We start from the raw sequence: 72089 nt of genomic DNA on the forward strand, positions 1-72089 counted from the left end.
ACACACCGAAAAACTCAAGGTATGACATGTCAAATTAAGAAATGTTTAGGATTATGCCCAATTCTAGGCCAGCAATCATATTTAAGAAAATCTGTGAGACTGACCAACTTATCTGTATCCCATTAATTTGAAGCCTGCATTCAGAGAACAACCAGGTGTGTTTGATGTGTTCATTAGAGGCTCATTCAAGTAACCCAACTCTCAGCCAGTGTTCTCTTGTTATAATTATTGCTGTGCCTCAAGTTTCCAACATATTGTTTGCTAAGTACAGTAGCAGTGTGATAGGCAAATATGGCATCAGAACTAAGTGAAAATGTCAGAAGTCAAATTGTTATTCTAAACAAACAGGGGCTTTCTCTGCGTCAAATAACTGCTAGACTAAAGGTTTCTAAGGGGGCAGTGTTTGGAACTCTAGTTTGCAGAAACTAGATCAGTAGCACGATCAGACGGACAAAAAGTGCCCACACTATCAGAAGATCAATACATCAAGCCTAGTACATCAAGCAACTTCATCACAGATACAAAATTTGCTAAATCATACCACAAGACTCCAGTCAGCAAAAGTACTGTCAGAAGAAGGTTGTTTTGTAGTGGTCTCAGAGGATGGGTAGTCGTTTCTAAACTACTTCTAAGAAGGGGAAGCCAAATGCTTGGGGTGGGCTAAGAAATACCAGCATTTTACAATGGATGACTGGAAAAAGTCCTATTTACTGATGAATCCAGATTACAAATCAAATTAAGAATGATGGCAGTAACAGAAGACAAACAGGAAGGAAAATGGTACCGCAGTGTTTCAAACCAACAGCGATGGTGGTGGGAACTTTTAGATCTGGGGGTGTTTGCCTATTTTAGTGTTGGACACCAGTACTGAATAGTAAGATTGTAGTTAACCAAAGCGAAATGGGCCTTTGGTGCCTGTCACCATGTCCCCTTGTTGGAGATCAGAGAGAAGAAGTGGATCCAGGCACAACATATACTGACAGAACCTATTCTTGATGAATGCTGAATAAAGACCATCAACAAGTATCTGCATTCAGGGTATATCAACATATGTTCAACTTGCTGTTTTCCCCTGTGCAAATATTTCACTTTTCCAGAATTGGTGCTGCCATGCCAGAACATAAAGCAACTGTATATTGTTTCCACCGTGTGCTCTCAGGTCAACTCTACAGCTACATCACAAACCTCCAGAGTGCTATCCTGTGGCAAAGGTTGTATGCAACTGAACAGATGCCACGTATCAGAACCAAGAGGCCTGACAATCCCCATAAACCACCCGGGATCTTTAGTAAATGCAAGTCAGCAGAGGGCTAGGTGAGCTGGTTTACGATATCACAGCTTGAACATGAAGTAGTAACAGACTTGAAAATACATATGCCTCTGTAAGTAATTCCAGTGTAGAGTGTTGACATCTATGCCTGGTTCCACATACCATCTTCAGGTCTGTTTTTACCAATTGTGAACCTCATTACTACTTAGCATGATCTACAATAGTTATCTAAACAAAGTAATGGCAAAACCATATGAAACATGTGGCTTTCTTGCCAAACAAAGGCACATTTGATATAACAGAGGCGTATGCCTAATTCTAGCAAATCTAAAATGTGGCCAAATAATACTTGGCTCCCTCAATAGGTTGAAAACTGTTATGAATTTTTTTCACTACATGAAATATTCCCATTTACATGCAGAGGGTTTTCAGGGCTTCCCGCTGCTAGAGGGGGAACAGGAATCACAAGATCTCCACAGGCAGTGAAGTAAACCAGTGAGCTGCTGCCTGATATTTATAAGTGATATTGATAGGACTGATATAAATGTATAGTTGCAGACACATCCAGTAACTAGATTGTCCCATGATGTTTACAACACTGTTGTGTGTTTTTGGTGCATCACACCAAGTCATCAAAATCAGTCTATCGCTGCATGTCAAGATAATAACCAATTGCCTCCTTGCCTGTCATGGAGAACTCTGTTTTTCCAGCCCACCCTGCACATCTCTCTCCTCTCATTCCTCTCCTGTCTGCCTTCCTGTACCAGCATATATTATTTTGCCTGTTCAGGGTGCGTTACACAACAATGCACAGAGCTGACCATTAACAAGCAACTGGCTATGTGTCACAAACTGTGGCAAAAGATGTATATCCAGAATGCACTGTATACATATATCAAGAACGTTCATATATCTGAATAATATCGGCACATCCCCTGTCTTAATCAGTGCTACCATCAGAATGAGGCCTAGTGTGGAATATCGTCATAGTCACCCCTGGACCCCTGAACTGACCTCTTTGCCGAGTGGGAATCTGACATGACACTGACGAAATGAAACACTGTGACAAAACGGAGATTGAACAGGCCTCCTGAGAGACCATAAATGACCTTTTGGGACCTTTGAATCAGGAGAAACGATCCATAGCAACACACATGGACACAAAACTCCCCTCTTTTTAGGTTCTGTGGTAAAAATGTTATTTTTTTAGACATTACCAATGTAGTATTTATCAAGTTATATAATCATCCACTATGGAAATGAACCAGTCATTTCATATTATTTATAAAATCATCCACTATTATTCTAGTGGACAAACAGTCAAGGTTGAGCCTTCCTTTTTTGTAACTTTAAATATGCTTTAGAATACAATGATGTGTGAAACTAAGTGATACAGACTCTTGATGTCCATTCCAATGATGATAACTGAGGAATGCAAAACATTATTAGTTTGATGGCGAATGTCAGCTTGATGAAAGGTATCAAAAACACGAGTTAAGGGGAATATGAAAATAACCCAATTATTCAGAATGACTAAGCAGGAATGGTTATATGTGACAGAACCCTCAGATTTGGTTTGAGTTTCAGTGTGTTCCTTTTGATTTGGAAGTAACATTTTGTGGAGAGCATGAAGAACTCACTGGTCCAGCTTAAGGTTTTTTCTACAATGCTTTCTTACCCACACAGACATCATCATATCTTAACTCACATTCCTGAAGGAAATTCATTGTACCTCAGGGCAAATCTCAGCCAAAGCTGAATATGGCAGGAAGGTCTAATCATTATGTAAAGTTGTCTTCTAACTTATCATGGCGGTATTGATTTTTAATTAGATTTGCGTCAAATTACTGATTTCTGATTGACTGATGTTAGTGATCAATAATGAGACCTATTTAAAAGTTTGAATGTGAAATATCTAACTGGTGCATTTGTTTAACATTCATAAATCTAATTCATATTCTCATAGCTTTTTTGTGTTTTGCTCCCCGGGAAACCAACGGTAATGATATTCCAAATGTCCAGTAAAACTAATGGTTTCTTTGGCATTCACAGAATAATAATCTACATTAATATTAAGGAAAGACAATTAGCCTCCATTTTAAATGAGCAATAAGGGACCTGGTCCAAAAAACCACTGCACTAGTAGAAATACTTAATAGTGGAAATGGGTAGGGTTGTTTTGTGGAAGCATGTTTTGTTTGATAGTAATAGCAATTTGTGGCAATTTGTGTTTGATTGACAGCTGAGTAATTCAAAAAACACTAAAATCACTTGCTCCAAGCCCCAAACAAAAATACACATTAGCAAACATCCCAACTCTCACGCATAGTGATAGCGGCTCCCTGACGCCCGCAAATGAGATCCAATCTCACGGAATCTGGAGTGAGCGAGCAAGAGCGCACACTAGAGAGTGACTGCACACATGTGTGACTATAAATGTAGCGCGTGTGAGAGCAAAGCGTCCTTATAGCTCTGTGTTGCCGCTTATTAGACGAATCACACCCGCGAACTGGAACAATACAAACTCGAGCGTCACATCATTCCCAGCTCCAAATTCCGACTTCCCAGATGAATGGAACATAGTATTAGTACCTGAGAGTTTCAACTTTCACCTTCTTTTAAATTGAAGCTCAAAGTAAAGGACATTTGCCATTTAATCAGCATTACTGGATACAAACTTGAATAGTTTGCAACACTAAATGTGTGGCTTCACAGAGTGTAAGTGACACATTTGGTGAATATCACCCTTTATATGTAATTCTTTATCAATGAGCAAATTTAAACCCTTAAAAAAAAGCTTGCATTGACATAATTATTGATCAATTTGAATCTCATTTCATAAATATGTTGGGAAACACTCAAAACACATTCACTCAAACTTTCCACTTCCACATGATTCCGTGTTAAGTTGGACACCATTGTTATTGATGACTATGAAGACACTGAATCTTGTAGGCACATGTAACAATAGGAGGAATGTTGCCATCAACAGTTCATCATTTTATCTTCTACCAAAGAGAACACCAAAGAGAACAGAGAGATACATCAGGAGGACTGGGTAACAGGAAGAGTAATAAGGAAGTGGACGTGTATGGCAAAGATGACCAGGGAGATGGCGAGGTGGAATGAGGAGAGCATCACAGAGATGTTGAGGTGAAAGAAGGAGAACGCCACAGAGATGATGAGGTGATAGAAAGAGAACGCCACAGAGATGATGAGGTGGGAGAGATAGAGAAATCAAGACATGCAGAGCTCAGATAGCCAAAGGGAAATGAGAGCGCCTGAGTTATCACGAGTTATCTCCAGTCCGGATGGTCCAAGTGGTATGAACATTATTACTACATAATATTTTATATCTGAATAAGAAGCACAAATTATACTTAAGAATATTTCCCAAAAGAAGTGCATTTAAGAGACATGGCCTAGCCTCAATCTAATATTATTCAATTGAATAAATATAGTAAATGAGTTACTATACTGTATAATCGAGCTGTATTTCAATGTGATATATGTGATTGTTTTTGATTAAATCAACATATCTACACAGTAAGCCATTCCTTCATGCCACCCTATGAACATTTCTCTAAATCCACTCCCTGGATATTAGATCTGCCTACTGTAGCAAGGTGCAGGTTCCCCTCTTGCAAAATATAGGTTTCCATATATGACAGCATGGAAACAAAAGAGTCAGTAATATCAAAACAAAGTAGCACTTCTTTGCACTTCTGGCAGACACACCATGTGGGTTGACCTATAATGGGGAGGGGGCCCAGTAGAGGAGCATCTGCAGATGTAAGGTGAAGAATATCAAACATTAGGTTTAGGTTATGTGTCAGGTAGAGCTCTAGCACTTGATGTGAATGTTCCAAACTCAGTCTTTGAATTCTAGCCTGTAAACCAATATGTATCAACATGATTAGATAGGTGTACTGAACAAAGATTTATATTCTTCTAAGAGGACTGAGAAGCCACTGACTATCATATCCACAGACCAAGGTAAAGAGTTGTAGTTATTGGTGGTTGATATCATAAAAATATCAAAAATGATGTGTTATGTGTTACTGTAAATACCTGCTCATCTGCAGTCCTTTGAGTTTACAGAGCCTCAATTCAATGTATGCATCTTGTCCAAGAACATCTGCTCCTTGTACTCCGACCTCCCCAACCTCTGCCTCCACTTCCTCAGACCCTGCTCCTCACCCTCCTACTCACACAACCTCTACTCTACACCCTGGACCCTGGGCCTGTACCTCTGGACCTAATGATGTTCTTGACTCTGGAACATGTTCAGAATCAGAGCCAACAATGCTTCATTGTCAAACCTCAAACATGCAAAACACCTTATTCTGTTATGAGTCCAAGTACCTTCATCCATAATGATAGCACATAGTAATAGTTTATTATTATTAATATACAGCACAGCAAACTGCAGTTTATGTACTTTTTTTTAGCAAGTGGTCACATGGTAGGAACAAGTGTTAATAAGTCAATTCAACTAACCAAAATATTTCTGTTGCAGGGACTTTTGTTGCTCAATTGCTTCATTATCACACTATTGCAGCCTACCAGACTGGTGTCTTACATTAGTGGAAAAGGTGTAGGCTCGCAGTGATGGAGTCTGTGTGGGAAAAAACACTGAGGGGTCAGAGGTGTGACTGACATATTATTACTAAATCTACATTTAAAAGAATAAATGTTCAACATCGACAAGACAAATGGGCATAACAAGAGGTGAATCATGATGACTTAAAAGTTTTTTCCAGCCAACATCAGCTGAGTAGTCTAGAGAGTTTGAAAACTAGTGTTTCATAAAACGTATGCATTACAAACTGGGGGTGTTCAGTTTGTAAAAAAACGCGGGCATTTAACCCTTACATAGTGTGCAGGTCAAATTTGACACGTACGTATTAACTTTTTGTTAAATTAATATTTAATAGTTATAATAAGATAGTAGTTATGAGGATGTATTTTTATGATGTAGCAGTGAAGACTGATGGCTCTAATGGTTATACAATAAACCCCACACTTCATTTTACCTTTACATAAAATACATTTCCATCATTATTACTATGTTATATTTTCATGTCTGTAGCTGGTTTTGGTGTAAAAGCTAAAAAATACACTCTCTCTGCTCTCTGAAACATGAATCAAGGTTTAATCACATTTATTGATCAGTCAGATCCACTATTGATGCTTTCTAAACACATCTGTGGTTCAACATTTGGTATAGACACTTTTTATGTGGAGGATTCTCAAAATTGACCCGGAACATATTGCATAGGAACAGTATGTAAGTGTTAACAGGCAAGGAAGGTCTAACAGGAAGATTCTATAGAGTTGCATAAGGGAAAGTGTGATCACTTTGGACTAAACATCAGTATATCTTGTGCTGCTTCAATTATAACCTTTGTCTTTGTTATATTTTCTCTCCCAAGTCCTCCAACTTTATGTAAGTCAAATCCTGAAACACTGAAAGGTTCCTTTATTCACCTCTTTTTATTCAGTATTTAGAACACATATTTTAGACCTCCAATATAAGAAAAGGAAAATAGAAGGATTTCATTGAGGGATTTATATAGCACCTTTACACACGCTCTGTTACCGGCCGTCTCTGATGCAGCATTAAATCTGCTCCTCTGTCGCCCCCTAAACCTGTTTTTTTTATTTTTGTCACAACTGCTAGCCCTACTGCTCTTTGTTTAAACTCATTGCTTTGCATGTGGTTAACTCTGTGACCTTTGTGTCGCGTGCTCAGAATCTAAACTCCAAGAGCAAACAGACTGAGCTGCACACATGCCAACAATCATTTGAAAGAGCAGTAAGTAATCCAGCTCTGTGAATCGAGTTATGCTTTCTCCGATTACAGCCTTAATGCGAGTAAGATAACCAGGTGTTTACAAGAGTTGCAATAATCACAGTATTGCTTTACTATGGTTGTAATCAAATTATTAAAGTGCACACTGTCTGACTCTGTCTGATAAGGTTGGAGCTGCCGGAGGCTGGGGAGTGTAGAGAGCAGGCTTCAGTTAAATTTATGAACAAATCACATTGCATGACATACTGTTATGGTAGCATACTGCTGAGGCTAGCAGTTACACTATTGGAAAAGCGCGCGTGCGCGCACACACACACACACACACACTGGGGAAAGACACACATGCTCACACACTCAGTGAATGGAATACACTAGGATTGGTCAGATACATCAGGCTGATATTGTCCTTTGACAGAAATGCAACCAGGTCAGGTCTGACATAACAAACATGGGTTTGGCTGCTTGCAGTCTGTAATAAGGCCTGAAATTAAAATTGTGGTTTATTACTACTGTTAATATGATTACATTGTGCTCTCCAAGTGAAAACAACCCCCCACAATGGTCAAGTGAGGGTGAACGGTGAAATATCCATCTTGGTTCACAGACTGATTTCTTGGTTTGAATTTGACCTCCTGTACTGTATTTACCATTTATATGTGCACACAGTTTTCTGTGCAGGTAGTTATTATTAGTGACTTTAATATGAGCTCACTCTCTGTTTTACGTTGAACAAAGTGACTTAAATAATCTGTATAAACTATTGGTTTGGTTTCAACCTGTTTGATCATCTGACTGCTTGTTTCTTGACTTATTGCGTTTCTTAATGCATTCCCAGATCTCAGTAATTACTTTACTGAGTACAATGCTATCATAACTGATATGAATAATGGTCAAAGGTATATAAATAAAAAGCCAAGAGCCAAAAAAGAACCAAGTAGTTAAAAAAAAAACTCACTATGGTCCTTTAAAAATGCACTGTATACATACACTATGAGCCATGCCAACACATTACACACTTTCATAAATCTTTAATGTTTCAATTATAACTACCTCAAGTATTATAAGTCTTGAAACTAAGTATTTTACATCTACATGTTGTAAGTAATACACTGATGGCACCGGATCTGACTGCAGCTCCGGTGCCATCAGTGTGTGTGAATGGGTGAATGACAGGCAAAAATTGTAAAGTGCTTTTCCCAGTAAGGTTCAAAGGGCACACTCAATTTCCATTGAGTACAGTGTTATCATAACTGATAAAACCACTGGCCAGACCTATGAAAACAAAACCTCAATTGTAAAACACTATTTTTTTTTCTTTAGTCTGGACGAATCATGCATAATACACGGTCAGGTAACACACTAGGACAGTTCTTCAAAATTCAAAGATATTATACAAAATTAAATATTTGAAATTGTAATTATCTTTCTGAATTCAAAATTCACTATACGGTCAACAAGCTGTGCTATTGTCCTCTTTGTTAAGACAACATGGAGAAGCCATCTGAAGTTAAGTAAATAATACACCCAATCATCTGAGAAGTGGAGGCATTGTAGATTTGACTGCCTTTCAGCAACACCACCACAACAAGAAATCTGAAGTCGACACTGCAAATAAACTGAAAAACATCAACTCTACAATGTAATTCAATAATATGAGTTCATGGGTTGAGTTAGAAATAACTCGAATGATAAACATGATAGTTCTCTCTTCTCTTCTCTTGGTTCATTAAAGAGATTTTCGGCACTGACCTCTTCAAATTGACCATTTTTACAGGGGAAGAAAAACTCAAATGCACAGCCTGTGTTGCCTCAAAGGTTGAAACCCCGAAGTGTCTTGCTTAAGGACACTTATGATGATGCTATTATAATCCTAATTGTCTATTTGAACCCACACTAAAAGCTTCATTAGAACAGACAGATATAGCATGCATTACAAACATCTTTATATCCATCTACATTTCCATTTAATCACAACATCACACCTCTCATGCCTCTAATAAACCAAATCTGTCATGTGTTTCATGTGACTTTTCAACTTGTCACCTCATCGGATGACTGAGCCTCCCACTGGTGTCTCAGCCCGCCTCCTTCCCCACTGGTCTCATAGTGACAGCACATTAACATAATATTACTTAGAAGCAGAAACCGCACACCCCACTCACATCGCAATCCTTCAGCTGATTATTGTCAGACAGCCAATTATCTCCCTCCCTTGTCAGGGTTAAAACTACTGGGTGGTTGGGTGGAGCTGAGATGGGAGAGGTTGTATTAGGGGGGATTATATACCACATACGGTCTGACGGGGCACCATCTTATCACAAGTCATTGAACAGATGATGAGATGCCTCGTCGAGATTTGCTGGGTGTTTAAGGTATTGTTAAAATGTGTAAAAAATATAAAAATATAAAATATATCTTAATACATTCATGCACTCACTAACAAAAAAAGTTCAGTGCCTGCTGGCCTAACTGCATTTATCTTCGATGGTAACTTTACCATCTTCAACACAAAATGCAACCTAACTACACCCAACAACACTTTTGGGCCTGTAATTAATTCAGACATCTAACGTAGCAGGCATGTTGAATTTGAGAACTGCATGTGAACTAGTTTTGGCAGAAAAAGTAAAAGATGAGACGAGTGCAAACAAAACATATTGGTATGGGTTTGTGGCAAAGAAGGATGTGTAAGGTAGAAACTGCAAACCTGCAAACTGCAAAGAAAAGCAATCCGAAAGCTTGTGATGACATCTAGTGTCTGACATATGAACTTCACATAATGGAAATGTAGCATGTGGCATAAGTGTTAAATCAGAAGTCAATCAGATATTAAAACATCTACACTTTTACTATAGAACTTTATTTTCTAAATGGTGACATTAGAGATTAGAAATACCACCACAATGCAAAAAGCAAATATTGATCTAAATCAGAAGTGTTTAATGAAACATGTTCCTTCCATTACATGGTTTTAATGGGTTATTATGAATCCAGAGGCAGTAAGAGTGGTTCATATCTGTGTATCTGTGCTGAGGTTGTACACCAATTCAGCTTCAATGTGACTCATCACTCCATTATGGGAAAGGGATGTCTAAGTTAACCAAGTCTAATGGACATCTTTTCACCTTCAATCAGTCACCAGTCAATCAATCAATCAATCAATCAATCAATCTTGATTTGTCACAGTACAAGAATGTGCAAGTGAAATATAGCAGTGTTTAGTTAAGTTTGTTTGCATGTATGTGCAGGTTGGTGTCTGTGTGAAATTCATATGTAACATGTATGTTGCATGTTTTTCTCTTCTGTTTTCTTACTTTTTCCTTGCAAAGATTTAACATTTTGGCTTTGACAAGTGCTTTATAAATAAAATGATATTATAATGAGATATGAAGACATGGATTTAAGACTGAACTGAGATGAACATGAGTAGAAGTAATTATGAACATGAAAGTCCAATAATCCAGTTGTGATATTATGGTTAAGCACACAGTGAAATCTTTAAGTGAGGTCCATGTTAAGGAGTTTGACAACTAGAGGAAAGAAAAACTGTCTGTGAAAACACACAGATGGAATTTTGTATGAAAAAGACTTGGATACCCACATGGTTAACTCAAAGTACTTAAGCCTCATAGCCACCACATACATAAGGCATGAGCTGTAATTTTAAATAAAAAAATCAGAACTAATATTTAACTTTAAATTTATGGTGAAGTCGTACTGTGTTTTGTGAGCTGCTTGCAGGGTGAGGAACAGAGTCGTGGTTATAAAGGAAATTCATCAGTTTTTAACATTTCAGTGACCTCTTGGCAATCTCAGCCAGACAGACAAAAGCCTTTTGGAGAAAACTGTTACAGTGTAAGTTTAAATGGTAAATGGACTACATTTATATAGCACCATTCTAGTCTTCCGGCCATTCAAAGTGCTTTTACCCCACAATGCCGCCACTCACATTTGGAAATGTGAAGTGCACAATGGTCCCCTGCAGCAAAGTCCACTTTTTGCAAGTTAAGATCGAACTGTAAGCTGTTCCAGGGCTAATGGTCTTGAACTGCCTCATAGAACTACCTTAAACATCTGACCAGAAGCTAAGAGGCCAGAGCTCTCCCAAAGTCTGGATACACCAATGGGAAATCTGTGACAGCATGCAGTTCCACAGGATCTGGAAAATAATCAGGATAGGTTTCAGGATATTTCACCTCAGTCCACTCCTGACATGGAACCAGTCATTTAGCTAACATCCTAGGGCTGAAGAAGTATCCAACCAACTATTAACTATTTCCCTTTTGATAAAGATTAGCTATGATTGAAGCCACAAAATTGGCCAGGTGCTGTCCCCATGGCAAAGAAAAACTGTCTGTGAAAACACACAAATGGAATTTTGTATGAAAAAGACTTGGATAAGTGTTTAAGCCTCATATCCATGTCAGGTGAGGATTCTTCTCTTGAGCAACAATAGTAAGCTCACTTGTGTATGGTGCACCAAATGATGCTAATTGTACGAGAGGGGACCCAAAAACTCTTGGAATTGTTTTAATAACTCCAAATAAAATCGTATTAATCTTTTAATAGTACCATTCTGATCCCTTTCAAAGTATTCTCTCGCATTCCTGGGAACATTTCCTGTTTTCGTCTTTCTTCACCTTCTCCAGAGCCTCAATACAATAGGCTCCACACTGCCTAAGGATGTTTACACCAGGCATATCAAAAATAATGCTAGGAGAATCATTAAAGATCCCAAGCACCTGGATAATGGTCTACTCTCCCTGCTGCAGTTGGGAAGAAGGGACCAGGCCAGCGCTGAGATTGAGGATGAGCCTCCTTACCTCATGCCAGTAGGATCCTCAATGGGATCACTGCCAAGACTACTCAGTTATTACTATTCATTACTTATTTAATCTTTTGAAGGAACGGAATTGCATTTCACTGTGATTGTGCCTGGAGGATTGTATGTGACAAATAAACTTTATTGGTTGATTGATTGAATTATTCCATGGCAGTGAATGTTCTCCTTTTCAATCCCAACCTTAGTTTCACCAAACTCTAGGTATCACTACCTAGCGCCAAATTCAATAATTGCGGTAATGCTTCAACAATGACATCACAAACAGTCACATACAGTAAAATAGTGTGTGCCATGTGTCTGGGTGGTGCAGTGAATGACAGCAGTACCACTTCCTGTAGTCAGGGAAATTTATTCCACAGATAGATTAAAAAGCTCCACTAAACTTTGGAGAGTGACATTTCCTCGGTTGTCAGTGACATTTGTGGCGACATTCGATCCGAAGAGGTTGGCTTTTGCTTAAAACTGTCTAATATGCAGGACCTCGGCCGAAACGCCATTTTCGACCTCCGCTATCCAAAGAGTGTCAGTTGAGATGTAGAAGGAGTATAGATGTCTGAAGCTTGCCTCTCACTTCAAACTGTGCTCTTCGTCACCACCAAAAATGTCCGAGGCTTGCTGTTGTATTGTGCGAAAGAACACACCTATGATCATTATGTCTAATATTAACGATTTCCATAGAAAATAAATAATAAAGTTTCAGTCTACCTGTTTCTAATGTTAATCTTATGGAGGGGTGGCACAAATATAAAGGGGTTATTTATTGTTCAGTAAATTTCATAGCAACCCATTAGAACTTGACATAAGGGGAAAGCTTAGAAGGTCTTCAAAGGTTTTCATGTGTGGAAAGCCTGATTCATGCTGGTTTTAAATCAATACTTGTAACGAATGGAAGGTAGGTTTTCTGCATGATATGAAATGAATAGCAATTATAGTTGCATTAGGAATTTATGGTCCTTTTTCTAACCCCAGTGTAATAATCTAGTCTATGTATCATTAATTTATCTTCTTCATCAAAATCAGATCATAGGACCAATGTGTTAGGTGGACAGTATTTCTTTCTTGACAGAGCACATCTTTTTCATCTCTTATCCAGGATCACCAAAGTCCTGTGTTCTTACTAAGGTTGGATCTGACTCCTGCTTGTTTTCCTACTTGGATTGGTTTGGACAGATCTTTATCAATCAATCAATCTTTATTTATATAGCGCCAAATCACAACAAAAGTAATCTCAAGGCACTTTACACATAGAGCAGGTTCTAAACCGTACTCTTCGGGTTTAATTTCAAAGAGACCCATCATTCCCACATGAGCAAGCACTTGGCGACAGTGGCAAGAAAAAAAACTCCCTTTTAACAGGAAGAAACCTCAGGCAGAACCAGACTCAAAGTGGGAGAACATCTGCCTCGACCGGTTGGGGTAGAGAGGAGAGAGAGGAAGGATAGGAGAGAGAAGCACATTGAAAATCAACATTGAAAGAGATGTCGGAGCTTGTCTGAACATACTACATGCTATGAGAATGAGTGAAATCCACAGATGCTAGCAACAAGCCAGAATGAATCAAAGTCCAACTTGGACTAACAAGAAAGTACATTGCCTTCTTGATACCAATTATTTTTGTGTGAAAAATAATCAATCAACCTTTATTTATATAGCAACAAGTCATAACAAAAGACATTTCAAAGCACTTTACATATAGAGCAGGTCTAGATTGTACTTTTTTATTTAATTTAAAGGGACCCAACATTCCCACATGAGCAGCACTTGGTGACAGTGGTAAGGAAAAACTCCTCTTAAAGGGGAAAAAAACCTCAGGCAGAACCAGGCTTTAGGTGTTTATGTTTTCTACTTAAAAAAAAAAAGCTGCACAAATACATGTAGATCAACGTTTGTAGAAACATTGATCTATATCCTAAAGAAGGCTATGCTGAAACATTGACCATTACCTGTTTATCTGTTAAATACATTCATCAGCGTTATGAGTGTTTCAGCTTCTCTGCCTTTTTTTTTTGGTGTATGCCCGCAAGCAAGCCAGCACCACATTAAAGGAGGTGTGCAATTTTCCTAAATTTTTTAACGATTAAATAAAACATTTAAAAAAGGTTATTAAAAGCTTAAAGATCCCCTCCAGACATGTTTGAAGACATAAACACAAACCGGTTTGACTTATAATTTGTGTATTTTTGTTCCACAAAAAAGTGTAATTGCCGCCTTAAAAATCCTTAAAATGACATCTCCTCCCTCTCTCTCATGAAAAAAATCTGACTCTATGAATATGAAGCAGCTTAACTGAAACTATTGGACACCAAATCGATCCTTTCACTCGTATAAGTTGCATACTGGAGCACACTTATCTCCACAATTGTGAATTGTTACAAATAATGCTTGTGGGTACACCTTTTAACTCAGATTTAAGAAGAGCACAGAAAGTTTTCCCCTTCAGCAGATAAATGTGAAAACAAAACAGACTTCAAATGTCAAACTCTGCACATACATTATTCTGCACAGTGAAGCTCAAACATCCAACTGAAACAGACAAAAACAAAAACATTTTGACTGGAGGGGGACTTTAATATTCCAGACTGACCGCCAGTATTTGGGTAAAAAGTCCTTATGACAGGTGACGGTTCCCCTTGTAGACTTCTCATAAGATTCTCTTACGTGTTCCAGGTTTCCATGACTCCCAGTACGATAACACATGGACTATAAGAAAAAAGATGTGCCTTCCTCTAAAGTCAAATGTAGCCACTCAGATGAACATGGTGCTTGGAACAAATCCAGATGTGTGTTACAGAGGACTTTAGTACAAGAACTAGACCAATGCGCCCACTGGGCTTTACTTGCCAAAAGACACACGCTCATAGATAAAAGCAGTGAGAAGAATGTATTTGTATATGAAGGTCACAGTAAGTATGTGCCCCAAAACACACTTGTGCCCTGGCCCTGCCCTGAATAAGATTGTGTATGTAAATGTGTTTTTTATATTTATTTTAATTCATTGTACACTGTGGATTTTTTTTTTCTTGTTGTTTTTTTTTTACCCTTGCTTCTGTAAAGCATCTTTGAGTTTTAAGAAAAGCGCTATACAAAATAAATGTATTATTATTATTATTATTATTCAAATTATCATTGTTAATGTTGTTACTGTGGGATGAATTAGCTGGGGTAATCAGAGAGTATGAGTACCTGTAACCTGAGGTGACTCCAATGTCTTCTTCAGTCTCTTTCGTTGGCGATCGTTCTCATGGCGCTCGGCTGAAAAGTAAATATTTTTAATTTTTAATAAAGTAAATGATAATCCATGAGTGTAGTTGCGTCAGATAGTTGTTTGAAATTAGATCCACATAACCAAGGACATGCTAGGCCACGTGTGAATGAGATGGTGTATGTAAATGAGAATTGTTATTGAGCTGCTGTGGGATGAATTATTTAGATAGGTAGGTATTTTATTAGCATGGTAATGCTAGCAGGTAGGTAAGAAAGTGAGGCAGCAATATGTTTATGTTTATTTTTACATTAATTGAAATATATGCATATATAGGCATGAAAGGGTTAATCAGAAGGTATGAGTACCTGTAGCCTCAGGCGGCTCCGATCACCTCTGCTGTCTCATTCTGTGGCAATTGTCAAAAAAGTCAAGACAGTTTGTTTAAATGAGATAATGCATAATGACACACCACTGGTTAAAAAAGTCAATATGTATTGATAATGGGATTTCTGAAAAATGTTTATATAGGCTATGACACACAGACAAAATTGTAATATAGTGGACAAACTGCATAAAAAGGTTAGGCTTTACATGCATAATCACATTGTGAAGTATGATCTAGTTGTCATATATAAAAAACAAAAATCTAAATCTTGGTAAGGATGGGTAATGATAGAGGGAAATGTGATTACTCATTACCTCAGAAAAATGTAATATTTTATACAAGTATTGTCTGAAAAAATATATTTTCCCTTGTTTTAACCGGTGTTACACCAAAATCTGTGACCGTCAGAAATGGTGACCTGTTGTTGCTGGCTCTCTGCTTTAGAATTTTATAAACCTAAACTTCACCTTAACCTCAGTGGAGACCTCACGTCCCAACCCTGATCTAATAGACAGTTGAAAAGGAAATGTGTTGATTTCCTTTTCAACTATCAAACTATATCTGTAGCATTAGCATTAAAAATCCAAGGTTTATTCATTTTCCATATGATATTATTTTGGTCCTCATTTCAATTATTGGGAAGCTGTCACTCAGGAGATAGAGCAGATTGTCCACAAGTCAGAAGGTCAACAGTTCAGTCCCCGGCTCCTCCAGTCTGCATGTTGAAATGTCCCTAGGCAAGATAGTGAACCCCAAATTGCTGCAGATAGCTGTGCTATCAGTGTGTGAATGGGTGAGAGAGCAATAGAAACATTAAGTGCTATATTGCTTCTTGCGTGGGTGTGAATGGGTGACTGTTGGCATGTGTTTTAAAGGACTTTGAGTGCTTGGTAGACTAGAAAAGTGCAATATAAATGCAGTCTATTTACCATTGTCTGTGGGATTTGGCCTTCAACTCTTACTTGATACGGGCAGAGAACTGCTTGTAAGAAAGAATGATAGATGAAGCTATGAAAGAACAAAGGCCAAAATGCTGGTTTTGATATTGCAATAAAGACTCTTAAAGACTACGGGCTGTTTGTGGGTTTTTCTTTCAGCACAGAAAATTCCAATAACAGGAGCTGACACTGGACTATTCCACATGAACAGACAGACAGCAAGTTTCCACTGACTAAAAGTGTTCTTGCCATTTCTGGAGCCCAGGAAATGATGATGTAACAAAAGAGATGAATGTTATGAATGTGATGGTCGGATTTCCAAATGCAGGATGTTGGAACGAATTTCGGTAGCCAAATATAAATAAAATATTAAAAAGGAATGCTGAAATTACTGTTCAAATGTGTATTTATTTTACCCGAATATGAAAATGAAAAGCTTTTATGAACAAAAAACATTGTCTGAGTCTGACTGGATTACAATCTCACATTCAACATGCTAACATTAACCTCCAGCATTACAAAAAGAAAGTGATGCAACCACAAAGATCACCGCTCCTGCAATTAACAAACAATGTGTGTGGAAGGTGTCGAGCTTACTTATTTTTCTGAATGATTTTTCTTGTTTTTCTGAAAAAATGATTTAGAAACACAGAGCATAGGAAGGTTTTTTGGATTTCCAATACACCAAGCTCCTAATCACACTAACATTTGGGCTTGCAGCATATCCAGACCCAAATAACATGTAACACATTGATATGAACACATCATACTTAATATTTCAGTTTAACTATGATCTAGTTTGATAAAAACTTAATTAATACTTACATTTCAGTTAACATTACTCATTTTGTGCCTAAGCTTACTTAGCAAGAAAGCTATGGTGATGTTGGAATGCCCTCTAATGGAAAGAATATATAACAACCACGTTGATAGTAACATTGGCATTGTATACACCTCTGTATACAGTGTACATATTAATAATAGGCTCAAATCAAAAATCACACATGAGTCTATCATATATGTAATTATAGTGGAAGATTGAGAGCAGAAGTCTGTGCTGTTACAGCATGTCATATTGTATCAATCCCACAGCTTATCTCAACAGGAAGCAATTCTATTCTATTATCCTCACTGGATTCTCTGATAGTGAATGATGCTTCTGTCATGCTACTGCTGGTCACCCTGGTAGCTGGCATGACTCCAGAGTCTTTCACAATACACATGCTGCTGCACAGCTGCTGGAAGAAGATGCCCACATACTGGTCTTTTAGGGAATGCACATCATCTGTGATTCATTCTAGATTCACTCACCCCTCTTTCGAATCTTTGCCATCCTGAATTCTAAGTGCAAGAAGCTCAAGTGTCTGCACATGAAAGACAGAGAATATATCACAGCTCAGGGAGGAGATTAACATGACCTGTAGAATCTATTTCCACATTTATGAAAAATACATCAGGTTGAAATAAACTATAGTTATCCTTTAAGCGTCATGCCAGCTATTGAAAATTGGTGACTAAAAAAGAAAAGTATTATACAATTTATTACCGTTATAAATTTGTACAGCAATTATAGTGGAGCAAATACAGAATCCAAGTATGTAATCTTTTCATTATGCCAAACATCAGTACTGAGATACATTTTTTATTTACTGTTGCTGTCTTGATATCCGCTGTAGTGAATCTGCAAGTAGCAGTGTTGTCACCCTGCCTCCTGTCTCCCCACATCTCAACCTCCAACATCACCCAATGGCCGACTCGTGCTTCCCAGCTTCCAGTATCTATCTATCGCCCCATTCCTGTTCAGACCCAGTCAGTAACCACACTCACCCGGTGCCCCACTCCTGTTAAAAACAAAAGACATCTCAACAGTCATCCTCTTCAGAAGGATTGATTTCTTCTTTTTCATCCCACCAGCCAGAGAATCATGAGACCCAGTCTCAGAGGCACAGAGGCTGTTTTAAAGAGTAAAATAAGACTTCTTTTGTAGTACAGAATCGCTTGCTCACTCAAACACACAAAGATAGCATTGTGAGGTTTTGAAATAATGTAATCAAATAATACAGTCAGAAGTAAACTGCATTATATATCTAAGAAAGAGACAACATATCATCTAGAATGACCTTTTCTTTCTCTGGTGATTTGGCATCCTGTTCTTAACCCTCCTGTTGTCCTTGGGTCAAATTTGACCCATTTCCAAATATTTTTAGTATCAGAAATATGGACATCTTTCGTCTAACTGCCTGAAAATCACATGAATGGTTCCATTCTACATTTTTTGCAAGTAAAATTAATCATCTCTACTTTCACTGAATAATGGATGTTTTATTAAAATGTATAGCATCTGTTGTCAGGACAACACATGTAATCATGTGCTGCCAAAATAGTTTCAAAACAGTTTCCTAACTGAACTTTGACATATCAATCTGTGATAAGGCATTAACATATTTCCCTTTGATCTTACATTTACATAAAATAATCCATAATTTCATGGTTTTGTTTTGGGGGGTTTTAAAAAATGAGGTAAAGTTTAATTTCAAATGAAGCATATTGACCATCATTTCCATGTAAAAGCTGTGGTAATAAGTTCAAATGAAGTTGGTTAAAAAGGTCTAACACAGAATTGGGTGATCATTTATATCCTATGCTTATTAAACCGTCTAACCAGAGCGGGTCAAAAAAGTTACATAGTCGACAGGAAGACAACAAGAGGGAAAGGTACGGACACAAAAACATCCCTCAGAAAGAAGCAAAGATCAAAAGTTCAACTAGTCTAGGATTAAGTTGCTTCCAAACCCTGTATGCAAGAATAACAGCACACAGGTGACATTACTATCACATTAAAATGAAGAACAAACAACACTTTGCTTAAAAAGGATTGTCACATCAATACATGAAAAAACATAGAAATCTACACAACTATAATTTGTCTCCCCACTGACTCAGACAAATGTAACATAAACTGTTTAACAAAGGCTGAATAAATTACATACAGTCAACTGTCTCATTTTACACAAGGAGCTAAGTTTAAAATAGACACAGCATGTTAATGATATAGAGCAGGTGTTGAATGACAAACTTACACTGACCACTTAATTGCGGGATACTGAGTGGGCATGGGTGTAAGTGGGCTAAGTGGGGATGGGCATAAACAGGGCAAATTGTATGGGCCCCATATTGTTTCAGAAACATGGGCCCCACATGTGTAACTCACCCACTTTGGCCCCACCTGAAACCCAGTCACAACCCACATGAAGCCCATATGGGCAAACACAAGTGGGGCCACCATGGAAACTGTGGACAAACTCACATGGGACCCATATTGCAGCCCAAATGTAACCCTTATGGGGCCCACATGGACATGCTGGCTGGGGAAGAGTATCAAAATCTGCCAATGGTTAGAAATCCAGATGTTACTTTCCATTTGCATTGTTGAATATTTTGCCAGTAACAATTCAAATATGAGGCTCACAGTTGAAACACTGGTGAGGTGAAAAAAAACCTCAGTAAATGAAAGTGTAAAATGCCACTGTGTGCCTGTCTGCTTTCCATCCTTTCAACACCACCTACAGTATACTTCAACAATTTATATAACCAAACAGTCTTCACCTATGGAGCAAGCCACTGACATCCCAGATGAGGAGTCTGGTCCCTCCACTGCCACTCACAGCAGATAAGCTTCAGTGACTGGCAGAAAAAAAGATAAAAAAAAGGCCCACAAGACGGCCTTTACTTTTTGACACCTGTGAGGCCCGTGCTGAGCAGAGGACTGCTGCATTGGAAGCACTGCTGAGGCAAGAAACGGTAAAGTGGAGAAGAAGAAAGGTTTAAAAAAAAAAAAAAAAGAAATCATTATGTGCTTGGGTCAGTTTCCCGTGGGGGACGACCGACACTCTGAAATCCCCTGCTGATTTGGCTTTGAGTTCCCAGTGTCCATGACCGGATCACAAGGTCATTAACTTAAAGCTTTAGAGCTTTCTTAGATATCACAAGGGAGTACAATTGGATTTCCATTTCTATTTCATTTCACCTGAAGTTCCTCACATCACCCTGTGGCATACTGCAGATCAGCTCAAAGAGATGTGTGAAGACAAGAAAAGAAAAGGCAGTGCATTAAAAAAAGGAGGTAGGGGTGGAAAAGGTGTACCTTTCCTATCCTTAAATAAATATATAAAAGATTCTGATTTCCAAACTTTTCAATTCCACAGATTTCAGTTTGTGTCTTTGCCTTCCTAACAGAAAAAAAACTAGTTTCCCTTTGTCCCATTTTTGATGAAGAGAGGCAGACTGGCAAATAAATGTCATATCACAGTGGAAATCAACCACCACTACACTACTATTGGCTTCTAGCGTGGATGGTGTCACAGATACAATTGTCACATCCTGCCTGGACATTCTGTTTGTGTTTTAGTTCCTATTTTATTTAGAATTGTTTTTCTCATTTCACCTTTGTCCTGTTTGTATTACCACTTGTGTGTTTAAGTCTTGGTTTTCATGTTCAGTCTCTGTTGGATCCTCTGTTAAGTCTTGTCTAGTTCTCCCCAGTCCCTTTCAGTTTTTTTGCTGCTCAACGCTTTACTCTTTTGGTTTTTGTATGCACATCCAGGAAATGAAACCTTTCTCTGCAGCCCTGCCTTCAGTCTCCTGCATTTGGGTCCATTAGCTCTGCCCTTACATGACAACAATAGTAACTGTCGACATTATCAAATATTACAATACAGCATACATATTACATGAGTGTAACCACAATAACTAATAATCATGATACACACACATGCAAGACTTGATCAATCTGTAAAGGAGAGAAGGAAAACATGTCATGAAAAGACTCACTAAATGTACTAAATATAAAGTTCAGAACACTAAATCATGCTCAGTCTATACAGCTTGTGTTTGCAATTTCTCAGCTGCTGTTTGTATATTCTTTTTTTTTTTTTAAATAAACAGTGGACAATGTTGTTGATGACCTCGATGGATAATGAATCACGTATTTTCATGCTGAGTTATACTAGTGTCCTCTTTGAATATCTGTTTGTGTGTTCATGTTAATATTGTTGTGCTAATACATCTCTAACACGCTGTGCCATCTGTTGTGAGTAGTCGTTTGTATATTTGTCTATCTTTTGTTTGTCACTGTGCATGGGTGACCACACTAATTTCCCGTCTGGGGATTAATAAAAGTATCTATTTAAACTCAGCTGTGCAAATTGAGCCAAAGCGATGATAAAATAAAAAAAGAAAGCAGCACTCCAAAAGCAAGAAAATCAATCTCTGGCCTCAGCTCACTGTTTATATCTTGTGTTAACAGATTTTGGAAGTGAAGCCCTCATTAGAGCGCTGCAGGAGTGGCATCAGCCTCTTTTTACAGTGATTAGGCAATCATCCCCGAGTGTGTAGGGGAGGTACCACCTCCACACCTCCCTCCATGTGCATTTCCATCAAGCACACAGTTTCAAAGCCTTTCTTTTTCTAGGGAAATTCAAACATCAGATTCCCACTAAATTTAATATAATAAATTCATTTAAATGTATGCTGTTTAACCTCTGCTGTGTCAAATCAAACCATATAAATATATAAGGATGAGTCATTGAACCCTTCCACGCATAATGATCACTGCTGCGGACAACTGTTCAAAAGTTGTTTTATATGAATGGGTTTTGATGGCATAGTTGCACTTTAGCCACCAGAGTGGACAATAGTGTGTCATCACCAGACGGGGAGTTCTGGTCCTCTGAAATGATGCCGACGCAGAAGTAACCTAAAACTGCATTCTATCAGAAGGCCACCAGGGGGCGACCGTTTTGGTGTCAAAAGGACTTCCGTCTCTATACAAGTCAATGGACAATTCACCAAATGTGTTTATGGTCTCAATCGCTAGTTTAAAGCCTTCTTCAATGCAGTATGATGTTCATTTGTGAAATGTTGGCCTCCCTGATTTTATATTTGACGATAAAGCAGGGTATGCATTGGGGTGTGGCTACGTCGTGATTGACAGGTTGATTGGTTCACAGGTTCAGGAGGGCGCCTCTTGCTCCCCCTGATGCCCATATAAGTAGAATCCGTGTTTTTTCTTTACCCGGCATGCACCTGAAATTTTCAAGATGCCGCTGCTCAGATCCAAAACTATTGGCTTCCAAGCAGCAGTCCACAAACCAATGGGTGACGTCACGGATATTACGTCCATTTTTATATACAGTTTATGGTCATCACATACACTACCAACCACTGGCCAGTCATTGTTACTGCACCCCTGGCATGGTTCTTTCTGTTTCTTATTCTGTGATTGCATACATTGTGATGTATACTTCTTTAAATAAAGACAAGCATTGTAACTGCAACAAACAATTCTCAAAATCAAGATGGTTGATGGGCAGCCAGAAACTCTGAGCAGCTCTGGAATTCCATGCCAATCCTTCTATAGTAGGAGACCCTTCTCAGGTTACATCAAGCAACACCCGAGGAGTAAAAAACTTGTTACATTTTGTAAGTATTGATTTTATGTTGGGAGGAAAATACAATTAATCACCCATCCACCAAATTGGACACCATGCATCACTGACTACATTTCAACTAATTACTGCAGCTTTGTTGGTCTTGAAAATGTTTTTTAAATAAAAACAATAATTTGGACAAATTAGTTCCACTATATGACTAACAGACTTTATATTTTGTAGAGGTCAAGTGCAGTGCCTGATAGAAAGGGAGTAGTAGAGGAAATACCATATGAGTAAAGTCAGGATGATGTTAGTGGCAGTGATGATGAATGGCATGTGGGACATTTGAGCTTATAATACTCAGTGTAATATTGTCTTACAATTCAATATGTGTGCTCAGCATGCTTTGTGTGTTTGCCTTGAGGTGCAACACACAACCAAAAACACACTTTCATAATTGTGGTAGCAGCGGTGCAGCAGATGTAATGAAGTCCACGTAGCACGCTGGATGCAAACTAATATTAAGCCTATAGCCTTTTCATTATAATGTCCACGGACATAAATTGAGTTATTTTGCCTTAATAATGATACAATAATACACAAAAAATGGTTGGATTGGGAACCCATATATGCATAATGTCTCCACGTTGCACTGAGTGTTGCTTGTGAAATGACCAGGGCTCAGCTAGTGTTGCCTTTTAAAAATCGTCGATTTCCCAGGATTCCCTGGAAAATTGGCTTCTTTTCGTGAAATTGATTAATTTATTGTTTTTAATGTATCTTAATTATTGATAATAAAAAACTAAAAAAATTAACAAATGTTCATTTGGTTCCACTTTTAAAGCTTTTAAGATGTCTCTGTTAATATAAACATAGCTTGTATGCATTACATAAGGGACTGCTCCTATAGAAACCAAGAACAAACCTTCATAAAACCAAATGCACTTTTAAATGCCAACTTTCTTTTTCTCCCCTCTATACTTTTACCTTTATGTCTGTATATATTTTTTCTCAATCTTGATATCTCTTTGTCTTTATATCTCTCAATCGATCTCTGTCTACTTGTCTGTCTTATCTGTTTGTTATCTGTCTGTTTGGTAGTCAAAATGCCAGGGAGGGGGGTCAAACAGAAAAGTCTCTCCCCTTTGTAAGAGTATTTTAAGCTGTGCCCCAAAAACCTTTACTCACTGCAACATGAAGCAGCCTGTCAAGCTGCGCCTAAAAAAAAATACGATTCTGACATATTTCTTTTTTTGGTTGTTGCCTTGGCATTGCTCAACCATGAATTTGGGGGTTGGATGTTCTGAAGGAGCATGAAGAGAGGGGTGTATTTTTTTTGTGTGTTTCTCCAGAATGACTGACTCTACCTTTAAATGTCCACTACTCTAATACATCCCATGTCTTGAGCTTCAAGTCACTGCAGACATTTTCTGTATAAAGCCAAGACTGAGTGCCAGAACATAACAGTGAAAAACCTATTATCACCCTGTGTACTGTTCTCTCAGTTTAGATGATCCTGGTTAAACTAACTTCTGCATGCTATAGTAGAAGCACTTTGATCTCCATCCTCACTGTAGAGCATGTGTTTGTAAGAGCGGTCCATTTACCCCCACATCCTTAGAATCAGTTGCATAGAAAATATCTTGAAATACTTGCAAGGAAGACATTATATTTAATGTACAGACAGAGCTACAAAGGACCTAGAGTACCTGTACATAAAGTCTTCTCAGCTCTCTCCCTCCCTGACAGCAGCATGTCACTGCCCCCTTGTGGCTGTTTTGAAAACAGCATGAGAGCGCCACTAGAAAACACTCCCTTTTCCACCATTTCCATTCATGTAGAAATGAATGTCTTGCTATATACACACACTTTATTGAGTAATTCCAGCAGTAAGGCAGAGTATTTTAATGTGGGACACCTAAGCTCCAGTGCGTTTATCTCTTTTTCTACAACATTAAAGTGAAAATGATTGGTGTTGAATCCAAGCAAGGGTGTCATGTAATAGAAATCATATGAAATTTGTGGGTATGATGTCTTAAATGACAGCAGGAAAATAGTCAAAGACAAAGTACCCCTTGTAAAATCCACTTAAAGGTCAGTGACAAAGGATTTACACAAAATCAATGTTAAAGATATATATCCGGCATGAATAAAACAATGCTCTTAATTGTTAAGTTATGTTTGTGGTGTAGCAATCAAATGATGCATAAGCCTAAAGACTAGTGTCCCAGATTTCAGTGTGAACTGTCCCAGATTAGAACATCCACAAATTCTGCAACCATTTGGCACAAGGAACACTAATATATGTGCCATTTTCCATTTGAGTACAATATCTAAAAATTCTGATTAAAAAATGAAACATCTTGATGATATAACGCAGGTCCACAAGGAATCTGCACCCACAGAATTCCAATGACACTTCTGCCGGTTTTCCACCAATAAAGCTGCAACTTGTAAAATTCAAAATATTAGTAGTGTGGTAATAGCGGTGTGGTAGTAATTAGATAGTCTCAAATGTTTGCTCATAATGTGTCAGATGCATTTACAAAAGTTCACCCAATCAAATGTGACTTTGTGTAAGTAGCCGGCCACACTGGACATATAAAAACTGCACGTCACTATTTGTGTCTTAGTAGCTAACAAAGCAATATGAACAAAAACAGGAAGTGATATGTGTTTTGATATCAGTGGCAAAAACTTTATTTTCATTCCCAGAACAATGTGGCTGAGCTCTGATTCATTTAAAACAATATTTCTTATCTTAAATGAATATTATCTATAATATTACAAGCAAAAAAAAAAAAATACTCCACAGAATTCTGCATGTTTTCATTCTGGATCACCGCTGACATCTCTAAAAAAAATATCTGCAGATTCCGTTTGGATGTGGATATAAGGTGTTGATATACTGTATTGGATTCATATGTAAATATGGTACACAATTCAGAATGGCAAAAAGTGTCCCACATTACCCTAATCCACCCGATCTGTGTATTTTCCCAAGTAAGAGGTCAAATTCATTTATTTATAAAGTGGGAAAGGCATCCTGAACAACACTCACTTCCTTTGACTTTCATTTTGAATAAAGAGGAAATCTCAAAAATAATTTGGGGAAAAAGCTCAAAAAGAGCAACAAAGGATGGATCCTTCTTCATGGAAGGACAGTCGTACATGTACAGTACAGAGCAGAAGCAGCAGTAGTATTACAAACACTGCATAACATGCATGACACTGTTTCTGAAAAGGCACATTGCTGTTGAGATTTTTCAAATGTCATGTGTCATTAGTTTCAACCACAAGCAAAACTCCATTCATGTCTGCTGTACTGGTTTAGCAGCAAAAATCCCAGGGATGGATGGGGATGGAGAGACAGAGTAGGGGTTTTGGGCCCAACTACTTTCAGTTGCACAGAGACGGGAAAACAAGTCTAAAAAGGTAAAAACTCCACCAACACAGAAGAGGCCTTCATACAAAATGTGCCTATTTATGATGGCTATGATGGCTATAATAATAAGAAAAATATTAATACATAGAAAGAGTAGGAAGAGTATATGTGATTATATAGTCAGTGTGAGACAGAACATGCCAGTCGGAATAAACGTGTTTTCAGGTGAGATTTAAAGGTGGAGACAGAGTCATAAGTGTGAATGTCTGGTGGGTGAGAGTTCTAAAAGGCGGGGGGCAGATCGGTTTAAGTTTTCTTGACCCCATGGTGGTTTAGTTGTCAGATGGGGCAGAGAGCTGGATGGCAGACGAGTATCGGAGAGTGCGGGAGTGTGTGAAGATATGGACAAGTTCAGAGAGATATGATGGTGCCAAGCTGTGAAGGATCTTGAAAATAAGGAGCGGAATCTTAAAATCAATACAGGATTTGATAGGGAGTCAATGAAGTAGCTGCAGGGCAGGAGTGATGTGTTCTACAGAGTAGCAGTACAACAATGTTATGCTTTCATAAACTTTCTCAAGTAAAAATACAGAAGAATGATCTGAAAAATGTACTTAAAGTAGCAAAATTACAAGTACTACTTAAATGAATGGGAACTACTTAATAATTAAAGATGATGTTTTGTTGTCTTTTTTGTGTGTTTGTTTGTTTGTTTTTATGTCTGAAGCATTAAATAACGTAATGATATATGATATACATGATATATCTCAAAATTTAGAATTTTCTAAATTAAAAGGCCAGTTAAGATCAAGATTAGTAATGAGACTAGAGGCAACTATTGTTATAATAATAATAATAATAATAATAATAATAATAATAATAATAATAATAATAATAATAATAATAATAATAAAAATAATAATAATGATAATAATAACAATAATAATGATAATAATAATAATAACAATAATAATGATAATAATAATAATAATAATAATGATAATAATAACAATAATAATGATAATAATAATAATATTATTATTATTAATAATAATAATAATGATAATAATAACAATAATAATGATGATAACAATAATAATAATAATATTATTAATAATAATAATAATAATAATGATAATAATAATGATAATAATAACAATAATAATGGTAATAATAATAATAACAATAATAATAATAATGATAATAACAATAATGATGATAATAATAATAACAATAATAACAATAATAATGATAATAATAATAAAAATAATAATAATAATATTAATAATTCCATCCTTACCCTTATCATACCAATCTGTATTCATAGCATTCACAATGATAATAATCATCATGATGATGATGATGATATCACTTTTCAAACACAACCAAGGCAACAACAATAATGGTGATATTAATAATAATGATGAATCATCAAGCCAAAATTATCATTAATATCCTCATCATTCGTATCGTCAGCTAAATTACGCTATCTGGTGAAAAAATAAAAATAAAATGTTGAAGCTCTGTCTCCCAAATGACAGCCCAGAACACAGGAATGCATAAAAGAGTCATTTTTTTGGCAGGGGGATCAAACATTTTTTGTTGTAAATGGTTTGAGACTTATCTTATTATTTCTCTGGAGTTGAATGACAGATTACGGGAATTCAACTGCAGTGAAGTGTCGTTTTTCCTCATAAAACCAAAAGCTATGGAAACAATTGCTACCTGGAACATCTCTTACATCTCTTCACACCCTATAATGAGGCAACACATTTATGACACACTGTCAAAACTTGATTTGATCTCATGCTCTGATGTTTGTTTCCTATTGTAAGGGTTCTGGAGAAAAAGGGAGGAAAAAAATTAGTAGTATCCACACAAAACAATACACACAGAAACAGTGTCATCGGACGCGTTCAAGTCTGAGCTTGATCATTTGTGTAATTACTGCAAGTGTGCAAACTTGTAATGGACACATACAGGCAGGTTCTTATGGGAAGGCTCAGGCATGGATTTATGAGCAATATTACCACTTACTTATTTATTATCTCAGGGGTGACAGCATTTCCAGCTCCGACTTCCAACTTTCGAGATAAATGGAACATGGCATAATATTTGGAAGGCCAATGTTTCAACTCAAGTTCACCAAGAGGAAGCAAAATGTTTTTGTTCAGTATTAAAGGATGGACACTCCTGTTTTTCCTGGCAAAAGCAATGTTGAACCTGCAGTAAGCAGTTGGTCCTGTGCGTACTGTAATGTGGAGTTTATTTCACTAAAGTCCTGCAGCTACATATGTGTGTCTCCTCTGATATTTATTCAATTCTGTCTGAAAGCATCAGAAATGACACATCCCAGCTGTGTGTGTGGAAGCTACTGGATATCTGAATTTCCCTAAGGGAATGAATAAAGTATCTATTTCTCTTTTTCTTCTTTCATTATTATTATTATTTATTTTTCTAACTTGTTTCTCTCACTTTTTCAGGAGACACATTCTTTTTAGTTTAATTACAGAATTATATCTATTTTTTATTTATTATGCTCTGTCATCTCTGTCTTTGTTAATAATGGGTTTAGTTAGTTGTAAACTGCATGGTCTCTTTAACCATGAATAAAAGAAAACATTAAATTACATTAAATTTAAAAAAAAGGAAAAAAAGTATCTATCTATCTATCTATCTATCTATCTATCTATCTATCTATCTATCTATCTATCTATCTATCTATCTATCTATCTATCTATCTATCTATCTATCTATCTATCTATCTATCTATCTATCTATCTATCTATCCATCCATCCATCTATCTATCTATCTATCTATCTATCTATCTATCTATCTATCTATCTATCTATCTATCTATCTATCTATCTATCTATCTATCTATCTATCAGTAAATGTTTCTTATTGTTTTAAATCTGCTGACACACTACTATTACTACTGTAATTTTTGAATAAATTGTGCTTTTAATGATAGTATTTTTGAAATGGGATGTGCTGGTGCACAGCCTATTGCGTTCTTGGCTGAGGGAGGGATTGTGAATGTAATTATAGCTTATAAATGAAGCTAAACTTTGCTACAATCACACTTTGTTATATTGTTGGATACATGATGATGTCATCATTTATGTAAGTGGACCACTGTCTGTTTGTTTTGACCATGTGGTGGCAAATAGCAAGTGTGCAAATAACTTATAGGCTTATCTTTGCTATTAGAACATCTGATATGATGTAGTTGCATGTTCAGTGTTACAGATGTTCAGTGAGTTCGACCATTGCAATCATTACATCTCCATGTTTGACGCTGCTATAATGTAATTGGGGGAAATGACTGCAGCATTAAATGAATTAATAATGTTGCAGCTGTCCTCCTCCACCTTACCTCCATTTACCTCGAACGACACAAAGTCGGAGCTGGGAATAACGTCACACGTGAGTTTGTGTTGTTCCAGTTTACAAGTCAGAGAACCAGTTTTAGCCAGGTTTACTGCTGGTAGCGTTACCAGCTGATAAAAAACACATCTCTCTGTATTTTGGAGATGAGACTTTAGGGTACGTTCAATTGAAATTGAACTCGGGAATTCTGACTTTTGAGTACAACTGGAATGCACCATTATTTCTTGAAACTATCATGTTACTTAGCAACAGTAAACAAAGCCAGTAACAAGTATCTTTATTCTCTCTCTCCTCTCTACCCCAACCGGTCGAGGCAGATGTTCTCCCACTTTGAGCCTGGTTCTGAGGTTTCTTCCTGTTAAAAGGGAGTTTTTTCTTGCCATTGTCACTAAGTGCTGCTCATGTGGGAATGTTGGGTCTCTTTAAAATTAAAACCTGAAGAGTTCGGTTTAGAACCTGCTCTATGTGTAAAGTGCCTTGAGATGGCTTTGTTGTGATTTGGCGCTATATAAATAAAGATTGATTGATTGATTGATTGATTGATTGACAAATCTTTACACAAACTGAAGTGTAGAATGACAAGTTGTGGGTTTTTAAAGGAGGTTAAGTGTTTTATTCCCAAAAAGAAAGCCAATAAGTGTTGTCCCATAAAATATTGAAGTATCCCTTTAAAATGTTCGACTACAATCTATAATTATTGCCCTGGACATACATGGACACACCCATGTGATTATCATATGGACATTTTGGAGGAAAAGGAAATGTTACACTGGAAAAAATAGATGAATGAATGAAATGATGTAGAAACAAAAAAAAGGGGGGAAATAGCTAAATATAAAGATAATACATTTATTCAAATTTTAAATTTAATTTACTTTGTTGAGTGATGAAATGATGATGGTAGTAAAAGAGTTTAAAAGATAAAAAACATTTGCTATTTTTTCCTTCTTTTTTTTATGGACCGTTTGGAGTTTAGAGCAAAACTAGTAAATTTGGTATTACTGTTATTTGTAAATGTCTTTTTACATTCTCTTTTAAATAATTGTATTTTTTGAGTTATATAGTTTTACTTAAATGAACTTTTTAGTTTTGGGCCTCCATACACATTACTGTCTACTGCAGGGATCACAGTAGAATAATTGTGTGAGACTCAGCTAATAGAACATTCTTGGAGACTTTCTTGCCCGGACTTGAGTGTTACGGACTCTTAGAATCAACTCAGTACTTCCATGAAATGTTCCATGACCCTAATACTGAATAATTTCATTTAGAGGAATATGCAGGTGAGATCGAGCTGGTGGGAAGACAGTAGTAGGTGAATATATCCTCATTATCACTCGTCCTCCCTTGAAAAAATGAAAAAGGAAGAGGAGTGGCCAACCACCACACCCGTGCAGTACTGTTTTTTTTTGCATTGAGCCGTGGCTTAAAGTTAGTAGAGCGCCTATAGATCTGTCTGTGTTGTGTAAGATGTTATTATACTGAGAGATCCAGCCCCCACATGCCTGGTATCTTATTGGAACAAAACATTCCTAAAGTCTGAGTATCAAACTGTAGTTAACAAGTAAGAGGCAACGCCCAGTATAAGCTTGAGTCAAACCTTTCACTTATGTGATGTGATGATGATTGCACACAGTCTGCCTGTGGCACAGGAGAGGACAGATGAGACAGTGACATATTTAGCAGTTGACACAGTATTGCGACACTTGTATAACAGCATTGTTAACTGCAAGTTCCCATCAGCTCTGACGGTCGTGCATATTCTATATATAATAACACATAAACATAAGTATGACAGGGTATTAGGATGAAAAATAAAAAATGAATTTGCTGTGTGGAATTTGTCTAACTTAAAGAAACTGGTCTCTGGCCTTAAATAATCATATCAACTACTTTAAGCTCTAATTTACATATTCCATTTGTAAATGCTGGTAAAAAATGATTCAAAAAGCACGTTTAAAAGCTCCTCTGTTCACTCTGCACAATGCCGTTTTTGTTTCAGCGACTGACCCGAGCGTTCACGTTACAACGTCCCAGGTTCCTTTCATTACAAAAGGGTCGTGTTTCAGTCGGGGAGAAGAAGAGGGAGGGATGAAGGCTAAACAGAAAGAAAAAGGCGGAATGTAGGGGAAAACTTCCTGGCAGCAGACGAAGCCCGTAATGACCTGGAAAACCAGACAGATACCAGGGAGGGGAGCTCTCTCTCACTCTGTTGATATAACCTGTTATCTAACACACACACACACACACACACACACATCTGGTGCTGCTACCGTTTAAATTTCACTGTGTCCTAACATGACCGCAGGACTTCTTGAGAAAGGCTGAATAGTGGAGATGTCCCACTGCTGACACATCAATATCAATCATTCCTACACCTCTTTACACACGTTTTACATTGTTTAAACTTTTTTATTTAGCCTAAAGATAGTTTTTAATTATGAACATACATTTAAAAAAAAAATAAAAAATTCTCTCTCACTTTAAGCAGGCGACTCATTTTTATCATTTGTTCCGTTTCCTGTTTCGTCTCTTAACATCTGCTTTCTGTTGGTGGCTACAGTAAAAAAACATCTGGATGAACTACTAATCAAAAGATCGGCGGTTCGATTCCCGGCCCCTACAGCCCACACGTAAAAGTTGATACTTGTCCTCAAATTGCTCCTGATGACTGTACTACCGGTGTGTGAATAGTTAGTCTCCTCGTGATGAGCAGGTTGGCACCCTGTGTGGTATCGCCCTGCTCCTGTCATCGGTGTATGAATGTGTGTGTGAATGTGACACGATTGACTCCGTGCAATAATGAACTGTGTATATTTATTTATATTCTAAAGTATTCAACACATATTTGATATAAGTTTTTATGGGTATGGCTATGAATGTTTACAGTATGTGATCATGGGTATGAGTGAGAAAGTGCTTTGAGTGGTCAAAATGACTTAAAAAAAAAAGCTATATAAGTACAGTCCATTTATAATTTACAGTCTACAATACATTTCCTTTATGAGGAGGTCATGTGACCTGACACCATCATATCACACACAACACAGATTAAACAGTGTTTGGTGTAAAAGCTACATTCAGTGTTAACTAACTTACAGGTAGCAGCAGCAGCTCCTCTGATGTTTCACTCATCAGTCTGATGATGCAGGTGATGAAGTGACTAATGTCATTTATATTTGTCATAAACTCAATCACTAAACCTTTCAATCAGTCAGCATTACGCAATAACAGCACGGGCAATTCATCTCAGTGCTGCGTGAGTGAAACGGTATAATAAGTTTGACGTCTTCTTCTACCAGCTATGGCAGTTCTTCACGCTGCGTGTTCGATCGTGAACAGCTCACATCAAATATTGGCACGCGCTGATCACAACCACAACCAAAGTAATCATATTTTACATGACCCAAGTGATGAATCAGAGAATTCTCACCGGCTCTGTAGTTCCCCTCAGTCTGTTTTTAGTATCCTATGGTTCAGGTAATGAGCTGATGACATCGTTAGAGACCAGCTGATGAACATAGTGGAGCATTTAGCAGCTACAGAGCCAGATGTTTCCCACAAGTGTAGGGGGAGAAGAGATCAGAGCTAAAAGGAGAGTGAATATTCCTGATAAGGTGACAATGTCAATGTTTGTATTTGCAGCTTGTTTTGCTGCTCCCCTAAACCAAACCAATCTATTAAAACTGTCGTGATCAACTGAATTCTAAGAGAGTCCATCGGATATGTAATTAATAACTGTAACTGTAAATCATGTCATTTATTTCAGTAAATGTAATTTAAAAATCCTTTGAAGCATTTATAAGCAGTATGTGCTTCATAAAAGGTTTTTTAACACATTATAATAAACACCCAATGTGGTTGTTGTAATCATAGATCAATACATTTATTTGCAGTTTATTAATTTAACAACCATAATCCCAACTACAATGCAACCATAATTGCATAAAAAGTTAAAGATTAATTGTTTAACACAACACAGTCCCAATAAGGTCACTTTATTTATTTATATACTTAAAAAATAATGTTTATGAATTCTTCTCATTTTAGTGTGTCATTAACCATTTGTTGAGGATTTACATGCTGCTGAAAGTAAAGGGTGTGTATCTGTTGGGACTTTTTCTCAGGGTAGGTGAGTAACTAAGTAAACAGATATAAGCTTCTTATTCTCTCTTTCTCTCCCTCTCTCTTTCTGTGTGTGTGTGTGTGTGTGTGTTTTAGGCAGGCAGTGGACTGGAACCCGTAGAACCGGTTTTTACCCTGAGCACACTAAATCGCCCCAACCCTGTAATCAGCAGGGCTGAGAGAGACTTTTGAATTATTTTTTTTTTTTTTTACTCACTTTTTTACTCACTCAGCATGTCTCACTAAAGAGATAAAAGGTCACTTTGCTTTTGTTTTTCATGTTCAGTTGATTAACCCTTTAAATACTGTTCATATTCTCATAATTAGTCTCTACACCAAGTCATTAACACATGTTAAATGTAATCCTTAATGAAGCTGTCAGAGACTGTATTCTATTTCTTTACGGAAATAAAAGGCATTTATAATCATTAATATGAAGAGTACAACTTGTTTGAATGATATTTTTTTAAATTTTGTACATTTGCATATACAAAGATGTGTATCGGCTGCACACAAAAAAAAAATAAAGTATGCATTTTATTTCCATGTTTGTATCCTGTGAGTCACTTTAGGAAAAGTCCAGCTGAAGCAGAAATGTGTATGGAATATGAATTGGTCAAATTTGACCCTAAACACTATGTAAGGGTTAATGGTTACAGTGAGCTGCAAACTCACCTTACTCCATTATTTTGGGGTTATTTTGACTATCTTCAAAAACGCACACGACGGTATATAGAATATTATAAGTTGTAGATTTTTTCGTATTGTTTCATATTAAAACTGTTTAACTTGCAACATCAGGTGGAGGAACTGTTTCCTTCATTGTAGTTGTCTATGTAGTGATCATGTGATCAGCAACACAGATTACTAACTGGCACCACTTTCTAGAAAGGCACTGGTTATACAGAGTTGATACGTTGTAACAAATGGCTTTATAACTAGAAGGATTTACTAGTGTTTATAGATCAGTTATAAGCTACTGATAAGGAAAGTTTTTGCGCAGCCAGCTTGTGAAAAATCCCTTTTCTTGTTATATCTCCTAATTTAATAAAAGATAAAGAATCTATCTTGTTAATTAGCCATTATTTCTGCACTTACAAATGTTCATATGATCAATTATTCAGGGGCAACCATAAATAACTAATACATTTTTAAAAAATACTCTACAAATATAAATGTTAAGTCATCAATGAAAGGTTTTAACTACATTACTTGGGTGGCATTTTTCTTATTAATGGCTCATAGCTCATTTAGAAATGTACTAATCATGACTGAACCCATTTGGTACAACTTTTATTAGAAAGTGGTTGCTCATTTTTCCAGAGAGCCATGGCGTGGTTCATTTTTTCTCCCAAAGCGCAAAGATGTGTCATGTGAGCAAACGGACATAATTAATGTGGCATTCCTCTTCTACTTATTCTGCAAATATTCCAAAAACTACTTTTTTTATGATTTTATGTTTGGTTTTTAAAGGTGGTTTAAAGGTGTTAAATGTGTCTTTTGTCTTCATGGGCTTGTTTTTTTAAAATGTGAACACGACTGATCTGCCAAGAATAGCATTTCACTTCTATGTAGGGTAGAGTAAGGTAACTTTATTGATCTCTTTAAGGGGAAATTCAAAATTGAGAGGTACTGGGAGCTGTGGTGTCATACAGTCTGATGGCTGACGGTATTAAAGAGCCCCCACAAGCGCCTTGAGGCATGTGTCTGAATGAGTCTTTGGTGCATGTGCTCCTGAGTGTGTATCTGGAAGTGACAATAAAACTGATTCTGATTCTGATCAAGATTTAAGGCATCAGAGCACACCCCTCCAACAACACATCCAGTATGATTGCCCCCTTTAAAGGACTTTATTACTTAGATCTTGATATGTGGTGACATCAGATGAGACTAATTTATCCAGTAGAGAAAAGAAAGGTGAACAGTAAAATGATCATCCATTGTAAACAGCCATTAGTTTACAGACACTTCCTACACAATGAGAGAATATTCCCAACAAGTCATCATCAACCAACTATCACACTTTCTAGCTGCTTTTCATGCATTCTGCAATGTCAGTCATTGGATTTAGTTGAAACATAGCAACAATAAGTACTGGCCAAAATTACAGTATGGGTTCTGATTAATTGACCAAGAATCACAGGTCAACTCACAATGTATGTGTTGTGACACAGAATAAAGCACATGCTTGCTTTCTATATTGAATCCCATGATAGTGTCTCATCTTTGTCTCAGCAGTTTTATCCAAGATCACAGACAATGGAAATGAAGCTGTATTTTGTTCCCTTTGGATTAATGTACTAATGTTTGATTTCTCTTGTTTCAGTTGACTGCAGTTCAAACACTGTGTGATATTACTGATGATGTCACTCTTTCTCTTCCCTTTCATTTTGTAGACTTTTTTGTGCCCAACTTGTATGTAAGCTCAGAAAAGTATTAGTTGCACTAGATGACATGATTTTGAATACTTTTGTTTTACAGACCTCCATTTATGTACCTCACATTTTTATGATAAGAAACTGTTACATGCGTCATGGAGAACCTAAAAAAGTCTGTTTGGTTTCCAATATTTGGAGATTTTGATGACTGCGAAAAACTTGAAGAAGCCAGGAATCTGAAGGAGTAGAACAGATTATCTTTTATCTCTGCATTACGCGGGCAGAGATACAATCTTATCTTGGCAAATGTCTTTCTGTGTATCACTGCCAATGCTACTGGTACATGGACCGTCTCTCACCTCCATGACTCACCCAGACACACCTCTATTCAACTAAAAAAACAAAACGCCCTTTATTATTATCTTAATCTAAAAATCAACACAACTTGCTTGGACGCATACACATCTCTTTGACTATTTTTATTTGTTACTCAGAGGAAAAAACACTTTTTAATAATACACACAATTTATTTCCCTCTCAGTTCCGCCAGCACCCCTAGAATAATGATAATAATAATAATAATAATTGTATTTATACAGCACCTTTCATACATACAATACAGCTCAAAGTGCTTTACATTTCAAGCAATAAAACAAAGGTAAATAAATACAGCAAGTTAAAATAAACAGCGTGGGTTAAAAATAAAATAAAATAGAATCAAAACATTAAAACAGATAAGATGAGATGAAAGTTAAAATACATTTAAAAAGGGAAACTAAATAAAAACATCTGAAATACAAGATAAAACGCAGATTAACTAAAAGTGTAGTGTTAAAGGTATGTTTAAAGCTCTTTTAAAAAAAAGGGTACGATGTTCCACAGTTCTGGTGCGTAAACCATGAAGGCGGCTTCGTCACTTTGTTCGTGGATTGCTTTGGGCATGACCAAACGATCAGTTTCGAAGCCTGATATATAAAATCATTGAAATAATGCAAAAAATTCTCATTAAAAACAACACACCTAACTTCACAATAACCCGACAGCAGTAGATGTGAAAAGTCTGTTTCCTTGTGAGCTATAAATCATTTAACACCTGAATGGTTGGTATGGCAACCAGTCAAACAAGAGATGTGTTTCTCTTAGTGCTGATGCTAATGCGCAGTATCGACTTGCCATGGTACTTCCAGCCTACGTGCCTTTGAACATGCCACAACCCTCAATGTCCGGAGGACAGAGAGGAGAAAAATACAAAGGTTTGTTGTCAATGCATTTTTTTCATAGCACATGTTTTGACTAAGGAGAAAAACCATGGGTGTAATTAATAACAGTCAAAATTGATTATCTGATCTCTGGGACATATTTCGGCAGACCTACCAAAACCAGTGTTGAGCTGCATCAAATCCTGTCCTCTTAGTGAAGCTGCATTGTTCTCACACCGTCCAACTCTAATTAAACTTCTGACACCTGAATGTAGCCTTATTAGTGGCTTTTGTTAACAAGCCAGAGAAAAAGACACAACATGTACACAACTTAGGAGTTGAACCTGGAATCACCATTCTCCTCTTTCAGCCAGTTCTCACACCAGGTGATCATGTAGAGGACCAGTCTGCCCACTGAACACATAAGTCCTGTTTCCATTAAGGAAGTTCCGGATAAAATTTAGGAGGCAAGAACTTTACAGGAACTTCCTTACTCGGCCCTCTCAGTAGAGTAGGACCTTGATAGGACCCACAGGACTCGGGAGGTGACCTAATAATTTTGTAACAGTTTTGATCGTCGCGTAATTGTTATGCAACAGTTTTGACCGTGATATCACTGAGGCGATGCAAACAAAAGCATAACAACTCAACAAAGAAAACAACAACCTCATCAACGGTCCACTTATCATATGTCTTTTTTGTCCATCTCCATCTCCTAAAACTGGCGTTTATTTTGGTGCTTTATGTTGACGTCACATTCCACTTTGAGTATACCCAATCAGCACCGAGTCAACCTCAAGCCCCATCCAGGAATTTCTCAGGGCCACATAGAGTACATAACCCGAGGCAGGGACTCATTTCGCCCCCGTAAAAGTTTCCAGAGATTACCCCAAAGTTCCGGCAGTGGAAACAGCCCTATAGAGACCAAACTGATATCAACCCTCCATCAAAGTAGCTGCTGTTACTGAAAAAAGTAATCACATGACTGTACAATGTTATAAAGTAATACTTTACTGGGTGCCACATACAATTTACTCAAAGAAGAGACAAAGACGCATCTGCTTGAGATGACATAAGACATTTCTGTCATATTGAGCCTTTTTATAGCCTCCAACCTGGCATCCGATAAAGGTACATTGATCAACCTTTGACAAACTGCACCTCTCCAACATCAGCAGCTACAACGATCACATCAACAAAATAAATCCACACATCAGGTTCATCTGTGAGCAGGAAGAGGATGGTGTTTCTGCATTACATGCATTCATAGAGACCACAAGAAATCTCACACAGACCAGTACCTCAGTTTTAACTCTTAACACCACTTAGAACATGCAAGATCAGCAATGGGCTCTGACTTAAGATTAGTAAACTCGGTGGGGACCCCAGAAACCATCCGAATGGTACTCGCTCATGTGGCTGGACTGTCAGAACATACTCCAGCCACAAGGATTGTTTCCATCACCACACCATTTCTGTTAGACTTTGCTTGTGAAGAACAGATCCATCATGGTCCAACAGGCTGTAGAATTTAAAGTGTTCATAGTTATTTCTGGTAGGTATTTTAGACTTAATTTCAGCAGCATGCACTGTTCTATTAGCTTGGTGAGACCATGGATTTAATGTCTATCCTCAGCGAAGTATTTTGCTGGATTTGGCCCACAAAACAAGGACCTTGTTAAAATAATATTAAAATGACATCTAAATATCCAAATATGAATATGATATCTTCAAAAGTTTAACTGCTGGACATGAGATGTCTCCTGCTTCACTGTAAAGTCCAATGCCCAGTGTGTGTGCACTGGAGGCTTCACGTGTCACAATCATACTTGTAAGTTGCATACTGGGCCACAACAACAGCAACAACCACACAAACAAGAACTTCCATCTTTATTATATCTGTATGATCATTCACTGCACACCAGGAGAAAGAGATTACTTTCACCAGTCCATGATTCATGCTGCCATTGTTTTTTTTTGCCTACAAACAACATGCCTGGGTCATGACCACAAACTGGCTTGAGCAAAACTAGTAGAGACTCATCTCGGGCAGATGCTCCTGTAGTACAGTTGACGGGAGATTTTGCACATACCCAACACTTTGCACAACGTCCAGATCAGTGATTAGTTCAGGAACTTTAAAATAAAAGGAGGGTTACCAGGATCTGCACTCAATAATGTGCACTTTGCAGACATGCAGTAAACGCATGAGAGAGTAGAAGTCACTATGCTATCTAAGGGTGTATCAGCATAATGGTTCAGTGGTTAGCACTGTTGCTTCATAGTAAGAAGGGCTTGGGTTCGATACTCGGCTGGGGAAGTGCCTTTCTGTGTGGAGTTTCACATACTCTCCCCTTTGCTTGCATTGTCAAAAACATGTATGTTAGGTTAATTTTCCCATCAGTGCCAGTGACCAAGGTACTGATGTAGAACTGCAGTTAGTCCCCGGCACGGCACAGTGGCTGCCCACTGCTCCAAATAAATAAATAAGGGGCCATCTCAAAATACTACATACAATAAATATGCAACATTAGTGTGGGAGGTACTGGGAGCTGTGTGTGTGTACAGTCGGATGGCTGATGGTATGAAAGAGCCCCCAAGCGCTTTGAAGCACATGGCTGGATGAGAGGGGATGAGAGGGATTGTCCATGATAGCTTCCAGCTTTCCTCTCATCCTCCTCTCTGTCACTGCCTCCACACTGTCCTCTTCCATTCCCACTATAGAGCTTAATCACCAGCTTATTCAGTTTATTTGCACTACAACTCTTGATGCCTCCTTCTCAGCACACTGCGGCAAAGAAGTTGACACTGGCCACAACAGACTGGTAGAACATACATAGCAGCCTGCTGCACACATTAAAGGACCTGAGCCTCCTCAGAAAGAACAGCCAGCTCTGTCCTCTTTCCTGTAGAGGGCGTCAGTGTTGTCTGACCAGTCCAGCTTGTTGTTCAGTTTCACCCTGAGGAACTCGTAGGTGTCCACTATCTCCACCCCCTTCCCAACAGGTGTCCACCACCAGCTCCTTGGTTTTCTGAATGTTAATGTTAAAGTAACTTTAAGATACAAAAACAAAACAAAAAAACGGAATAAAGCTGAAAAATAGATTTTAAAAAAACACATAAAAAGATAGCTCATTAGGTAGCTCAGTATACACAGATCCACCTCTGACTCTGAGTATAACAAATTATATCAATAACATTGAATCTATTTGTAGGCTGCGTTCTTGACTCTGGCAGGTAGAATACCCAGACAAGAAGAAAGTATTATTATAAATATTATATTACAGGTTAGTTAGTTGTTCTTTTATTCAGAACTGTAAGAAAGACCTTCTCTCATAATATAAAAGTAGTAATGAGTAGCCTGCCACTTGCGTTGGTTGAAGCTCGCACCCGCAGTATAACCACTCCCCCGCCTACATGGTACTTGCCCGCAGGCTGTGTGAGTGAGTGTGTGCGTGTGTGAGTGAGTGAGTGTGAGGCACTCCTCTTCTTTTATTCTTCTCCTCACCTCCATCAGCTCATTATTAAGTCAGGAACTCGTGTCGGCTACACTTGGACTCTTACTGTTTTACTTGATAAGGATACTTGGACTTTTCTTCGGTCATGTTTCGGGTTTTTTCACCCGTGTGTGTGTGTCTGCTGCTGTGTGCGGTGAGTACGGAAAGCAGGTGTCTCTTGCTGTCTTTTTCCTTGTTTAGTTTTTTTCCCCTTCCTCTTTTCCCCCCCGCTGTCGCCAGGTGTCTCCGGATGATGGAATGTCAGGTCTCTGTAAACTAAATTAAAGTGTATTAAAATGTATCTCTGGGGGGGAAATGGCACTGAGATAACATCTGTTGGAATTTGGGGCTTTAGACTATAATTAACACTGACTTGACTTTTTCCACTTAAGTACTTTGAATATGAAACTGTCTATTCTAGTTAACACAGTGTTTCCCTATGAATGATTGTTATAGTGTTTTTTAAAGTACTGTTTATGGTTCCAAACAGGCAAATAAACATAAACACTTGCTCAGCTTGTGTCGGGCCCGGTCCTTATCTAACTTACCTGTGGATAGAGGATGCGGTTTTTCTAAGTGTTTTCTACAGCCACAATTATTTTTATAAAAACAAAAGTGAAAGATTTAATAGACCAGCTACCGTCCAAAATTCATACATACTTCACGTAGGCTATTAGATTGTTTACCGGTCGTTGTAACGATACCATTCTTGTTGACTGTAACAAATACCTGCTGTCATGGTAACACAGGTGAGCGGGTTGAGCTGTCTTCAGTTTCACAAGAGAAAGACTTGAGATTTTATCTTCTTCTTTTTTTTCTTTTTTTTTACATGAACTACTTCTGCAAATTAGTAAATTAGAGAGGACCTAGAAACCTTTATCAAAACTTTATTTTATGTGAACGTTTTTATATGAACATGCAAAATAACTAAATAACTAAATGTAATTGCATTTTAATGCAGGCTTCACAGCTTCCTTCAGCTTGTTTTCATTCGCTTTGTATTGAGGAGCTTTGTTATAGGAATAATGGCTCATAAAACTGAATTTATATATTTATTTATTCATTGTCAGGGACCATGTACAATTGACATTAATCTCAAAGGGAAAAGATGCATTGCACCAGAGTATAATTTCCACCTTTCACAGTCCTTGTGATAGTCAGACACAAGAACTACATCTGTAGAAAGGATAGACAGACATAAGTACAACCGGTTAGGCAGGGTGGTTATATATGTATATACAGTACAAGCACAATATACATCAGGAAGGGTATGAAAAACATAAGTTAGTAGACACAAAACACAATTTTAAAACTTGATTATTGTTATTATCGCTTGGAATGTGTAAAACTTCTTGAAAATATATAAAAAACAAATCAGTCACTTAATACCTTATGACAGTAGCACCAGTAATTCATTACGTGGCAGAAATGAATTTACTTGTATTAGGAAAAAGTTCCAAGCACAATACACTGACTTTATGGATCATACATTGATCCTAAACTCAACATCCATCCAATATCTGTTATTCTTAGTTCTTTTTCAAGAATGGTTCACTGGATTTCACAACATGTATTATTTCATGTACTATTCATAACTCATGTCATTCTTTAAGCATGTTCTGCATGCTTGAAGCAGAACAAACAACACTGTAGTATTATGTCTTTTGACTGAATGCAGTAATGTTTGTTTATCTTTTTGCCAACCGTACTGTGGTTTTTGGTGTGGCCCGGCTGTTGATGATTTAAATCAAGACATCATTCAGATTGAACGGTTCGTTTTGATTCCATTTGGAGTCTTTAAAGGATGACTTTTGGAATTTGGATTTTGAACAATTCAATAATAAGGAATTATCTAAGTAAGGGAAAGGATAGAAATGAACTTGTGCACAAGCACAGACAGTTTTCCACTTCTCACATAGGTGAGGCCGCTCCTTTCTTCTCTCAGAATGAAACACCTCTGTCATTCAGGCATGCCTGTGCATGGTAATGGTCTGTAATTATATAGCGCCTTTCTAGTCTTTACGACCACTTAAAGCGCTTTACACTACAACTCACTCACCCATTCATACACTGATGGCAGGGGCTACCATACAGGGTACCAACCTGCTCATCAGGGGGAATTTAACCATTCATACACCGTTGGCACAGCAACGGGAGCAATTTGGGGTTAAGTGTCTTGCCCAAGGACACATCGACATGTAGACTGGAGGAGCCGGGAATCGGACTGCCAATCTTCCAATTGGAGAACGACCGCTCTACCTCCTGATCCACAGCCACCCAATGCATGGACTGAAGACAGCAATAGCCAAATCTCCATGGAGAGTTGGGATGTGTCGGCATCTCCTCTGAAGACAAGCAGTTACAGTTCACAGTACCTGGCAGATAGATGCTTTTACCCATATTGAAGTATTTTTAAATTTCAAGATCATTGTTCAAAAGATCATAATCCTTGAGCGCCTCCTGGTGGACAGATAAAATAGCCTGTTTGCCTGGGCTTTTTACTGTGCCACCATGTAGCGTCAAATACCAATCAAAGCCTTAGCAATCAGGGAAGGACCACTATACCAGGTGTATCCAGTTTCCAGCTTAGTTCTCTTTAGTGTATGTTGCTGATAGTTGAACAGATCAAAGAGGGTTTCCTCATTTGTAGGATTTATCTCCTTTTGATAATTCCTTCCTGGATTCCTTTTATTGACTGAGATCATGTGCTTCCATAAGTCAAATGATTCTGTTGAGAGGTTTAAGAATATTACTACTGTTGTTGTTATTATTGTGGATTTTGATAAGTTAATGCTTTCAGTGAATAATTCTCATTTATTTACTTTAATGTATGTGAGGATCATTTCAGCGACAGCTAAAGAATAGAATAGAATACAACTTACTTTATTGTCATTGCAGAAGATGTGCAACAAAATTTGCTGTGCCTGAATATAAAAAATAGAAGATAGACAGTGATAAATACACAAACATACAGGTGCACAATCATTCCAAATCAATAAATATATAAAAGAGCATTTAAAAGCAGCTAGAAAGCAGTATTGCACATTGAGTTAGGTTGTAAAAAAATGGATTGTCAGTACAGTGTTTGATTTTAAAGGATCTTGGTGCAGTAATTTTGCTTTCATAAATGAGTGAGCTCTCTGTTTGCTTGATATGTTACTGTTGATACATCAGTTGAAGTTGATATTTTCTGTTCAGTGTAGTTATATAGTCATTTCAGGTAGGTGGAATAGTGGTAGACTGCATAGTGAGTATGATAAATAATGCATGCTACTCTCTTACTTTATGATGTTGCAGAAACCACATCAGTTTACAGGCTCACATTAAGTGTGTGTGCTAGTTAATAAAGCACCAATTCCAGTACTATCTGTGGTGATTTTAAATTAATTTAAACAGCTCCATCAAGGGATTCTTATAAATAGGATGTCTAAAGCTTGGGCTCACATAACCAACACCTACTCCATCACAGTAATGGGAACTCAAAGATTCAGCTCAATTTGACTGAAATTAAAAACATAAGTGAACATTTCTCTCCTCAAAACCTTCATTATATATTTAAGTCAGTCTGCATTAAGGTGCAATACTTGCATCAGTGTGGTGAATGTCTGATAGTACCTTGGTACAGGAATGGCAAAAGTGTTGACAGACCCAAGCCAAAATGGCTTTGAGGTCACCATATGTTGGTGGTTCAATTAAAATTCAATATGAACACTAGAAAAAATGATACAGCTCAATAAAAAAGGAGCTGAATAGCATACTTGTTTTTCTGGTATATGGTTTAATTTATGGGTTATAATCCAATAATGCTTGAAAAACTCAACTAAAAATATGACATGTAGCCATTCTTGTGATTGAATTCTGTTTCAGGGAGTTTTGATAGATTGCTTACAAAGAATCCAAACAGCAGATTGAGAGGGCTGGTGCTTGGTGCTATTTCATCATATGGTGGTTACACAGGCGCTCTTTCATGATTCAGCAATACGCACAAGAAAAGCCGCACCCTCTCTTTCAAACTAGCGAGTCAAATTTCAGCCAGACCGAAAACAGTCAGACTCTCCCTTCTCTTCATTTACAGGACATGAATAGGGTGCTAAAAGGTCAGACTTCCTCTCAGTGCTGTCTAGGCATGCACAGATTGTGCTCCACTGACACATCCTTGTTTGCTTTGTACTTTTTAGGGTGGGACAGCTTAAAGAGATGATTCTTTTGACATTTCGTTACCATAGTTACACCAACGTCTAATTGGCTCTAATCAGCCAAAACTGCTGAGAACAGTTTTATAAGTGGAAATATTGAATCACTCTTTGAAACTGTAAGGAAACCAATCCAAAGAGCCCTTTCCATGTGGCTTTTCCATCCTTATCAATATCCATAACATTTGTACATTGTATATAGTTGAATCCAGACATAATTTTTTACATTGATTTAGACTAGAATATAATAATATAATATAATATCAAAATAAGCAAAGATCGCTAAGAGACACACAAAATAAACAGTAATACAGGACTGCTTAGCTGATGATCAAAATAAAAAAGCAATTAAAAAAAAAATTATCAAGATTAATTTTGCATTAAGGATAAAAAGCAATAATTAAAAAAATAAATAAATAAAGTATATAATAATAAGAGGGCTGGCATTCATGTTACTAAACTAGTTACTAAAGTTACTAAAATATAATAGGATATAAAGAGACAAGAACATGAATATTTATATAATATTTATGTCTAAAATAGTTTTAATTTGTACATGACACTTTGATGGATGAGAGGGTTATGTAACGGCCAGAACACAATGACCATAAATCAAATAAAGATACATGGTGGAATCATGGAGTTAATGAACAAGACACATGGGTCAAACTTTTTCACATCATACTCAAGATTCAAAGATTTTATTTGAAATTGAAACCATCTTGCAATTCTCACCATTTCTTCATATATTGTATTAGAGTTTGGGTGAAGAATCTGAGAATCTGCTGCAAATGAAATTACAAAAGATTTATAAAATTTAGATTTATGAATATCACAGATATAAATAAGAAATAATGAAGATCCTAAAATCAATAATTGTGGACCAACACATGTTACATGCTTGATAGTACATGTATGGTAATAGTCCCTAGTAGTAATAGTAATGTGGCTGTTCTAGTTTATGACACTGAAAACCATAACGGTTACATAAAATGTGGTTTATACTGTAAGGTGAGAAAAAAAATTCAGTTTTCAAAAGGTTGTCTAACAAAATGTAAATCAGAAACATGTAGTAATCACATCTATTGTGTTATAAATCCAGGCTGTTGCCGTGGTGAAGGTCAGCTCTAAGGACAGTCTGGTAAGAAAAAGAAGAGAGTGGATTCTCCCGCCAAAGCCACTGAGGGAAAATAAAGACTATACTGACCGGGAATCGATCGCCAAGGTGAGTGAAAGAGCTCCAATTTACTTTAACTCTAGGCATTGAACTGCTGGCGTAAACTCTTCACACACACACTTGTTAAAAACAGCAAATGGGCATCTACTCCAATAGATCCTACTGCAGGTGAACAAGATAGAAAACTACACTCTACACTCTACATATGTCCACTCACATGTCCACAATAAAAGACACCACAAACATCAGTTCCACTAGGCTGCATCATAGTGCGTTGCCAATATTTGTAGGACCTAATCTGCCACATAAAAGAATTACCCACCATCAGTCAGCAGAGGGCGCCACTGGAACATTTTCTTCTGCTTTGTGTTTCAGATTCGATCAGATTTTGAAACTGGAGATAATATTGTCTACTCCCTGGAAGGCGTCGGTGCAAACAAGTATCCCTTCCATGTGTTTGTAGTCGACCCTAAAAGTGGACTTATTCGTGTGACCCAAGTGCTGGACAGGGAAGTCATCGATATGTACAATGTGAGTGATGCACAACAGATTCTATTCTATTTTGTTTGTCTTGAGAAGATTTAGTAATTGCTGCTTTTCATACTTTTTATTGGAGAGATATTTGGCATCATAATGTCTATTTATGTCAGTAAAGGTCACTGTGAAAGAAAATGAAAATGGATCTTAATTTTCTGTTTTTACAGCTGTCAGGTATTGCTACGTACAATGATGGCAGGGAGGCAGAGAACAAAATTGATATACGGATCAAGGTTGTAGATGAGAACGACAACTCTCCAGTGTTTGGTGTCATCAAGCCCGTGGATCTGGATGAGCTCTCACCTGTAGGTTAGTATTTCTGCATTTCTCTGCAATTTTAAAAAAGGTCTATCCTGATATGTGGCAGCAAAGTAACTTCATTATAAATTAGAGCCGACCAATACTGGATTTTTGGGTCCGATGCCGATACCAATATTGTTGATAAACACAAATATTTTTGTAATGATCCCTCAAATGTAAGGAAGGCATGATATTTAGTTTAACATTAAACTTTATGGTAAAGAAAATGACATCAGTGTATTAAAATGGTAAACCTCTCTAGGAATTTACTAATTATAATTAGCATTAAACTTGAATTAAGAAAAAGTGTCAAATATATATAGATATATCAGATAACAAATTCATAGATACCAATATATCTGTAATAGGTCAGCATTGGTTGATAATATTGGCTGATTGATATATTGGTCGGGCTCTATTACAGTATACATAAAATTAAACATTTTGGTTTTGTATCTGCAAGATTATATTCTTCTTCTAAGCAGTTTAAGATTTACGATCACATAATAAGCCTTTTCTTATTTGTTTGGTCATGTTAGATCACAGGGTTGACATTAATCAACCTTGTTGAGGTTTTGTTTTGTGGTTCCCCTCCACATCCTTATCACATGTGATCTATGACTCAGAAAACATCAGCTCAAATTGGAAGTCTTTTAATGATTTATTGAAGCTTTGATGTGGCTGTATTCTGGGTTACGTCCACTACAATAGGAGTACCTACATTTAATGACTGTTTCATTTAATACTGTTTTTCACAGGAACTACAGTCGTGAAAGTCGTTGCGACTGATGCTGACGAACCAGGGAATAAGAACTCTCAGATTGCCTATTCAATCGTGGATCAGAAACCAGTTAATGGCAAGTTCGACATGACCAGGGATGGAACCATCCGCGTCAAAGAGTCTACCCTGGACAGAGAGGTATGAACTACACCAACACTTGCAAAGCAACAGTGTTTTCTTGATGTTATCCTTTAACATAGTCGCATGAGACATTGACAAGTTCCGAGGCTATGAATGCTATAATTGCTGGAAAGGGCAATTGTTGCTGTCTTGTCTAAGATACACCTATACAGTAAATGTTCATCACAGAATACACTTCTTTTCTGATTTTGTAACATTTTCTCATTTCAGACAATAGATCAGTATATTCTGACAGTGAAAGGTCAAGATCTAGATGGCAGCCCAGGGGGAAACACAGGAACCGGCACTGTTACCATTAATATCCGAGATGTGAATGACCACCCTCCCACTCTGGAATTAGAGGAGGTAGTTTTCTTTCTCACATATACGTATATCAATGTGTTATATTGCATATTGGTGCAAGTACAAAGGGGATGACATAAGTTTTCACAGCTGCATTATTTCACTGTTGACATGCTCATGAGACAGATCACACATTGAAGTCAAAGAAATGCTAATTAATCTATGTGAAATTACAATTTCTGCTCATGTGCACCTTAGTTGTTTTCATCTCCTAATGTGGTTTACTGCCTTTACAGTATGAGGGCAGCATTATGGAGAACACAGAGGGCGTGGAGGTGATGAGATTCAAAACAGAGGACCTGGACGTGAAGGACACAGAAAACTGGGAAGCCGTGTTTGATATTGTCAAAGGCAACGAGGCCGGGTACTTCAGCATCAAAACAGACCCTAACACCAATGAAGGTGTCCTTATGCTTAACAAGGTACAACTACAGCAGTGTTTCAGCATTTGGGTTTAGAAGAAATGTGTATATGTTGGCCTTTAAATACAATCAGCATGATTCATACACAAAGTACATGTTTACAATCAAAGGATATATCAGCATACCATAGCCCTCTTGGATTTATGGGCTTATAGGACATGGCCCTGTGTTTTGGACCAACAACAATATAAGAGCTATATTTAAAAGGAATGGATTTATAAATCAATTGTTGATTCAGACAACCCAGGATCAACTTACTGAGAGATTTTTTTCATTTTAGCACAAGGCTACATTACCTTTCACAAGCATAACACACCTGTATAGTCAGGTGGATTGAGCTGAGGTGCATTGTGGGTAATGTAGGCACCAGGAAGAGGAATGCACAAAATAAAAAATGAGGATATCTCTGACTCTGCTGCATCGATTTTGATCCCTTCTTTTAACTTTCCATTGTAAATCTGTCAATTTTGTACTAGTACAATGCTAAATTGGTGGAGTACTCTTTCAAGATGTTTTATCAGTATACCAACAACACAAACTGTAACCCTAACCTAAAGATTTTTTTTTTCATGTTTTTTTAACAATCACACGCACAAATGGCTAATCCATGACAGATCACTTCAACGTTACAGATGTACATGAAACACAATACATTTCAGTTCTCATTTGACTAAATATTGTAACCCTGTGATAACATTATACACAAACAGTAAAACCTGCAGTAATAATTTGTGTTTTTTGTGTGTCATTTGACAGGGTGTGGATTATGAGAAAGTTAAAGACCTTGAACTAGGAGTAGCCGTGAGGAACAAGGCTCCACTGCATGAATCTGTAAATCCTGTAAGCATAGGAATTGGATCTGGTGGGGGATCTGGTGGGGGATCTGGAGGGGGATCTGGTGGAGCCAGTGGTGCCAGTGGTGCTAGTGGAGCCAGTGGTGCCAGTGGTGCCAGTGGTGGTGGTACGGGAGGTGGGTCCGGAGGATCATCATGGCAAAGCGGGACCACACTTAAAACCTATCCAGTCAAAATCAATGTGAAGAACCAGCCTGAAGGGCCACGCTTTGACCCCAAAGTCAAAGCTATTCCCATCTCAGAGGGAGACACGTCCTTTAACATTAAAGATGTTATTGCCCGCTACCCTGCTATAGATGGAGACACAGGGGAACCAGCTGAGAATGTCAGGTCAGTGCATACACAAACATGCAGACAGGAATCCCCCTACAGTTAAAAATACAATGTCAATAAATTCTATACTCAATAGTAACTAACAGAGATTATTTGTGCTGTAGGTATGCCAAAGGTTCAGATCCTGGCAACTGGCTAATCATTGACCCAAAGACAGCTGAGATCAAACTGAACAAGATGCCTGACAGAGAATCTCCACTCTTGGTCAATGGGACATACTTTGCTGAAGTACTCTGCATCACAGAAGGTACACTTTTCCTCTAAACATCTGCTCCAGCTCTAAATGTTATAGATTTTTTAGTGTTCGTGCAAAGTAGCTTTGGAATAGTTTGACATGTCAAGCTTAAAACTCTGCTCACCTCTACAGGCTACAGGCTTTATTAAACAGCACATTAATAAAGTGATGGATGAAACAAAAAGACAGACAATTTATGGTAATCTTACAGCCCTACCTGTAGTGAAATGTTGTATTTTCTCTGGGCCCCAAAACAAGCAAGGGCAACAGTTGTGTATAACTGTTGTCCACCAACAGGGGGAGTGAAGTGTTTGAACCCTGAACCCTGAACTTGTCTGGACAGAATAAATAAAAATGAGAGAAATGCTCAATGATCTGTCCTTATTTCTGTTTTTTCCATCCCAGACATGCCCGCTAAAACTGCCACTGGCACCATAGCCATCCAGGTGGAAGATTTTAATGACCATTGCCCCACCCTGACCAGTAAAATCCACACCCTATGCACCACGGATGGTGCTGTTATCGTCAGCGCTGAGGATGATGATGCATTCCCTAACGGACCTCCTTTTCACTTTTCCATTGTCCCAGAGGGCACTGAGGGCAAATGGCAGGTGGAATATCTTAATGGTGAGGAACATACTCTAAATTATCTAAAAAATATGGAAGATACTTATAAAGATGATGATAACACATCTTAAGAAATGTATCTGTAGTGACATGATTTAAAATTACAACTAGTGTCAATGTAAATAAAAAAACTAATAGTTGATACAAGGAAAACAAAATTATGACCTTAAACTAGCACTGAACTTGTTTTAACTGGGAAACCTGATATGCATCTTAGACCTGTGGAATGAGAAAATCTAGATTTAACCATGAGTGTTTATTTTGTTAACTTAAAATCAAACTATACCTTTCATATGTACCTCTTGTTGTGGGCAGACACTGCAGCTATCTTGAGGTCCCAGGAATCCTTGTGGCCTGGTACGTACGAGGTGGAATTTTTGGTGAAGGACGGGCAGGGAGTGGCCTGTCCAGATCCACAAAAAGTGACGGTCCAGGTCTGCACCTGTGAGGATGGAGTGGTGTGTGGAAAACGAGGCGCCAACGGTAAACTCAGCAAGAAAACAGAGTTAGGACCTGCAGGAATCGGATTGCTACTACTGGGCCTTTTGCTGTTACTACGTAAGTATGATGTGAGGGTCAGTTTGGCAGTTTGATATTTTCTTAAATATAAACTTAAAGATTCATATGTGCCATACCAACACATGTACATATAACATGTATATAAATGTATAAATATCCTAAATACATAAAACATTACCTAATATATGTAAAGACTACATACCCAGTTCCATAAATAGTTTGTATTGTTATGTAGAAAGGAAACAAATGGTTATCTGGTGAACTGATCTTTAGAAAATTGTAGATATTTTTGGAAAAATGGAAACGCATTGAATAGTAGAAGTGACAAAGTAGGGTATGCCTTTGGGTTGATAGAACATCAAGACAAAATATATATTTTAGAGAAGTGGTATTAATAATGGACTCAACACCAACACTAAAAGCTAAAAGTAAAAGTAAAAGGCTGTGTGAACACATACTAAAATTTCACAGAATAAAAGAATGGTCCTTTTACATTGTCTTTAATGTCTTTAACACCACCACCATTACGATTTTTTAGCTAATTAAAGATCCCAACAGTCTCTAGCACTCAACTTACATCTATCAGCTTGCACCAATGCAAAAGTTAAAATAACTGCAACCCTCCAGTAAACCACCTACACAACCCATTTAACATGGCAGTTACTAATCTTAGACTATAACTAAACCACTACCACAAATCAAGGTGAGAAATTTAATCAGATAACAGTCTCTAAATAATAAACTGTTTTGTTACAGAAGATTTAGACATGCGTTACCATTATTGTCGGCCTGGCGAGCAGGTCACAGTAGCTAAAGCTGCCAAACATATCCAGAAGTCCACAGTCCTCTTTATAAATAACCAGGATGGTTCTAGCCACAACCTGCTGAGATTTATTACAAAACAAATAACTGCATTGTGCTAAGTAAAATGAATTGGACCGCCCTTTTAGAGGACTCAAGGGGACCACTGCTGTGCCCATTCCACATTCTGGGGTCCATATAGTTAGACTAAATGTTTGTTGTTATTTTTACAGTCATTCCTCTGTTGCTGCTTTTCTGCCAATGTGGAGCTGCTGGTGGTCTGCCAGGGGGCTTTACTGAGATGCCTTTCGACACCAAATCGCACCTCATTAACTACCACACTGAGGGCCAGGGAGAGAACACGGTAAGAGCAACATAATTATCTTTTACATGATCTTCAGTGTCAAGGACAGAAATATTGGAATACTGATACACAAATATAAGGCACAATAACTTTAGAGGACGTCATCAAGAATAAGAGCCACAATGCTCAGTTTCAACCACACCTAAGTACCTGGTTGTGTAGGAAATTGCAAGTTTCAGAGAGCATGTCAGATGAATAGGTAATCTTGGAAAGTGTAAGTAGGTCTTCAAAGACATTTTTGAAGAAAGAAAGAGAGGCAGACCGAAATAAATTAGGTAACTTTTTCCACCACTGAGGGAGTACAGAATTTGGAATGTCTTGACACATAGTGTCTGTAGATCAAGCCATTGTTTATTGGCTGCTCGTAGTGAATGAGAAGGCACATAAACCTGAGTAAGGGAGTTCAAGTAGGTATGTGTCATGCTCGCGGCCATGCAATAGATGAGCAATAGTAACCTAAACACAAAGGCATTGTCAGATATTTTGGAACCCACTTTACACTTATTTGCTTTCTTGCACTGAATAAGATGAAAACGTCAATACACCCCCATATTAGTCAATAATATATGATACTACAGCCAGGGGACAGTTAGTGTAGTATAAAGACTGGAAACAGAACAAGGAAATCTGCCTACCAGCACCTCAACAGCTTACTAATAAACATGTAATTTCATTTGGTTAATATAATTATATAAATACCATTTCAATAACTGCCAACAGGTCCAGCAAAATAAGGGAAGACTTGGCATCAAGTCAAGTTTTTAGAAAACACTCTAATAGCTTCTAATAGCCACTGTTGTCCAAAAGATAACATCAACCAATATGATGTATTATGCCTCTTGTAATCTTTTTTTTAGTAGTTGGAATATTTTGTATTTGCTCACTTATTACTCTGTTCTAACATTTGGTTTCTTGGCTTATCATAGGAAGTGCCACTAATAAACATGCCAGTACAGATGGATGCAGGTCCCATCAAACAAACCATTGGCTCGATTAAAAACGTTTCAGCAGGAAATAACTTCCTCACTTCCATAGACGGACTCAACGGGGCTGTTCAGGAGGATGTCGGTTTTGGTTTCCAAATGGAGCAAACAAGTGGAAGCCGATGGGATACAAGTGCCTACTCTGGGTTTGAGGGTATGGAGTCAGTAGGAGGAGGATTAGCAGGAGGAATAGTAGGAGGAGCAGTAGGAGGAGGAATCACTGATGGTATGGCTCTGCCAGACCACTTCCTGGGACAGTACTACACTCAGGTAAGAAATGAGCTGGCCAGCTGGAAAGGCTTAACAGTATATGTTCATGCAGTAACAGTTCAACAAAAAATAAAAAACAATCATGATATGTACTTGTGTGTGAATGGACAGACAGTTTATAATTAAACTTAAACTTGGAAGCTTTGAAAAACATGCATTTGGGTACCACAGTTGTTTAACACAACAGTACTACTACATTAAGTTCATTCAATTCAAACACGATTTGCATCATAAATGCCCCCTAGAATGCTCACTATCAAAAACAGGTAACTATCGTAATGTTTGTTTGTTTGTTTTTTAAACAGAAGGCATCTGGTGGCGAAAACCTTGGAGAGAAGGACGGTCTGTTGGTGTACGACTTTGAAGGTCAGGGCTCCCCTGCTGGTTCAGTGGGCTGTTGCAGCCTCCTGGAGGCTGACAATGACCTGCAGTTTCTCGATGACCTCGGACCAAAGTTCAAGACCCTGGCAGAGGTGTGTGGGGGCAAGAAGATCCAAACTGAAGTCAAGCAGGTGTTCACTCCACTGCCCAGTGCCTCCATCAATACTCAAACTTCAGTATCAAATTTGACAACTGCCACACAGCTGCCCCCTCTACCCAAGCTGCAGCCAACTGTCCCGAAAATAGAACAAACTGTCGTCACGGAGACATCTCAGCATTCTAAGGTGAAGAAAGACAGCGCAGCTACATTGAGAGAAGGGATGACCGCAGTGAAGAAAGGGGTGTCAAATCAAGGCCAGATGCTCCTGCTACAGCAACAGCAGCCTGTCTTCTACACCACCACCCCTGTGATGCAGCCAATGCATTACGTAGTCCAGCCACAAGTTCAAAACACCATGCTGCTGGCTGAGGCACCAGCTACCAACCTGCAGGGCATGGTCCTAGTCAACGGGACCCAGACTGGACCTGCCCAAGGCATGGTAGTTCAGGGGCAGACAGTGATGTCCAGTGGACAAGCCCAGGGCCCTGGCTTAGTGCTGGTTGAGAGGGGTGGGGTCCAAGGTGGTGGTGCCAACCTGATCCACGCTGGCAACCCCTCTGGCTTGCAGACCATGATGGTCATGGAGGGCAAGGTCCCAGCAGGATCAATGCAAGTTCTTACAGGCAGCCAGATGCACCATGTACAGGGGGGCACTCTACAGTCAGGAGGGCTTTCAGGATCTCAGAGAGTCCTGATGGTCGGTTCACCAACAATCAGTGGAGGGCAGCTGGTCCAAGAGGCAGGAGGTCTGTCCCAGAAGAGCAATCTCTTTGACTCTCAAAGAGTCCTCTACAGCCAAGACATGTCCACTGATTCTCAGAGAAGCATGTTGGGTTCCTTTTCCACCACATCAAGCACATCCCCCACCTACCGCAAGGTAGTCGTGCAGGAAACAAGAGAAATTCACTGAATGGTTGATTTTCAGGACAAAAGGTGGCCTTTTCAGTAATGCCAATAAGACTCTTCTTCTTTCATGGTATGGTTGGTGATGGGATTTTTAGGGGAGTCAATTAATGCAAGACTTCTAATGAAGAGAAGGCATTGTTCCCTTACTCCCCCTCCTAAACGTGACAATACAATTCTGAGATAAAGTTTGTCAATCACAAATGAGCTGGTTTCCTCCAAACTACCCTATTTCGAACAGGGTGAAAATGAATATGATAAACCAAATGGAATAAAACCTATCCCAGCTAACCTATCTAGTGACCGTGCCTGCTGTATTTACTGCTGTAACCTTGGCTTTAGTTTTTTTTTTTTTTAACACCAAAGAAACAAGCAACCATCTCCAAAGACTCCCTCCACTTTTTCAATTAAAATGTATTAAAAATGTGTTAAATTTTTTTTTCTTCTTCTCGCTACACTGACACAAAATGTATGCACAGAATCATGGCATATGGAGGGTTATGTTTTGTTATCTCTTACTTGTTATTTTGTCTCATGTCTTACATGTTGTATGCTGTCTGTTTGTTGGATGTGGTTTTGTACCAATAAAAAAAGAGAATGTATAAGCCTTAAGTCTTTAGGTTTTTATAAATGATAAATCTATCATACATCCTAAAATTAACCCCATGTGGGTGCCTCAAGTTGAAAATGTTGAAAAACAGCTCTGAAGGAAAATTGCTGTTGCAGATACTGACACAGACCTATGAAAGTAATATATATATAATATAATAATAAGTTGTTAAAGATTGAATTATAATTGAAAGAAGTCTCACAATAACCCATTTATTAGTGCCTGGGGCAGAATTTCTAGTACCTCTACAACTCCCACAACTGTTTCTAATACTAAAGATACTACTGATAGTGGGTGAGATGCTGAGTGAACTGGTTGGATCTCTAAAGCAGCAGGAAAAATATCTGGGAAGTAGCTTGCTCAGCAAATTCACCCTAGTTAAATAAAGCTTAAACAAACCTACCTCATATCCAAAAAGATAATTGTGATTAACCTGACAGGTGGATTTAGTGACCCATGAAATTATACAAGATAATTACGATGAATTATTAGATGATGTATTTTTATGTATAATTTCGTGACATAAAACTGAATTTACTATGTGGGAAAATTACACCAAACAAATGTAAGACAAAATCAAAACCCAACTGGCAATTTCAGCTTCTACAGAACTCCATGAAACAGGATTGAATATACAGCAGTATGATGTGATGCAATGATCTGTTAAGTTACAGTAAAATACTTTAAGAATTCATAAAAGAACCCTTGTCCTAAATGGTCTGTACTTATGTAGCGCCTTTCTAGTCTTTGCGACTAGCACTTTACACTACATTTAATTCACCCATTGGCAGGAGCTACCAAGGGAGGAAGGAGGAAGCTAACCATTCACTCGCATTCATACACCGTTGGCGCAGCAACGGGAGCTTAGGGGTTAAGTGTCTTGCCCAAGGACACATCGACATGTGGACCGGAGGAGCCGGGATTCGAACCGCCAATCTTCCAATTGGAGGATGACCACTCTACCTCCTCAGCCACAGGATTATGCTAATAGCCAGTGGAAACGTGTGTTTGCTTACAGCATGCCAAATATCAGAAAGAGGAAGAGGGGAGTCCCATTTCCTTTGCTGGAAAGGGCTTCAAATGAGATCAGACAGGGCAAGTCAGTTAGGGGAGTGGCCAAATCATATGGCATATGCCATGTGACCCTGCACCGATTCCACAAGAAGAGGCAGATGCTGGAGTCCCAGGGATCAAAGACACTTCCCAGAGTTGGGTACTGGACCTCAAAAAGTGTTTTCTCTATAGAGCAGGAGCTCCTCCTAAGAGACTACCTGATGCAGGCAGCTGATTTGTATTATGGGTTGAGCCCAAAGGAGGTATGCTACATATGTATTACGCTAGAGTAGGCTATTGGCTATATAAATTTGTTGTGTAATAAACAAATTAACAATTTATATATTTTAGGTCCGGAAGTTTGCCTATAATTTGGCAAATACCTACAGTTGCAGGTACCCCGAAACCTGGGTAGAGAACAGGATGGCTGGAGCCGACTGGTTCACAACGTTTTTGAATAGGCACTCCACTCTTTCCATAAGAAAACCTCAAGCTATAAGCCTCTCACGAGCTACGAGTTTGATTGTAACAAACGTCAACAAGTTTTTTGACAAGTTTTTTTTTTGTCCAGGACTCTTCTGTCCTGGACAAACACAGATTTGCTGCACAGGACATCTGGAACATGGATGAGACAGGTATGGTGGAAATTATCAATATCTCCCTCAGAAACTCCTTCCAGAGGCTCACAGCCTTATAAAACTGATTGCACTTGCCTGTGCAGTGAATGCCTTGGGGAATTCCATCCCACCGATGTTCATCTTCCCCCGGAATAAATTCTGTCCTTTCTTTACCAGCAATGGCCCTCCTGGCTGTATCGGTACAGCAAGCATGAATCAGTCTGGGTGAATGCAAGAGGAAGACTTTTTGGTTTTCCTCAAGCACTTCCAGACTCACAACAAGTCCTCACTGGAGTCAAAAGTCAACCATACCTCCCATCTTTCTGTGGAGGGGATTGATTTTTGCAGGAGCCATGGCATCGTCCTCCTTTATATTTCCCCCACACTGTTCCCAAAAGCTGCAGCCCTTGGATCGCAGTGTTTATGGGACTGAAGAGGCTGGTCAACAACTGCTGTGACAGCTGGATGAAAGCTCATCCAGGAGTCACAATGACCATTTATGATCTGCCAGGCATTGTGAAGAGTGCCCTTACCCATGCTGCATCACCAGTCAATATTCAGGCAGGGTTTGCATGCACTGGAATTTGGCCTTAAATAGGGATATGTTCAGTGATAGTGACTTTGCACTATCCCTAGTCACCGCCCACCACCAGCAGTGACACCAGATGTTCCATCTTCCTCTACAACTCCATCACCCAATGTGGCAACAGTGGAATCCTCCATGCCACTTAGAGCATGTCCTGTCCTGAGACCTGTCACACCATGTGTGGTGTCCGAGCTTGAGCCTGAGCCATCACCCTCTGCTATGGACACAACTTTTTCACTCGTGTCCATCCGTCCACACCCAAAAGCTGGCCCAAGAAAGCAGACGACAAAGGGCAGGAAAAGAAGGGAAACCGCTTTCCTTACAGATACTCCCAACAAGAAATTAATAGTCACAATAATATGACTGATAAATAATATTTTTCATTTTGAGTATATGATTGATTAATTACGTATATTTTAGACATGTTACAACCATCCCTGACATGTGTAAAAGGGATAGTTGTAACAGTGTATTAAATCAATTTTGCAACCTGTACATATTTCATAAAACTACTTAAATACATTGTTTCAGTAGCTGACAGATTGACGTTTATAATATAACGAATTGGTTATTCTAGTGTAAATAGTTTTTGATTTATTGCAAAAAATTGCAAAAAGTGTTACAACTATCCCTGGTCTCCCTACTGTGCACACAAGGCAAAGTCACATCACACCATTCACATACACACAAAAAGGAGTATCGAGAAACCATACACAAACGAGAGAGAGAGGATCATTCACACAGGGGACGGAGAGCCAAGAAGTGAGGCTGAATATTCTGCTGGATGAAGAACCAGGTCCAAAATCTAGGGTTGTGCAACGAGGGTACACAATCGTGCTTGTGGAAAACAAAGGATGTTTTGAGCTGAATTGAGAATCAAATAGTTTGTCTGGTTTCTAGCAGCAATATGTTATTGTTATAGGGCTTGTGTGGTGGGACATAATGTAACTAGACAGTTTGCTGTCTTTGTCATGGGTATGTTTGTTGCCATTCTTTATAGGCCTGCCAGCAACAGGTATACTGTATGAACTATGGGAAGACCGTAGTTATTATGCTGGAATAATGGTTGAAACCATGATTATACATTGCAATGCCATCATAGTTTAACAGAACACAGATATTTAACAACATTATAGGGTATTTCATTCATTCTGTGAAATACATCATGCTAGTGTATATTATTTTTAAGCTTTTAAATGGCTCGACATTGTGTTGCAATTGAGTTAGTATTTTTGTTACTGTTGTGCTATGTAATATCTGAGCAGACAGGACCTTCTTCAGGACTTTCTTCCTATGTTACTGTTTTCACTCACACCCAGAAACATTTGTCCAATGAGAGGAGTGAAACTTTGTGGCTTTTAGTGGTGCATTTTGGTTCACTTTCCTTTAAGAAAAAAAAAAGCCAAACCAAGGGGTAACTAACTGATTCCAGACCAGAAAAAAGTTAGCTAAAATAAATCCACGAGGAAACATAAGAGCTACACCATTACAGAAGTTTATATTAAAAAATACTTTACATTTGGGTCTTCCTCCCTCTCAGCAGTCTTCCACTTCCTTTTCCCAGCAACACATATTCCTCCTCTGCTAGCCATCTCTCTGTGTCTGCTCTTTTATATGTGAGTTAAACAATTGTTTTAAAAGCATCAGGTTTGTTAAATTTGTGTTGGTTTTATGTCATTTGAAATGACATTTGCACCATTTTTTACCAAAAGTAAGACTGAATGATCATGAAAATGTCAAATGGTGTAACCACAAAACAATGATAAATATCAAATATTTTATCCACGTACAGTGTATTTAAGTGGACTTATTCAAATAATTACTTCATTTCAAAAACATCAAAGTATTTCTAAAAAGTAAATCTAAATACATTTTTAAAGCATTTTGTCATTATTGAGCAGGTTAATCCTAAAAACAAGATGAAAGAAAAACAAGAAATACTGAACTGTTAAAAAAACATCTCCATCTTTGGTCAATCACATGTGTCACAAGTTTACATAAATCTGCGCATGTCAAACAGCTGCAAAACGTGTGTTCTGATTAAATGCTGTGGTGCATGTAAACACAAGATCAGAATAGATCACGGCACATGTAAACAGTTGTCCTGGAATCTTCAATTGGAATGATTTCAATCAGAATGAAAAAAAGTCTCCATGTAAAACTGGCTACTGGCTGATAACGTATCCACAGGTTCAGTCAGAGCTGGAATGAGCAAGGCTCCAGGCTAGTATATTATGTCACTCAAGGTGCAACTTTTTTGTTATCTAGATGTAAGCTGTGTAACAAGTTTTCTTCTACTACTACTTGTGCTTCAAAACGTGCTAGACTTGTTATGTATGTTATGTTATAGATTGGCTATATTGTTTCATTTTCCTGAAACTCGTACTCAACATTACAAATCATCAGTGATCATATTGTTTCACTGTTCATTTTTATTCTATTTTATATATTTCTATTTTATTTAATGTATTTACAATTTGGTCCATTTTTATTCTATTGTTAGATTCTCCTTCATATTATATTTTATTCATATAATTGTTAGACATTCTCTAAAGCTAGGCAACTAAGAATTTCACTAATTGTTATACTATGTGTGATACGACAATAAAACTTGATTTGATTTACTTACTCAAAGGCACCACCTGGTGGCAGAAGCCATGCAGCACATTCACAAACATCAATTCTTTTTTTTAACTTAATTTGTATTTAGTTTTATCAACAACTGTAAATTTACAAGGAGAAGTTAGTGACTATAAACAAATAAATGTATACAAATCTATTACCCTGAACTGTTACCTGTTTTTGTATGTTTTGTACTTTAATAATACAATCTTAAGCCTGATTTAAGATATACACTACTGAGTGCATTTTTTGTTACCAATGTTTTGGTAACTGTAGCCTTTGGTCAGTAACAGATATCGTCAGGTGGTGTCCGACCTTCACTGAGTGTTTCTGCCCTCAACCACTACACTCTCCAGTTGGCGGGCCGGCAGTGATTGGCCAAATCACTGCCTATCTGCTCCTGACCTCCAGCTTTCCTCCTCCCTTTTGCTCCACAGCCAGCAGGAGGCTCGCTCTGCCTCCTCCCCCAACCTGCGAGCAGCTTGCTTTTTGCTTCTCCCATCGAGGCCAAGTACTGACAGCAACTGCCATGCCGACTTGGCAGGGAAGCCTCTGCAGCCTATCTCCACCGGGAAGAGCCACACCTGCCAGACCTTGTCCCTACAGTTTTGGACCAAAGACTGGTACTTGAGGGCCTTCCTCTCGTGGGCTTCGTCACAGCACTCCTCCCATGGGAGTAGTGTTGCTTTCGTCTACGAAAATTATGACTAAATATCGTCGTCAACGAACCTTTATCACGTGACGAAAACGAGACGAAACGCAACGTAAATGCTGGTCATGTGACGATAACTATAATTAAATATATAATGCAATATTGTTGACGAATAAAAACAAGATGGTTTGTGGTTTACAAAATAAAAACTCTGCTAAAATGTCTCTTTATTTTCGTTGACTAAAACGAGACGAGACGAAATGTTATAACGTTATTTCGTCTCGTTTAGTCGCGTTGTTACTATTATTTTGCAGTATTTCTGTTTCCTGTGTCTCACTTCGACGTCACTTCCTCAATCCTAATCCTCGCGGCATTATTTAGAAGATGCAGCTGCGGTAGGTTAGCATTAATGACAGACAACTGACACAGAGAACGGGACCGATGGCCGGCCAGCCGGGGTTATTCTTGAGTCTATGAGGTAACAATAATATAATAAAAAGACAACCTTGTTTGAATTGTGAAATGGGTTTGGCTAAAAGAAAATTTTGGTTTTGTCTTTACTGCTAGGTACTTATACTATATTGACTGGGTTAAATAGAATTGCATTACTGAAAAGATACTAAAATACAATTTTCATTGACTAAAATAAGACTAAAATGCTCAGACTTTTAGTCGACTGAAACTTGACTAGACTAAAAAGAGTATGAACATGACTAAAACTAATAAAAACTAAAATGACAGCTTGACACAAAGACTAGACTAAGACTAAAATTAAAACAGACCGCCAAAAACAACACTACATGGGAGGGCTGTGACGAAGCTTTAAAATAATAATACAATCTTAAGCCTGATTTATGCTTCTGCGTCGGAGCGATGCCGTCGTTGCACTTTCGAAGTTCTGCGTCCAGGGAACGCGTTGCTCTGCAATTCACTGCCATGCCGCTAGGGGGTGTGACTGTGTGTGTGCGTGTGTTTGGTTTCACCCCGCTAATAACAGAAAACACATAACTTTTGTTCATTATTAATAATAATGGCGGTGTTGCAGGAAGAAAGAGCTTACAGTTAGCTAACTATGCTAAGTTTTTTGGCGATAAACCATAGAAAAACAAAGGGGGTAACTAACAAAAAACTTGTCAAAATTAATGTAAGATAAATAATATGCAAATAAATAAAGCCACCTTAAATTTCATATACTCTGCAGTTAATTAAAACTAGTTTTGCCCACAGACATAAAAAGACATGTTACCTCTAAGTGAATCCTCCGCTGCTTTGAGGTTTACCCATAATCCCTTACTATTACTCCCTGATGCCGGTTAAATAATTAACAGCAGATGGCGTAGTTGTCCCATTTAGCGGGATTTAACCTGAACCTTTTTAACCATGTTACGACATGAAAAGAAATAATGATGCCATTGCAAATTTAATACAGCTCATCATATGACACCTCCTGCCTGTAGTGTTTGTTGTTCCCAGCGCCTTTTACTGTATTGTGACCTTCCTTCTTCAGACCTTGGTGAGTGAATAACCTACATGAACATATGAAAACATATTTAGGTCAATCTGGCTACAGTGAAACTAGTAGATGCCAATGAAAGGTTTTTATAATAATCAGACACTTGTTGTCACCACCATTATCTAATTTGCTCCATGTTTTCCTTTCCTTTTAGCACTCAGAGCATCACTGCCTGGTCTGTCCAGGATTGTAAAGACCTACAGAGGGTTGTGTGTAGCAGAAAACATCACTAGTACCACACTACCCACCCTGCACGACATTTACACCACACACTGCAGAAACAAAGGAAAACAAATACTGAAGAACCCCAAATCCCCAAAATAATATAAAATCCATAAGTACAAGTTGCTGAGGTGGGAGAGACACCTCTACAGTCTAAAAGCATGGACAGAGTCACTCAGTGCACTTTGAAACCTGAACATTTATTTGTTTCTCATTTCATATTATCTGCTCTCGCTCTCTCATCCCCTCTGTAATGTGCCTCCTGTGTGTGTGTGTGTGTGTATGTGTTGATGAATTGCAGGTGTGTTAATTAGTCCCCGATTGGTCTAGATGATGCGTTAGCTGCTGGCTGATTTGGCTCAAACAGATGAATTATACAGCAGTTGATGCCAGCTCCCGCCCCTTCTCTTCCTTCCCATTTATAGCAATCGAGGCCCGCCGGCCAAACTATACTGTTGTGTGATATGAGAGTACTTGACTGATTTAGTAGGGTGGTTTTTTGGAGCTGAGTTCAAAGCCAAGTCTGTTAAATATCTTCACTGTCAGCAGATGGTAGCTCATTTTATACTGTAAATCACGATCAGTATCAGGAGGGCGGGGTTGGCAATGCACTGCTCTGAAGTTGTGAACTATGGTGGCTGTTGGGTTGGCTGTTGTTGAGGCTGGTAGGAGCGTGTTGTGTTCAGGTTTCCCCTAGACTAGAGACATAACAATGTAGACTTCTATTTATTTCAATCAGGAGAGACAAGTGGATGACGCACAAAAAGTTATGTTATCAAAAGTCTTTGGTGCTTGGACTCTACAGGTATAATCGAGGGACTTCCTTCCCGAGCAGTGGCAAGGTACATCCCCCTCATGGAGTCCAGACACTGGTGGTGGCGGCTGGTGACTTCTGCTGAAACTGATCGGGTTGATGTGACACAATGATGAATCTGTGAAGAGTGGGTGGTGATGGGTAGGGTGTGGGTTGTGCAAAACAGCACCAAGAAAGCACAGATGCAGAGAGGGAGAAAACGTATTATAAAAGACAGCTGCAACACGATAGGCTGACGATGAAGTTGTGTCACCGTGCTATTGGTTAGATGTGTCCAGGTCATATTTGATGCTCAGGGAAATGACAGCAAGGACATTATGAGTGAGCTGTGTGAGGGAGCAGAATAGCAGAGAGATGAGAAATAAAACTACAGATGAGACCATGTGAAAAGATAGTCTTCCTCACCAGCTGAAAACTCATTTAAGAAGACCTTAAGTGCATTTCACACTGCACATTATACTGTGTGCTTTGTGACCAACTTTGATTTATGTATTGGATAAGAACATGAGTCTTTACACTTATTATATTTCCATTTTTCAGGTGAAAATATGACAAAACTAAGGAATAAGTGGGATGGTTTTGGAGATTGGAATAGAGGTGAGATGGTTAGACAATCGAATAGGAGAAATGATCTGTAGTTGATTTTTCTGTATGATGTAATACAGTCCTTCAATAAACGCACATGTAATGTATATTAAAGAAAATAAACCTACAGGATAATTATGTTATGCAATCATAAGCAGTAAGATGATCAGACAGGTTTTAAATAACAGTTTAACCAAAACAAAGAAAATTATAAACAACAAACTGCAAAGTGTGACCTGTGAGAGTTAATCGTATAATTGATGTGTTTTTATTTCTAATTTAGTAAGATTTAATGAAAATGTAACGATCTTGTCAAGTTCAAACTGAAACTACATGAATAGCATTATGAAGAAGTTCAGGGTGTGTCTCCTGAGATTTTCTCTCAGGGTAGACGAGATGCTCGGTAAACATTTCCGGACATGTTTAAGCTGCATGCTGTTGTCTGTTTGTCTCTGTCTGTGTGTGTGTGTGCGCGTGTTTGTGTGTGTGCGTGTAACTTGTTTTCATCCTGAGAATCACTCCACCCATCTAATCACTGTGGCTGAAAGAGAAAAAAAATGTTTTCATTTTTCTTCTCGTTCCTTTATTTCCGTCATGAGACATGCCACACTGACTGGGAAAAAGCTCACATACATACATTCTTTAAATTCGTCTGGTTTCAGTACGCTGGAATAATCATCTGTGATGTGTATCGCGTTACATAACATTTGCCATTTGTACTGCAGAGCCTTCTGTTAATTCAATCATTTATAGCCACATGTCCATACCGCATTCCAATTATATGTATTCATATCCGTACAGCGGGGATCAGCAGTTAGGTTTGAGTGACATATGAACATGGTGGAAACAAAGCCTAATTTTTTAAATACTGACACTTGTGCTCAGATCAGCCAAATTATGTAATGTACCTGTGTTATTCATCTTGTCTAAAATGTTAGGAGGTTGCATCTATTTGGGGCTATTCTATGATGATGCCTTGTGTTTACATTGTTATTTTTGTTATTTATCTATTTCTATGAAAAGTTATAAAAGTTTTGATGTCATCTATAAATGGAAAACTTCAGCTTTGTTTAGAGGGTCAAATATTGGATGACCAAATCTGGCACATGTGTCATCTAATCTTCACCAAACTTATTACATACCGTATTTAGATGGCCTTAAATACAATTTATGAGTTTGAATTTGGGTATCACTTACCGTACTTCCAACTATATTTGGGCAAATGCCACACATTATACAATCATACAAGTTTACCCATAGTGGGTGCTATTTTAACATTATGTCATGATATTTCCACAATTCTGTTGTCTGTTATCAAATGAAACTTGTTACATAAGTTCTCCACAAGTATCTACTTATTAACTGCCGTATCTTGGATACAAAGTGCCTTGATAACCAAATTTAGCAAAGTTGTACAAACTCTGTACAAGTTTGCAGCATTTGATACAATTTCATCTGTAGAAGGCACTACAACACTTTTAAAACGTTTGTTGCAAATTTCTGCATTTTCAGCAGTGCTTTGTGATGTATTTCAGCTGTCTGCCTTTTTTTTATTCTGGAAATGCATTTACTAGTTGGAATATGTTATTGGTTTCATGGGAGTTTATTACTAATCTAACAGGGAGTTGTTCCTCTCTGGCGTCTAATTGACCCCAAACATCAGTATGTTTGTCTGTTAAACAATAGAAATATATATTTGTTTATAGCCCATGTAACACATAAAAGAAGAAGCCAGTGCTATATTCCATGTTTTGTCACCTTTATCAATTGTTCAAGCCCAGTTTGTGAAAGAGAAATGTTACCAGGTCAATACATTTCTATATGTTTATGGGTTTAAATCAAGATCAGAAGAAAAGAAAAAAATATGGTCGATTTTGTAATTCAAATGTAAAAAGCAGTGTGTGAACAATGGCAATAGAACACAAAGGTTGACATATTGAAGTTGTAATTAAAAATAGTTTCTTTGACCTTAACATTTAATGGAGGAGTAAATCGTATCAAAATACCTCTTTAGCTTATTTTTATACTACGAGAAAGAAAGGTCCAGACTTACTACATTTATATTTTGATGTGCATGTAGGAGCATTCCAATAAATTCCAGACCAGAACTTTCCAATACAGGAATGAAACGGATGCACTGGTGTCACTGGTTTCAATATCCCTTTTGATTTAAAGAAGAAATTATGTATTTGGACAATATTTGTGGAGGAGTGGAGCTCCAAACTTTATTCCAAGGTATATTTTCAACTGCAATATCATTATGTCACCAGGTTCAGAGACAGAGATACAAAAGAAGAAAAAAAAATCTGATTTCCTTAACTTATACAACAGCAATGAAACCAACAAAAAGTTTGTTTTTCCTCTAAGCTTGAATTGTGTTAATGTTTTGGCAGTATTATGTCCACTGTGTCACTTGCACAGAACAGAATGTGTACTATTTTTTCTTTCATTCTCCTTGATGAAGTTAACAAACCTTTTCAATGCAAGACATACTGGACTCCTGTCCTCTCTCCACTGACGTATGGGTTGCATATTTAAAAATCTACAACATATTCTTGTAATATTTTTCTTAAAATACATGTTTAAATGTTTAAAAGCATCTGAACCAGGTGGAGTCTTTGGGTGTTGGCTCTGTTGCTGTTTCATCTCTGCACCTCCCAGTGTGTATTTTATTCATCTAAATAGCTGTCATTGTATATGTGCCAAATAGCTGAAGGCAACAACAGTCTGGGGACAGACATTTGCTGACACATAACAAATCTTTTAGTTTAATTAAGTACATAAAAAACACAGATCATCTCAGACTAAGGCATGACTCACAAAGGCACACCTGTATGTAACTGGAACATACACCACGCCCTGCCTGTGTGTTCTTTGTTTTCTTTCACCAAACACACACACACATACACAGACTGTGTGACACACACTTACATATATGTACAAACATTCTTTTAATGCCTAGACTGAAACAACATCTAGTTACTATTGTAAATAATTCAACAGACGGTCACTGGGTTGCCAGTATCAATGTATAACATTACTTACCCATAAAAGCTCCAATTCAAATATAAAGGTAATTAGCTGGGCAAAAGCACAGAGCAAATGACCAGAAGTGTTCTTGTTCATCTTATTGAAGATACATTGGGAGCTGACGGTGTGGGGTATCTCAGAATGCATTTCACACAAACCATCAGCAATATGGCAGATATTTTGTGCCAGGCTTAGAGCTGTTGTAGTTTTCCCTGTTTAACATTTTATAACGTTTTTAAGAGAAAAAGTAACCATGTAGATTCCCAATATGTAGTCAGTTTATCCAAAATAACACCAGTTTGTGAATTAAAGATGTTTTCAGAGCTACTGGTTGGGTGAAACCATCTCAGCTGCTAGCAGCTCGACTCCTGATCGATCAGCCAGTCAAAGACTGTTGTAAACAGATATCGCTACATTTCAATAAATGTGAACAGATCAATCTATATTGAATTTTGATTGATTTTATTAAGAATCCTCCTTCCATCCTTGGTAGTCTGTCAGAAGTATTCTCAACCAAAAGCCTCTACAAACATTTTCATTCTCACATAAAAAACCCCATTGACAGAGAGATACAATAAATGATGTTATTCAGTCTGTAATGTAATTATTATGTAGGTTCATAAAATAAAACAAAAATATAAAGTGATCTGTTTATTTTAATACATTTCTATGTATGTTTTATGAATCTCTAAAGCAGCTTGTTACAAAGAACATAATTCAAATGAGTGCCAGCAGAAAGAAACTTCTAACAAAAGAAGGGATGACACCCAGACTAACCTACAAAGGGTCGTAGAATCTGGTGTCTCCCCTCTAACCTAAACACACATGGAAACTAAACTGTGAAAAAAGGACTACCTGACCCACTGAACAAACGAAAGACTAACAAAAGCAAAAACTAAAGCATGAAAAAAATCAAAAAGTTGCTGCAAAGGCTGGGAAGAAAGAAGGTGAGCCACATTCCTGCCCCTGTGTAGGTCCTCAACTTGGATCATGCCCACCTGAGAGAAAGCAAAACATTATAAATGAAATATAGAAGATTTTAAAAGCCCCACCCTAAGTTACTGGAAAGTATGTTCTTTAGCAGGAGAAAGAAAGAACACACAATAACAACATTTTTCTGTTTCTGTTCAGAAACCAGCTGGCGCAACAATGTGTCAGACAGAACATTATCCCTGCCACAAATATGCCTCCACTAACAAGCTTTAACTCATCAGATGACTACTACAGAAAGACGAGTGTGTAAATCACCAGAGCACTGGACAAGCTGACATAAAACTCCAAATGTTATAGAGCCAGGATCAGCGCCAATGCTTTTTTTTTTCGATGGTTAAGTACCATTTCTGATGGGAATCAAGTTTTTGTAAAATAAGAAATACACTATCAGACCCCTCCTGTAGAAGGACAGCGCCCACACCAGTGTCACTTGCATCCACACCTAACTTAGACAGCTAATCAAACTAAGGTGCTGGTGCATTTAAAAAGAGACTTTTAGTCTGTTCAAAGGCAGCTGGCAGGTATCAGACCACTTAAAGTTCACCTTCAAACTCAGCATTTAAAGGCCAGGCTATAACAGAGACAGTTTTAAAGATGCCCTTATAGCCCTTATCACCAACCAAGGCTACATACAGTAATGGCACAGCTCAGGATGTTGTGAATGTGGGTCTATCTAGCAACCCTATTTAGACTTCAAGTTAGGGCCCACAACCTGCGTTTGCCATACTCCAGTGACTCTGTGGCCTCATTTACACTTCTTGCAGACAGGGACAAATGCTCAATCTCAGGGAAAGTTCAGTGTTGACCAAAACACAATGAAATGGGGAAATGTGTTCCTTCCTACAGCTGTAAATAACTATATAACTATTCCTATAATTTCAAAATCAATGAATGTGACCTTAACCCATACAAATGACACAAAACTGATGGATGGATTAATGTTAAAGTTGATTCTATTTTTTGCCAAACTCTTTACTTACCCTTTGCGAGTGGATGAGCTTCTTAGTTGTATTTAGTAGTAGTGAGTCCCACAGGTCTTTATCATACTCTGACTTGGATAAAGTCAGAGTATTTACTGTAAAATAAAGCAATTACTGTAAAATTCTTTACCTGCCTGAGCACGCACCTGTCTTCAGCTTCCACAGAACTCTGCAGAGACACCTTCGCCTGGAGCCTCTTTCCATCGGCCTCCAATCCAATATATCAGATCCGATATCAGAATTCGTTTTGGCTCCAGCATACATTTGTGAGCTTTTGTGCTCAAATGGAAATGCACTCAACCTTGGATCTTGCACAAAAAAACACAACGCTAACTGTCTTCCAATCTAGACTTGAACTTAGAGGTTGTGCATTTACTGCCAGGGCCCCAAACTCTGCAACAGTCTTCCTGTTGATTCATTTCGCTACCTCACTAACTACCTTCAAATCTCTACTAATAATTATTTTTCATGAACTTTACTTCATTTGTGTTGGTCATTTTGCTATATTATTGTCACTGATGGTGGTGTTGGTGTTGGAGGTTTGTCATTTGTTTGGGGCTTTGAAAGGTGCTATAAAAATGATTAGGTCATCATCACCACTTATACCAAACATTAAGAAAAAGATTCAACTTGCTACTCAGTGAAACATTTGGGCCTGTTTCTACATGACTAATTTGTCATGTCATGCTATGAGTGTGAGTTTCTCACATACCTTAACTCTGAAAAAAAAATTTCATAAAGAAGAAACTTGCTTGACAAAAGTGTGTGGAAGCGAGGAGCAGTAAAGTCTTGACTGCACAGCAACACTACACTGAACTGAAGCAGCACACCACGAGCATGTCCATCAGCCATGGTAATAATGACTGACCAGATTTTTACATGTGGCGAGCAGAGGGTCTCTAAGTAAATTGAGAGGTTACACTTCTGTCTACACTTTCAAAGGTTTAGGGTAATAAGGTTAGATGGCGTAACCCTAACAAGCCCAACCGGTTGCCAGAGAACGCCACTATAGGAATTTCACCCAAAATAAATATCTAAATTACACAAAGAAAAATATCAAATTAATCAAAGTCAGCCATTGAAATTAAATGGGCAATTAAAGTGGCTGAACCAAATTGATTAACAGAACACGAAATACAAATTATCCAAAAATAAATAGGAAGTAACTCTACAGTCATACAATTTAAGATGAGGGAATTAAACCCAGGTTAAAGGTGGTGTCAGCAGCCCACCGCACAGCCAAGCAGGCCGAAGCCAAAAGCAGTGAGACAGACGAATCACGACACAAGCCTCGAAGCAGCGCAACCAATCAGCACACAGCAGCAGCAAGGTGCAAAGCAGCAGCAAGGTGCAAAGCAGCAGCGTGGAGAATAGCAATAAATAAGTCAGACACGGGAGGAGACAAAGCAGAGAAAGCAGTAGACAAAGCAGGAGACAAAGGGCCAACTGTGTGCCCTAATTCTAACACCACAATGTATGCAGACGACACAGTCATTTTTATGCATGGTAGCAGCGCAGCCCGAGTCGCTGATCAGTTAACCAACTCAATGCAACACATCACAGTACGGTTAAAGCAAAAATGCCTTCAGCTGAATGTCTCTAAAACAGTGTGTATGTTTTTTTTTTAAACTAAAACTCACTGTGCAGAGCCTGATGTGGTTGTAGAAGGGGAGCGACTATGTATTGTTTCAGATTTTAAATACCTTGGTGTGCTCATAGATAATAATCTCACCTTTAAAGAACATATCAAAAAGTTTTCCAAGTGCATTAAATTCAATTTGGCAAATTTTAGACATGTTTCATGTCAACTAAGGCTGCACTAATGTACATGCACTCAATGATCTTCTCCCACATAACATTTTGTCTGTCAACCTGGTCTCAAGCTAGCAGCACTGCTCTTAAACCTCTACTTTCTCTATATAAAAAAACTCTCAAAGTGCTGGACAGGAAATCCAACAACTATCATCACTGCCATATTTTATTGAAATACTCAACATCAGTCCAGGGGCAGCAGATGTAAAATAGCCTTTTGGCTAATTCTGGCATGTTTACATGTTTTGTTAAAATGTTTTAATAATGTGCATTGTCCCTGATCATTAAACCTTTAAATGAATAAATAAAATTAGCCACTGAATATCATTCAGTATAACGCAGAGAGAGAGGACACTTACCACCGCTGAACAAGAGCAGGCATCACACTGGAGCACGGTGCACTCTGTCGATGCTTGTCAAGTCAAGTCAACCTAAATTACACAAACATTTTAAACAACCGAATGCACAAGCAGCACATTTTTGTACTTGAAATTACATTTCCCACTGGTAATTACCAAAGGACGCCAAATAAAATTTTAAGCAAACATACAAAACATGCTTTTTCTTGTTAAGGGCTTGGGCAAAGTGATAAAGTCAGAGACAGCTTAATTTCACACAACCAAACGAACAAAGGAAAAAGCTTGTTGCTGATGAATCATTCATGTCCATCAAGTGACATCGGCCATGACACATTCATGATCCTTTTTGCCAACAAAACAAACACATCTGGCACCTGACTAGGAATTACAAGTACAGTATGTACTAATACCTACATGTTGGTACAAGGAAACAAAAGATCTTTCAAGTGATACAGAACTCAGTAAAAAAAATGATCCTGTGAACAAGGAACATGGGATATAGGACATAATAGG

General features: G+C 38.0%; 1 protein-coding gene across 1 annotated transcript; it reads left to right on the forward strand.

Annotated features, from left to right (window-relative positions):
- The first annotated feature begins 4246 nt into the window (after positions 1–4246).
- LOC133984707 (desmoglein-2.1-like) lies at positions 4247–55135 on the forward strand. Its single transcript, XM_062424163.1, has 16 exons — positions 4247–4390; positions 7026–7088; positions 11735–11917; positions 46161–46283; positions 46611–46766; positions 46940–47081; positions 47831–47991; positions 48205–48339; positions 48573–48758; positions 49515–49942; positions 50050–50192; positions 50586–50807; positions 51123–51365; positions 52361–52491; positions 53418–53744; positions 54050–55135. Exons 1-16 carry the CDS (start codon positions 4247–4249, stop codon positions 55133–55135), a joined length of 3873 nt encoding a protein of 1290 aa, XP_062280147.1.
- Positions 55136–72089: the final 16954 nt, after the last annotated feature.

The sequence above is a fragment of the Scomber scombrus genome, chromosome 8, assembly GCF_963691925.1.
Source record: "Scomber scombrus chromosome 8, fScoSco1.1, whole genome shotgun sequence".
In the NCBI taxonomy this organism is placed as follows: Eukaryota; Metazoa; Chordata; class Actinopteri; order Scombriformes; family Scombridae; genus Scomber; species Scomber scombrus.

Bases quoted from the DNA above. Each gene is read 5' to 3' on its own strand.
- LOC133984707 (XM_062424163.1), top strand. From the start codon at position 4,247: ATGTTGCCATCAACAGTTCATCATTTTATCTTCTACCAAAGAGAACAC. The intron at 4,391-7,025 runs GTGGAATGAGGA...TCGCGTGCTCAG, and splicing joins ATGACCAGGGAGATGGCGAG to AATCTAAACTCCAAGAGCAA. The intron at 48,759-49,514 runs GTACAACTACAG...GTCATTTGACAG, and splicing joins GTGTCCTTATGCTTAACAAG to GGTGTGGATTATGAGAAAGT.